Genomic DNA, 66,917 nt, shown 5'->3' with positions numbered 1-66,917 from the left:
TTAGAGCAGGTTTGAAGTGAATCCAGAGGTTGCACAATTACCTTACTATCTTTACAAAGCTATTAACTTCAGGGGGGATAGAGAGAGTGCAGGAATAAGGACAAGAATATATCCCCTTAACAATAACAGGCGCTTGCCTTCCCTTGAAGGTACAGAGCCATGAGTGAGGTAAAATGACTGGAGAAAAGAACATAAAGAGAAACCCCTCCTAAAAACAAAAAATAATAAAAGAAGAAGTCTGAGTTAGGGCAGGAGCTGGAATAAAAAGGGAGATGAGGGACAATATGGTGGAGCAAGAGACTGAGTTGGAGAGAGAGGACAGAAAAAAGAAAGAAATTTTAGGGTGGGATGAGGAAAAGAAAAAAGAGAGAGAGAGGAAAAAAAAAAGAATTTGAGGGGCCTTTTTCAGACTGTCTCTGTTCTCATATTATACCACATGCACAGCCATATGCAGAACTGAATCCCCTGGTCTCAGCTAGCCAATGGTAGTTCCCCACGACTGAGACTGAACACAGTCTACAAGGCCTAACTTGAGTTTCCCTACCCTCAGGGTTGAACTCCACTCAGTTCTATTACAGGTTTCCCCTGCCCTTTCTTTAAAGATGTTCAAAGTTGGGAGCTCAGAAAACTACCCTTCATGAGAACCTATGCCTCTGCAGAGTTGATGTAAGGACTGGCCCAATCAGGAGGTTTGAGAACGGGGGGGTCGTGGGGGTGTTTCAAGGGCGCCCGCACGGCTACCTTCCTTACTGGGTCTGTTGTTGCGCAGTCCAGGAGCTCGCGCACCCGCCGGGTGATCTCAGGCAGGCAGGCAGCTGAAGAGACCCCCTCCGGGGTCTTTGGGTCCTTGCTGGGTCTGTTGTCGCGCAGTCTGGGAGCTCGCACACCCGCCGGGTGATCTCAGGCAGGCAGGCAGGCAGCTGAAGAGACCTCCACTTCATTTCTTTATCAAGTTGCAAAAAAATGGGGGAAGCAAAGATACAGTTTTACTTTGGCATTTATCAAATAGTGTTTATGGAGTCAAAGAGACAAGAAAGCCCTGTGCAATTTCACTGTAAAAATCTTGGTTTTAATGGACCCCTGTGTGCCCCTGAAATTCACGATAGCCATCACCATCTGAGAAAGCTAGATCACTGCTGGAATCTGCTCTGAGGATTATCTGAGCAGTTGTGCAACTCACGACATAGTTATTATTTGCTGAGTTCTTACCAGTGACCAGAAACAAAGAGCTTTATTTATTTGTATAATAATTAAACTCTCGTGTGATGTTGCAGACATTTTACACTCATTAAACCCAACAGTCCTATTAGATGGGGTTGAGGAGAGTGAGAAGTGAGTGCCTTTCCAAAGTCACCCAGTTGGAAGTAAATTCTAAAGCTGAAATGGAGATCAGGCATCTTGGCTCCTGCATTCACACTTCGCCATCACACCTTATGGCCTCTGTTAAATGCACTGCACATCCTAATCATTGGATAATCAATGACTTCCCCAGCCCAAACTGATGCCCCTATCTCTGCCAAATTTTGATTCTGTGTTCTGAGAGGGATAACTCATGAACACTGATGATTGACACCGAGAATAATATGTCACCATCGCTTCATCAGCACAAAATCAAGAGAAACCTGACATTTGCATAAGAATTGATTTCCATACAAAAAGCTTATGGGAGGATGTTTACAAGAATTAATGTAACAGTTTGAGTTAACAGCATACAGCAAAAACTACAAATTTATTTTCAGCTACATAGGTATCTTTAATATCTCAAAGCTGTGTTCCTCTTGGCCATTTCCTAGTTTCTACCAATTAACATTGAATTTTTAAACATAGGCTCAAAAACATTTTAATGATTGAACTAACTTTTTCTTAAAGCACTCTTGAATTTATAAAATTATTTCACCCATGTGAAAGTGTACTTCTTTAAATAAATATAGAGCTTAGACAACCTTATTATCCTGTTGTGGGATCCATCAGTTACATATGCAGTAGGCAGATTTTGTATTCATACAGGAAGCTCTTTTCTCATTTGTTGGTTCTCTCTGTCACACTGTATCCCCAGAAGGGATCCACAAGTTTCATAGAATTTGTGAAAGGATCTAGGACACTATGAAAGTTAGGAATCTGCAGTAAATGACATTCAGCACTGACTTATTTGAACGGTAGAGGTCACTGCTGCTCTTCATAAGGGCTCAGAAGATTTCTCCCTAAAGTAAACGTGAGAAATTATTTATTATTGTAAATATTAATATATCTACTATGTAACACCAATAGTCCAGACTCCTAAGGAAAGCTTTCATTAATTAGCCAACTTGAGATTTAACTCAGCAATAAGGAAAATCTTTTTATTTTCTTTTAAAAATTGTACCCTTTTCTCTTGGAAAAAGTGGTAGGTTTGGGCCAGGGAATTAGCTCAGTAGCACCACACCTGTGTCTCACGTAAAAATTCCTTAGTTTGATCCCCAGTAGCAAATAATAATTTTTAAAAAAGCAAAATAAAAAAAAGTAAAGTGGCAGTTTATACAAGTGCAAATTTGAGTGTCATTTTCATTTCTTTATTGTATTTTTATAGGAAGTGTTTTCCACTTATTACCAAAAAGTGACAAATTTACTATTGTTCTTCCTGTTTATAATCTAAATAGTCTTGCTCATATTTTTAACCATTATACTTCTATATAGGTAACTTTAAAACAATAAGTGCACTTGGGAAGACCTTGTTAAAAGCAAGACCCAAATGTAAGGATACTAAAAGTATTTATAATTTGGACACAAAATTATTTTTAAATATATGGCAAATGTTTATATATATATGACATATCATAAAGTCAAAAGACAAATGAGTAAATATCTGCAATATGTATGTTAACCAAAAAGCCAATTTTCTTACTATAAATAGAACTGTGGTAAATCAAGACTAAAAAATTGAACAATTCAATAGTCAAGGCATATTGGCAAACAGTTCACTGAAAAAAATTATTGGAGTCAATAAAAATAAATAAGAAAGATTCTCTGTGTCTCATAACTAAAATTCACATATAATATATAATAAAATAAAAATAAAATTATAAAAATAACAACATAATACCTAACAGATTGGTGGAAAAAAAGTTTAAATTTGATGAGACCCACTGGTATAAAAAGTAAGGGAACAATTTAAATACTGATGAGAGTATTAATGGAGACAATCTTTTCACAGCTTAAGAGTATATAAATAAAAAGTCTTTACATGTTTTTTGTCATAATAGATTTACCTCTGAAAATATATTGGATATGTGTATGCACAGATATCTTCACAGACATTTGCAAAGATGTAATATGTAGGTGTTCACTTTGCTGGGGTGAGAACAGTGTAGCAAGAGAACAAAGAGGTTTGTGTTTAATAGGAAGAAACTGTCCATCAGAGTAGGTAGGGATATAAATACCAGAGCCAGAATGCTATGCTTCAGCTCCACTCTGCAACTTACCAGCAGCTACTATGGACAATTTCCTTCTTTTTGTGCCTCAGTTCTCCACCTGTAAAATGGAATAAAAACACTACTCTGCTTCATGATGTAAGAATTAAGTGTATTACAAGTTGGTAAGGTAGCCACTTAGGGAAGAGAAGGAGGGAGGTGGATACCTGGGATGCAGAAGGGATCTAAAGGGAAAATTGGAGCCTTCAGAGGCAGTCTGCACCTTCTCTCCAGCTCCTGACTCGTGGTGTGAGAGGAGAGGATCTAATCTACAGAGATAAAGTGAAAGCTGGTGACTCCAGAGGCCTCCAGTGAGAAACACACCAGTGGAATGCAGTAGTGAATGCTGTGCACTACAACAGCTGGTGAATGACTACAGTTTAAGTGAGACTCCGAACAGCTGTGAACTAGCTTCATTTCAGGGCCACCAGTTTAAAAAACCCACAGCAATAGAGAGGGACAACCACAGAGGACAGCCAGGGTCAAGAAGCCATGGTCAGGCTGGCAGGAGACACCCATAAGCTGACTCAGGCCCCAACTTCATGGTCAAATGACAGGGTAAACCTGAACTTCTGTGGAGTTGAAAGTACCAGAAACAACACCCCTCCCTAATCCCACTGCAGGATCATCCAGCACAGATCTGGGCTCTCACCGACTCCTTAGTCTAACAGCAAGAGCAGAGACATCCCCTGAGTTGGCCATTACCATACAACTATAGACCTCAGAAAATGACCACAGGCTTGAAATCACAGAGAAATTTCTTTCTTTTCTTTCTTTTTTGTTTTTCTTCATCATTTGTAAGCTTTCTTTTCTGTTAGAATAGTTCACTTGATTTTTTTATTGGTTTTTTTGTAGTGTGAATATTGTTTTCAGTTTTTGTTTTTGCTTTGTTCTTCTTTTTGTTTCTTCTTTCTTTCCCTCCTACCTTCTTCACCAGTTTCCTGAGGCTTTAATAATCTTCCCTTGTCCTTCAGCCTTGCTTCCAACATCTTTCTCTATTTTTATTTTTCTAAATTTTCCTCTTATCCCTTTTAGCCTTTCTCCCCTTAAGGTAAAATCATTCTATTGAGTAGATATTCACTGTATATAATTTTTCATTTGTGTTAGAGGCTTTGTTATATAATTATAAATCTTGTGTCTATGGTTAAAGGTGACAAATTAATACTTATGGCAAATGACAATTTGTAATTTTCCAGTCTGTGTTTGATGCCATTGTAATTACTGATTGTACTACTTTAGGAAAGTGATATAGTTGTGATCAATTGCTTTTTCTTTAATGCCAGTATTATCTTGGGATCATAAGAAATACTGCAGTCTACTACCAAAGAGTTGTGTGCTAGGCAAAACAGGCAGCAACTTTTCATCCATAATAAATAGAAGAGGCAGAATCCTGGAACAGACCCAAAAACCAAAACCAGCTATGTCTAGAAGTCATCACTGAAAAATAGTCATTTCCTAGAGGTCTTGATACTAGTAATACAGCTACTTACCATAACCAATTTTCAAGCCTCAGTGAAGAAAACAAACAAAAAATAGAAAATGAGAAAACAAGGAAGCAAGATGCAATCCACAGCCCCAAACTCAACCCAGGCAAATCAAGGGGACACTAAGGTAGAAGAAACGAAAAGCTGAATTTTCTGAAATAGTAGCAGTGAAATTAACAAAACAGATCAATAAATCTCCTGATGAAACATAATAGAGGTAATTAAGGAAAGGGTCATATTGAAGGAAATGATTAGTAAACACAGAATAGATACCAATTTTTAAAATAAAGGAGCTTAGGAAAGACAAGGAAACCATAAATGCCCACCATAGAAAATAACTGGATTTCATAAAAGACTCAAATAAAAACCTAGGAGATTAGGGCCAGGGATTTAGCTCAGTGATTCGGTGGCCTGCCTTGCAAGTGCAAGGACCTGAGTTCAATCCCCGGTACCAAAAAAAAAAAACCTAGGAGATTAAAACCTCTACTGAAAGTATTCACAGCAGAGTCTAAAAATGTGTAGATACAATATCAGATCTAGAAGACCTGTGGCAATTTAGAAGACCTTGTAGTTGGCAATCATCAAATGAAAGATCTCTTAAAATAGCAAGAGACTATGAAAAATCAATCCAACAGTTGCCCAATGATGCAAAGAAGACTAATATAAGATTACTTTAAATTGATGAAGAATCAGAAGCTATCACATAGGATATTTAAAAACCTGTTCACAGAAGAAATAGCAGAAAACTTTCCAAACATGGAAAAAGAATTTAAGGTACAGATAAGTGAGGCATATAGAATTCCAGACAGTTATAATCAGAAAAAGATTTCACAAATGCATATAATAGTCAAGATTTCAGAAATTCAACGCAAAAACAATACTAAAAGGTGTTGGGGAAAAAAAACAAATCATCTATAAAAGAAAATCCATCAAAATCCCAGCAAACTTCTCAACTCAAACCCTTAAGACAAGGAGAGCTTGGAGTGAAGTATTTCAAGCCATAAAAGAAAACAGCTTCCAACCTGGGTTGATATACCCATGTTTTTAGCAGCATAATTTGCAATAGCTAAACCTTGGAAACAACCCATATACCCATCAAAAGATGAATGACAAATAAAATGTGGTATTTACACACAATGCAATGCACTGTGCCATAAAGAAATCTGTTCACGAGAGACAGAGCAATCTCCATACTTCTTCCATGCCGTGTGCTGTCCCATTGAGGATGGCTAACCAGCTGCACGTGTCACTGTCACATTGGTCTTAGGCTTGTTCATAAAGCTTATATCCAACCTGGCCTCCAACTCTGCATTGTAATTTCCCTTTCCATAGTGATTCTCAGACTGTAGTTCAGTGATTCTCAAACACTATACTCATAATAACTTAGAATAGTGTTTGGTAACCTATAACTGTTTATCCTCTTTAGATCAGGATTCCATTTTATTCCTTTACTTGTTTATACATTGATAAATTTGCTCAACAGATGCATATGAAATATCTCCTACATACCAGGTGTATGACATAAAGAGTAGGTGTATGATCATCTGTGGTGGCCAGTTGTAGTATGGCCCATTCAGTCCACGAGTTTCCAATCTAAAAGACCCCTTTCTTTCAAGTCCCTTTTCTCCTTGACAGAGGTTGTGCCCCCACATCATTGCTCCAAAAACCTCACCACCTTTCCTATGCTGGGCTCAAGTTACTGCGATTAGTTTCTGATTTCTGTCTTTCCCTCCAGACATAAAGTCTCACACATACAGGGCCCTGTCTATCCTATGCACCAGTTTCCAGGTCTCCAGCACTTGACTTGCCAAAAAGTAGTTTCTCTATAAATAGTCACTAAATACAAATTGCATTGTTTCTGTAGACTAGGCCTGATGTGAATTGTAAAAGTAGCAACAACAACTACATAAGCATTCAACACCCACGTCTTTGCTTTTCATGCCAGAAAGGTGCTGGGCAGGACAGATTATCTCAGATTTCTCTGTCACTGATTTACTGCCCTTGACTTAGGTAACAGCATCAACTAATATGAAGAGCACTACACTATTGACCTCAAAACATAAGGGAACAAACAGTACTCCCTTTCCTCTCCACCAATGGCATCAAAATGCTGAAGAATGTGTTTTAGTAAGTGGAATCTGCAAATCCATTTCTTCTCTTTGAAATCATAATCATCTACTTTGTAATACTATGCAATTTAGAGAGCTAATATAGGTGAATGTAGTTTTATAGAGGAAATCAAACAGAAACTAGAATTAAACCCATTATTAATGTTTTGGATGCTTCTCACACAGATATAAAGAGCCACAAGCACCCCCATGAAAGTATGGTATAAAGGGCAGTGAATGCATAAGTGCACCAGCCTGACACTATAGTTTCAAGATGCTGGATTGACTCAAAGACAACAGCAACAATGAACCAAAAAAAGTGCAGGCAACATTTTTATAATGTGTGCATTCTGTTGAGCATTATGTTGGAATGGACACAGAACATGGACATAGGGTTAGACGGATCTGGTTCAGTCCTTGTGACAGCACTTGCTGCCTGTATGCACTCAGGTAGTTAATGTAACCTCTCTGATTCTCAGATTCATCTTCCGTGGTTTCAAGGATTGAATAAGATAAGTTATCACAGTTTGGCAACTGAGGCTGGTATCTATACAGCCAGTTCACTCCTTCATTCTACAGTTATTCATTGAACGCCTAATAATCTACCTCACCTACCAAAGTATTCCTGACCCTTACTAGGCTTCTGGGCACCAATTGGAGAATGAATATTAGGTACCAGCTGTGATGAAACATAAGTTTTAGTTTTCATCCACCTTCCTCCTGACAATGGTAAGAACTCCACTCAGAGCAGAAGAAAGTAAAATGTGAATGAACTTTCATTATGCTATTGAACAGTATGAGAGAAGAAACTAAAAACAATGTACAAAATGGTAGAAGTTAATAGTTAGCAGCTATTGCTAGTTGATAAAATGTCACTGATTGAAAATGTAATAATATTACCTCAAAAAGTGTTTTAGTGTTCTTAACAGAGTCCTTTTTTAAGTCAGCAAGAATCTGTACATCAGTAAAGTAAAATCCTCTCCAGATTACTAACTTTTTCTCATTTATATTTTGAAGGAAAATATTTTATGTTTCTTTAATTAATAATACATATTTGGTTTCTCTGTCACACTGTCTATTCCTGTAAGAAAAATTAAAACTTAAAAAATCTTGAAGTACACATTTACACAGTATTAACAGGGCACATTTAAACTCAATATTCTATTTCTATAAATCTGAAGTAAAAGTACTTGGGAATCCTATCTGTACTGCCAAAGAAGAAAGAAATTAAGTATCTAATACTATTGTCAAAATTCTGTTTCAAAGCAATATTTATAACACTTCTGATCCAACTCAGATAACTTTCTTTCTAATGAAGGTATTTTTAAATGTAATGAAAATGTTTCATTATCCATACCAAAACAAAATTTTTGAGCAACGTGTTTACTGGATTTAGTTATTGACTTTGGATTTCCTTTTGATTCACTAGGAGGTTTTAGTCCTACAAGACTGCAACAAACAAATGGATAAGAAATCATTGGTGCCTTAGAGTCAATGGCTAAATAAGACAATATGTTTAGTGTTTGAGCACACTAACTAAAATAGACATGTGGAAGCTTCACTGTTAAGGAGTTTTCACCATAGTTAAAATGACATTTTTTTAATAAACAATATAATATGATTTAGGGGTTTTTTGGTGGTGTTTTTTTTGTTTTTTTGGTTTTTTTTGGTACCAGTGATTGAACTCGTGTCCTTGTGCTTCTGAGGTAGGCAGCAGAACCACTAAGCCAAATCCCCGGCCCTTATAAACAATGTAATATAAAATAAAATGTACAGTATAGCAATAAAATGGAACATTAACTATGTGTCATAGCATTGTAATGGTAATTTTGATCAGGCATTCCACAATCTTAGTTATTTTAATAATGTTTAGAATTTTTAGAAATTTAATTTATATTAAAAAGGACAAACTATAAGAGCTGGGTAGGATAAAAGAAAGAGAAAGTGCAAGAGAACAGTTTAGATTTGTCCTGTGTTTAGCCCCCATAGCATAAGGCATGAATGTTTCTTTTGTTATTCTGATTAATGTCTAAAAAAGACCTATATGTGATGAAGTAGTATTCTTGGTGTTAATAACCTTTTACAAACCCGAATTCCAGGACTGCCTGAAGACATAACCATGTATGGTATATCTTGAGTGAGTTCATAATTTAATGAGTGCCTTCTGAGTAGATCAAATTTTTTGTTCTTGGATTAAAATTTATCTTTATTTTTCCTTCAAACATTCTTTGTGAACTCGTGTAACATCTACATTAATTTACAAGAAATGTGATACACATCTCCTGCAGGAATGCCCTAATTTCCCATCATTTTGTCTGAGTAAATGAATTCGAGAACTTTGGTGTTTCTAGATTAGTCCAATAGTGGAGAATATTTGTATGACAAGCAAATAAGTCCTGCTGGGAAGATGTTGCTTAAGTGATAAAATGGCTCAGCCAACAGCTGCACCAAAAAATTAAATATTAACTAAGGGAAGGTAACCATTTATGAAGTCATGCCTACCAGGGAACACAGGCATATATACAGAGGGCAAAATCTCTCAAGTCTAAGGCAAAGGGTGATTTCCTGAAACCCCCAGGAACTTAAAACCATGAAACATCTAATATTGCTACTATTGTGTGTTTTCGCAGTTAAGTTGCAAGCTGCTGATGACTACGATGATGAGGTGATTTGAAAAATATTTTATTATTAATATTGTTAATATTAAAAATAATGGAATCATAATCCTATGAGAATAGTTATTTAAAAGAATTTAGAATTGACTGCAATTATAAAATTGAATGATTAATCTCCAGAACCTGTTTTACTTTATAAAATACTTCATGATATTTCATATATGAAGGTAAAATAATTTCTTATTTTCTGGTTTATCACCTTTTTTTCCCAGGTTGAAGATGATTTAGCTGATGTAAAATTTTCAATTTTCATTAGTTGTTATCCCAGATACTATGATTTTTACTTAGGTATAGCAGTACATTATTGCAATTATAAGAGTAAAATTCAAAAATTAAAAGAGCTACACTATAGTGAACAGTATTTAAAAGAAAAAAGTTATAGTAGATAGCTTGCTCTTTGAGGAAAGAGGCTAATACATAGCTCTTGAGGTTATTTACTGTTTATGAATAAGAATTACAATCTAAGTTTAAAAGACTAGATCAAGTGTAATAATAGTGAAATACTGCTTTTTTCATATGGAAAAAAATTAGAGATAGTACTTGTTATTATTAATGATTATAAAATAACTCAGACTAATTATTTTCATCTGTAGAACTATTTTTTTCTCAAGTATTATCTTTACTAGCTTATTGTTATTGATTTGACCTTAACAAAATATATGAGTGCATTTAGGAAAATTTAAATTTAAATGCTTTCAATTTGATTATCAAATGTATCATGATCCAGTTTCTTGTGTATGGCATAGTATTATCACACTAGAGATAAGAATTCAGAGTAATCTTAAAGCAAATGATTCATTTGGGTAATTTTCTGAATTTGAAGAGGTAATCTACTTCTAATTATCAGATTGTACATATAAAAGATAATTATCTGATTGATTAATCACATTAGGTAAAAAAATATGTGATGAAATTTTTTTAAAGTGCTTTGCAAAGTAAGTTCACACTGATACTAACTAATCCTCTTAGTGTAATGGTCTAGGTTACAAAATGGATTTTCTAGTTTTAGTTTCGCAATAAATTGTCTTCATAGACCTAAGTAAATATTGTTCATATTCTTTTCTCTAGTAAACCTAGACCATCCATGCTATATCTCTAACATTATGCTATATCAGACTATCAATGCTATATCACTAATACTACTTCTAAAACAACAAAAAAAATTCTTCTTTATCTTTTTTTATTTTGTGTGTGTGCTACCAGGGCTCAAACTCAGGACCTTGTGCTTGCCAGGCAGGTGCAGTGCCTCTAAGTTACATCCCAGCCTTTTCTTTATAATTTTATTTGATATATACAAGAGAATCACATTTCATAAAATCTGAATATCTCTGGTTGAAACTATGCCTGAGGTTCAAAACATATGTATGTCCACCAAATCTTCGTGCATTATGGATGTGTGTGTGTGTGTGTGTGTGTGTGTGTGTGTAGTTCAGTGGTTAAGTGGGCATCTAGAGCCAATCTGCTCAGGTTTCGGTCCTAGCACAACCTCAATAAATTTTAAATGATATAATAATTTAATGAAAAAGAATATATACTAATATATTTAATCCAAATTAAACCTTTTATACCACACTGCATATTTTCCACTTTGTGACCTGTTAATGTAATATTTTAAAGATAGAAAATATTCTTAATTGCAACATAAAAACCTTGAGAATTATTTTCCATGCAATAAAATCATGCTATTTAACAAAGAAATCATGTAGGAAAAAAATTTCAAGAAAGCGACTTAAGTAATAGCTTCATTGATTGAAGGTAAGAATAAAAGTGGAATTAGTAGTGGAAAAGCCACTTAAACTATGCTGTTAGTTATGTATGGTTCCAATAAAAATATCAATGAGCCCTTACAGTGTGCCAGGTGCTGGTGTAAGGGTGTTGTGTGTAAATCATTTAGTCCTTACCATAGGCTTAGAAGGCAGACATGAGCTATAATCGTCCTTATTCTTAGAGGAAGCTAACATAGATCGAGTGACCTCCAAGATCTCATAGCTAGTAAACGTGGCGTCCAAGCAGTCTGATTGCAGGGCGGCCCATTCCTCTTGAACATGTTCTGTTCAAAGATTGTCTTGTTTTAAACAAGGTTTAAATACATTTCACTTTCCATAAATGTTGTCTCTTAAATATAACTGTATAGGAGTTAGTCTGATCATCTATTCATAAAAGTTGGAGGTAGGGAAATGGTTGGTAACAATTACAAGAATTTAGTAATCCAGAAGAGTTGCGAATATTCTTTCTCCTCCTCAGTATAGATTCCTGATGATTTTGTATGTCCCGTCTCTAACACTCTGGGCCTGCCTTCCGTCTGGTTCCCTGCAGGTGTTACCAGATGCCCGTGGTCATCGGCCCCTTGACAAGAGGAGGGAAGAACTCCCCAGCCTAAGACCCGCCCCACCTCCCATCAGTGGAGGTGGCTATCGGGCCCGTCCAGCCAAACCCACTGCAAGCCAGAAGAAAGTGGAGAGAAAAGCCCCTGATGCCGGAGGCTGTCTTCACGCCGACCCAGACCTGGTAGGTGTACTTGGTGTTTCTGTCCAGAGAAAGCCTAATGTTCCACCAACCTGCATTATCACTATTGTTTGCTTACTTTGGAAATAAAATTACAATAGTAACATTCACTGGTCTTTGATTTAAGCTTCCTCTATTGAGTTGTTTGATCTGGGCCCTAGAAAATAAATTAGGACATGTGGGTATCGCTTTTATTTTGTATATATTTCCTTTGTTCAGGTGGGTAAAAATTTTCTTAGTCCAATGACATCTCTTCATGATAAGGACCATTCTTAATTTTTATCAGATATGATGATAATTATGAAGTTTCTTGTCTTCCATAAGGAAAAACCAAGTAGCAAGTTTCCACATTGACTAAGGAAAGCATTGACTTGATTACGTACTATTTGAACAAATATCCAGACCCAAGACCCTCATCTAATACTCGCTGTTCCTTTGCTTGCAGGGGGTGCTGTGTCCTACAGGATGTCATTTGCAAGAGACATTGCTGAGTCAGGAAAGACCAACCAAAAACAGTGTTGCTGAGTTAAACAGCAATGTGGGCTCTGTTTCCCAGTCCTCCTCTTCCAACCACCAGTATGTGACTCTGCTGAAAGACATGTGGAAAAAGAGGCAGGAGCAAATGAAAAGTAAATGTCTTTGTGCTTTCCATTTGATTCTCAGGAATAGCGTCAGAAGTATTCACCATGAAAATGCACAGTTAGGAGACTTCCCTTTCTAAATTGGCCCTAGACCCATTTATACTACTTTCTGTAAGCACCCAGTTATCCTGAGGTTCTTCCCTTGGCACCCCAATCTGCAGCTGGCCAATTACACACCATTCAAGTATTATTTTCAGTGTGGCATCAGCAAGGATAATTTTCTATGAAAAATTTCACTGAGTGTCCTTAGTTTTAGCCTATTTGGCTTGTGACTCAGAAGATAATTTTCACAAAGGAAAAATTTAGCACTTACAGGTTTCCTGTATGAGAATAATCCATGACATATCGAACTGACTTGTGAATAGTGATTCCTGACCAGTGAATCTTGAGATCCAAATGCTGAGTGCCGCTGGCTTGGCAATTAGGAATCAGCTAGTGTGAGAGGCTTCCCAGTGAGTAGCTTCCCCAAGTTTGTATGTTTTCCAAAGAAATCATGGTATCTCACTTGTAAATGTCAAGGTTCTGCATAAAACAATGGTGGTGAACCTAAGGCACTCATGCTGTGGTGGGCTTTGTTGCCACTGAAAGCTCTAACAGGTTTGCCATGACTGGATAAATCAAGTGTACCCACTCCACATGATGTCAAGCATCTGAGATGGAAATCTCATATACTGTTTTCTCCTCTCTTCCTTGCCAAGGAAATAAGCAATCAATTGTATTCATTATTGGACATTGTCTTTAGAGTTATAGTAAATTACTGGCATGGTCACTGCACTTTTAATTTGTAGATGCTACGGATTAAATGATTTCTGAGTACTCTATATCATAGTTGCATGACATATACCTGTGCCAAGCTCGATCAGTGTCTATTCATATATTATTAGAAAATCAAAATCATTATTATGTAGTTGAACACGCTGTTTTTTATGAGGCCGAAAATGCTGACCATTCCTACATACTTTCATTTTTCCAGACAATGAAAATGTCATAAACGAATACTCCTCAGAACTAGAACACCACCGAATATATATAGATGAGACTGTGAATAGCAATATACCAACTAACCTCCGTGTGCTCCGCTCAATCCTGGAAAACCTGAGAAGCAAAATACAAAAATTAGAATCTGATGTTGCAGCTCAAATGGAATACTGCCGCATGCCATGCACTGTCAGCTGCAATATTCCTGTAGTGTCTGGCAAAGGTAACTAGCTAGTGGTCTATTTCTATAGGGTTCCAGAAGAAAGCACACCACTTAAAAAATAAGAAGCTGAAAAGTAAGTGCAGTGGGTGTTCACTCAAAGAGGATAGCATTACAGCACATCATGCAGATGTTTTTAGTGTGTGGTACTCTGCCTTGGCTTGAGGGCTTTGCCAGTTGGTGCTGAGCAGGATGGAGCATCATGCTGCTGGTCATTTCCTGGGAAGGGCTGGTGGGTGTGCATACGTACTAGTGTGAACAGGTGGCAGGGCCGCAAGAAGAGATAGAAATTTCTGCATCCTGTTGGTTCTGTCTGTTTATGGATGTGCCAGGGCATAAAAAATGGAAAGGGCTTTCTTTCTTTTTTTTTTTTTTTTTTGCTAGGCAAATAGAATCCCTCAAAACTAAGTTCAACTTTCAGAAAAAGGAAAATCCAATTTCTATATTATTCTGAAATGTCTCACGAAAACAGTCCACCATAGCTTATGTGAGCAGTTATAAGAAGTGGAAACCAAAGATCAAGTAACTATGTTGATAGCACTGAACATAACATGTTATCTTACGTTTGCAGAATGTGAGGAAATTATTAGGAAAGGAGGCGAGACATCTGAAATGTACCTCATCCAGCCAGATAGTTCCGTCAAACCGTACAGAGTGTACTGCGACATGACCACGGAAAACGGAGGTGAGTCGTGAGCAAGGTTCACGGCCACTAATTCGAATACTAGGAGAAAGGCCTCACTCTAACACTGCTGGCAATGAGCTATATGACTTGGGCTTTAATATTTTAAATTTTAAAATATCGATGATTCATGATTTACAATTAGATAAAGCATTTATCATTTTCAAAGATTTTAAGAGCATTACTCTCCATTTCTTTTTTATATCTATATTGGAGGAAAGCACGTGAGTAGGAATAAAAACTGAATGAACGAGGGATTCAGATTTTGACTTCAAAGGGACATTGGTCGCTATTGGTCAACTTTTGCCACTTTTGTTTCCATCAACCAAAGGGTGGACAGTAATTCAAAACCGTCAAGATGGTAGTGTTGACTTCGGCAGGAAATGGGACCCGTATAAACAAGGATTTGGAAATATTGCAACCAGTGCCGAAGGGAAAAAATACTGTGGCTTACCAGGTAAAAATTGAGAGGGCTAAATAAACACTCTATTTAAAATAAGATTTCTGAGCTGGGGATTTAGCTCAGTGGTTCTGGCACCTGCCTCTCAAATGCAAGGATGTGAGTTCGATCCCAGTACCTAAATAAATAAATAAAATAGGATTTCTTTCTGTTAAAGTGTCAGGAGTCTGTTTTTAGTTTTTCGGGGTTTTTTTTTTTCTTTTTTTCTTTTTTTTTCTTTTTTTTTTTTTTTGGTACCAGGGATTGAACTCACTCAGGTCCTTGCACTTGCAAGGCAGGCGGTAGAACCACTGAGCTAAATCCTCAGCCCTGTTTTTAGGTTTTAAGCAGTTCAGAGGAGCTTAAATATAAAAATGTAGAAGCAAAGCATAAGTTCAGAGGGCAGGTTTTGGTTTGTAAAGGCTTTCTTTTGATGAGATTTTATTTTATTTTTCCTTTAGGTGAGTATTGGCTCGGAAACGATAAGATCAGCCAGCTTACTAGGATGGGACCCACAGAACTCTTAATTGAGATGGAAGACTGGCAGGGAGATAAGGTAAAGGCGCAATACGGAGGATTCACGGTGCAGAACGAGGCTAGCAAGTACCAAGTCTCAGTGAGCAAATATCGAGGAACGGCCGGCAATGCTCTGATAGATGGCGCGTCCCAGCTGGTGGGAGAAAACAGAACCATGACCATCCACAATGGCATGTTCTTCAGCACCTACGACAGGGACAATGATGGCTGGTAGGTGTCGCATTCCTCTTGCTTCAAAACTCCCCACTAACAGTTTTACTCAGCATCACTCAGAACAACGAATGTTAGTAACAGATGTCATTACTTGGTCTCTGACTGTCGGCAACTGGACTGAGCTCTGTGTGTCTCACTCTAAAGCATTTCAACTATGTATAACGTAGACATTGTTCTCATTCAACGGGTGCAGTGTAGAGAGATGAATACATTATACACAGTGAACCCCTCACCTCAAAAACTGTGGAACTGGAGGGAGGGTAGAATGAGGGGTGAGGGGGGAATGATTAAAGTATGCTGTGTGGATTGCACATCTGCCAAAATGAAACTCATTAGCCCCTAGAGCCAATATGCACTAATACAAAATGTGGCAGAAAAAAGATTGTATAATTTATCCAAGTCACACAACTCCCACGAGGTAGAACTGGAATCACAGCACAGCCATTTTCTGTGCGTGTGTAACATATTGTCATGTGCATATGAAAACCTTTATTTTCTTTTCCAAGGTTCTGTAATGCTAAAGCAGCCCCCTCCTTTTTCATTTTTGTTTTCTGTTTTTGTTTTGCTATGGGGCTTTGCTGTAGTAGCAGAATTTCCCATACAGAACCCAAGGGAAAGAGAGCCGCACTCAGCTGAGTACGGCATTCTCCTGTGGGTACAGTACGAAGAACTAATGTGACGTATTAATGACGTACTAGTGTTTCTGATAACCCCAAACGTGTTTTCTTTCAGGATAAATGCGGATCCAAGGAAACAGTGCTCTAAAGAGGATGGTGGCGGATGGTGGTACAACAGATGTCACGCAGCCAATCCCAATGGCAGATACTACTGGGGTGGACAGTACAGCTGGGACATGGCCAAGCACGGCACGGATGATGGCGTTGTGTGGATGAACTGGAAGGGGTCCTGGTATTCAATGAAAAAGATGTCTATGAAGATCAGGCCCTTCTTCCCACAGCAGTAGTTTCCCGAATGTAGATTTTTATTCTCCTGTAAGTGGCAACATTTTTTTTTACATTATGCTAAGAAAACCCTTTCATATGTTATATCCCTTTAAAATTCTCAAACTGTTGTGTGACTTTTTGGAAAAGGAATAGGATAAATGACATTAAAAATGGCACACAATTTGCTTGTGTATTCTTCATTTATCTTGCTCACCAAGAAGTAACTGAAAGGATAATGGTGGACAGAGTCAGCTGATTCCAGTTGACTGTGAGAAATTTCACATTAGGAAGAGGGATCATCTGTCCTTGTAGAAAAATGAGGAGGCAGACTAAAATCTTATGTTTAAAGGTATACTTTCAACCTCTATTTATTTATGTAAGATCTGTCATAGAAAATTTCACACAGATGTATTAATTAAACTATTCTTGTTGCAATAAATTAATGTTTCCTTATTTTGTGATTCACTCAGCAGTGAGATAGGCTTTGCTCTTATAGAACAGGAAGCATTTGCAATCTTAATCATCTAGGAAACATTTAGAATTAAATCTTAGTGCCATGGGGGGAAAAAACACTACTATGCTCCACTACTGTGCAAAGAATTAATAGATCCTGTCCGCTGGAGGATCAGGATCAGAACTTCCAAGAGCGCAATGAGATTCAAGTTTTCATCACTACTTCTTAAGGGAAATAGTGGAATAGGAGGCAGAATTTGCATATTGTCCATGGAAACAAGCATTTTTCTTTTTTGCATAGTCAGACTAGAACTAAATAAAGTAGGAGTGATTTTCTGTTCTGCCTGTGCCCTCCCATGAACTGGGTGTATCACCCCAACATTCACTCAGTGCACCTCCAGCACAGGCAGCTGTCATACCCTCTGTCTTCGTGGAAATTAATGCCCTGAAGCCCATCCTTTTAATATCTGCAACTAAACAAAGGCAATTAGTTTCTTTCTTGAGATTGGTGCTACTCTCTTAATTCCTCATCAACTCTAACTTCAACTGTTACCTGGTTTCCTTGATACAGCTTCTGTCTCTCATGGCTGGGCTCCATCTGTCATTGAGTACATTGAAGAAATAGAAAACTCTGGACAAGTCACTTTCCTGCCTAATGTTAGTTCTTTGCTACCACATCCAAATTCTATAAATCAAAATTCCCTAGTGGAGAGTCAGATGGTTTACTCTTGGTCCCAGTACCATCTCCTGCCCTCTTCCCTATTCATCTGCGCTATCACAATGGGGTTTCTCCATTCCAGGACAGATCAAGTCCTTTTAAAATTTTCCAGTGGCTTTATGGAGGAATAGTTCATATAGAAAACAAAACAAAAATGTAATTTTCTGGCATAGCACTTCCAGAAAAACCTGCCAAACATATTTAACATTAATAATTTGACAAGTTTAAGTGTATGTATACACACGTTAAAACACCATGGTCAAGGTGTTGAACACATCCACTACCTCCAAAAGTTTTCTACTGTCCTCTTGCTTTGTTTTGTTTGGTTGGGTTGTGGTAAGAACATTTGACATGAGATCATCCCGCCTAACAAATTTTTAAGTGTGCAATATTATATTATCCATAGGCATTACATCATACAGTCTCTAGAACCTGTTCATAACTGGAAATTTGTAATGTTAAAGTCAAGAAAAAAATCTCCTTATCCCATAACCCTGTCTCTTGACAACCGCCATTCTGTTTTCTACTTCAAGTAGTTTGACTATTGAGAATCCATGTAGTACTCTTGCACATTGTTGGTGAGAATGTAAATAGTAAAGCCACATGGAAAACAATATAGATTCCTCCAAAAAAATTTTAAATAGAATTACCGCAAGACTCAATGGCCCCACGTCTGGGTCTATATCCCAAAGAACTGAAATTAGGATCTTGAAAAGACATCTACTCTCCTGTGTTCATTGCAACCCTCACAATGGTCAGGCCTCTTTATACAATGTTCTCATTGTCAACAGCATATCCTCCTGACACCAACAAGTAGCTATTCATTTCCAAACCCCACTTTAACCATCAGCACCCAGAGAATGCTTTCTGAAGCACTTAGGGAATTTATGTTACTCTTCAGCAAATAATAGCAGTCATTGACCTGTTAGTATGATGTACACATTTCTTCACTAAGGAATTATTCTGCTTTCCTGTCAGAATCACTAGCTTGTCAGAAAGGCTTTTTGTTTTTCACAATTTATAAACATTGAATAGCTAAACCCATTATCAAAAAGATTATCAAAATCTTGGGTGTTTATGTTTTTATATTAAACTCACTTCCCAAAGAAGGTTCACATGAAAACAAAACACTTAGAAGAACTTATGAAACAAGACTAAGAGTGGAAAATTTCCTCTGACTGCAAGGGAATAGGGAGAGGGCACTCATTAGACCTTTGCTCGGCCCTTTCTGCACACACAGAGGCCCTCATGAATCCCTAGAGCTTGAAATAAAACCACAGACGAAACCACCAAAGCCCCCAATCTTACAGTCAGTTGTTAGTTACCATACAAACAGCAGGAACAGACTCCCCCTGGGTAATATGGAATGTGTAAGCAAAGTTCCTTAAAGCACAGTTTGATAAGAAATACTACACATCTGATTTTTCCAATTCAGGCTCCACCATTTTGAATAGAAGAGTAAAATTGCTCTAGTTAGAATATAGAAAACGGTCTCTTAAAAGATTATTCTTTACTTTTTTTTTTTTTTTTTGTACAGGGGTTCAAACTCAGGCCCTTGCAAGTCAGGCACCGGAACCACTGAGCTAAATTCCAAGCCTTATCAATTCTTTATAAAGACTGTATTGAAAATTAGTTCAAAGCTAATTAATTGGCTAATCCCATCATATGGCATGAGAAGTGCAATATATTTTATTATACAATTGAGATGGAAAGGTGCAGCAAACTATAAAGATCATTGCACTTGGGACATAAACTTGTAGTTGTCTGCATTGAGGAAATGAGAAACAGTGAATCTGTGTAGCAAGGAATTGTCTTTTGGGGCTGATCATGTAGGTCCCACGAGGAACAAAACTATAGGTAGTATGACGCCTTCCAGCTTCAGCTGGTTAGGTGATCTTTCTGTTTAATTGTTAAACACTCTTAACATCTTCTACACTGATCATCTAAGCTTGCACACTTTCTTTTTCAAATATACATTTCCCGGTACTAATCTAGGTTTATTACATCAGAATCTCTTCCACATGGAAACAGCCAAACCATTTCTGTTTTTTCAATAAATATCCCAGGAATTTCTGGTCCCTGGATGGATTTTGGAATTGCTGACACAGGCTACATGTGTATTTCTCTGGAACTCCATTTATTTTCTTACATAACATCTTTCTCATTCAAACGACAACCCTGACATATTTTGAGCAGTCATTCTTGAAGTTGCCATGATGTGTTTGTTCACAGGTGACTGCTGCCTAGGTATGAAGCTGGACTGAGATTTAACATGTCTCTAAAGGTAAAACCCACTGTCTTGGCTCTGTTGCCTCACTGTCAGGTGGCTCTTTAGGGACAAACTGGAGTTCTTCTGAAGTGCATTCGTCATTTTTTACATACAGCTGAATCTGACGGTTGCATCAAACACTACCTTTTACCTACTTCTCTTAACCAAGATGTGATAAGAAGGTAGCATTTTTTATTGACTGCATTATATTTATTTCACTTCCTAATATTTTACTTTGAAAGTTTTCAGCCCTCAGAGACATTTCAAGAGTAGTTTAATGAATATCTCTCTGTCCTTCACCCAGAGTAGCTAATTGTTTGCTGTGTTTGCCTTATCTCTCAAAAGGAGACATTTCGGTGAAGTGTTGCAACAGTTTAGGTGGGCATACGACCTAGAGGTCATAGCCCTGCTGGGGACAGGACAGGCAAAGGTGAACTTAGTAAATATTTGCTCCGTGGCAATCGGTATCCAGTTTCAGCAATGAGCTGATGGCTAGGGAAACCACTGCTTAGGAACAGAATCTTTCCCAGCTCAAGCCTTGGAGATCTCATCGGTTTCCTAGGTTCTGCGTTTTCGAATTGATGCTTTAGCTACATGGAAATGGGAGACATAATGTCCCGCTGATGTTCAAGAATTAATTTGAATCTCTTCTCTTCGTGCTGCTACTCCCCTCCAGGATGTGTAAGGCCTTTTCTGCCTTCGTCCTCAATTAATTATCAATTTTTCTCCATGAAGAAGATTTATGAAATACTCAGAAGTCAATTACAAACAAGGAATGAGCAAAGTAATGAGCGCATAAGTAAATAAATTGGAAATAAGATAGCTCAGAACTAGTTCCTCTGTACAGCTTTTTAACCTACAAGAAACGTATTATTTTCATGGCTGTCAACGTCTACATGTTACTACTCTCAAATTGTTTCAGCAAATATGACACTATAACAAGGATTTAATTTATTATTTTGCATCCTGCATGTATTTATATTATGGGAATACTTCTTTTCAGGGTTCTGTAGACCTAATTTGAGATTAGTCAATTTGGCAATATTGGTCTTCTGTCCAGATCCTCTAGCCACACCCCTAGTATTATCTAACTTTGAAATATATTTTGTTTTCTTATAGAATCTTGGATATAATTAGATAAGTAACAACTTTGAAAAGATAATTAAAAGCAAATACTACATACAAAAGTCTCATGTTGATCCATTAATGTCACTATCATTATCCTAGAATGAATAAAAAATGGGATCTGAGGTGGTGAGAAACTATAAGAATATAAGAACAACACTGTGAGCTGCACTTTCAGGTATACCCTGTATCATCACATTATTTACCCTAAATTACTGTTTTTTCCCTAGAAAAAGCAACTCATAAAATGTTCTCAGCTTTACTAAAGAACTTTAGTAATCATTGGTTATTAACTACAAGTATCATTATAACATTTTGTGGAAATTTAGTTCCCCACATTCCTTATTCTAAAGGATTTACAGAAGCTAAAAGTATATATGTAAATAAAGTAGTGAACTAGAATATAAATAATCTCTTTTTAATATAAGTTGAACACGACATCTTCATTAACTGAGTTCTATCTCCAATTCTAGAGATGCTTTATGTATTGAGGAAAAGGTTGAAATAGAAGAGCTTAAAAGTTCTTTCTAAAAACTAGATTCTTTAATTCTTAAAAGTTAATTGGGTCATAATTTTGTGCCAAGCCTTATATTTACCACTAGATATAAAATACAATTCCTTCACCTAAGAAAAGAGTGACTAACTGAGAGATCTTCTTCTAGTGTTATGACTCTAAAGGAGAACAAGAAAGTCTTCAGGCTAAAAGAAGGAGGGTGTTCACTATATGTTAACTTGAAATATGGCTAAATACTTTTTATATTTTTAACTCAGGATCAAAATCCCTACATCAGTGTTTTCTTCCCTGACACACATATTTTAAATCATGTGCAGTCTTGGCAAAATTTTCAGGTTCGCATCTATTTTCTTTATTCATTCATTCATTCATTCATTCAACTGAGGGCTAGTTTGAAATGGATAACCTAAACAGAATTTGATCATTTATTATGGAGGAGAGGCCATTATGAATAAGTGAGTAAAAGTCTTAACTTTAAAGAAAAAACAATATTTAAAGATAAATGCAAAATACTTCTCTGTGATATGATTCTTTTAGTTCTCTTGGAAAGATACCCAGCAGAGGGATGGCTGGGTCAAATGGAACCTCCAGTCCAAGCTCTTTGAGGTATCTCCATATTGATTTCCATAGTGGTTGCACCAGTCTGCACTCCCACCAACAATGGAGAAGGGTTCCTTTCTCCCCACAACCCCGCCAACATTTGTTATTGTGTGATTTATTGATAGCAGCCATTCTTTGTGGGGTGAGGTGGAATCTCAGTGTTGTTTTCATCTGCATCTCTCAAATGATCAGTGATGTGGAACATTTTCTCATATATTTACTTGCTGCTTTTACTTCTTTGAGAAATGTCTGTTCATTTCGGGTGCCCATTTTTGAATCGGGTCTTTATATTTGGGGGGACTGATTGTTTTGAGTTCTTTATATATCCTTGATAATAGTCCTTTGTCTGAAAGAGAAGTATGAGCACCCATGTTTATTTCAGCACAGTTTGTAATAGCTAAATCTTGGAAACAGCCCATTTGCCCATCCGTTGGAAACTTGATAAATAAGACGTGGTTTTTCTATAAAATGGAATATTACTCAGCCATAAAGAATGAGAAAATAGATTCATTCATAGGAAAATGGATACATATTGAAGACTAAGTGAAAATACTAAGTGAAATAAATAAGTTACACATGTGTAAATACCGAATAGTTTCCCTGGTGTGAATAATCTGCAATAATACATAAGATTCTAATAAGATTACTGACATTTAGAAATGGGAAGAAAGGAGCTAAAGGTGTAGGGAAGGTGGGATGGGTAGGGGAAGGGTAATAAGGGAAAAGAAAAAAATGTGAGATAATGAAAAGATGAAAATAAAGTGTTTGTAGATGGGGAGGGGAGGAGGGGGTGAAGGGAGGGCAGAGGTAAGGGGAAAAAATGAGAATCAAGACGTCATGTAGAGGTACAAGATCCCAACAATGAATGTAACTGTACTGTATCCCTAAAATGTACCAATAAACTCAATTAAAGCTGAAAAAAATACAAAAAAATAAACTAAGGGAAAAAAATAAATAAATGCAAAATTGGGTTTTAAAATATCATCCATTATTCATAAGAAAGCTTTCTAAATAAATTGTAAAAGAGACTGAAATAAAGGGACACACAAGTAAGAAAAGGGGAAACAACAACAAAATTAAATGTAAAACAAAATTGTGTTTAAAAATTTACCTGTTATTTTAAGAACGTCTTCTAAACAACATGACAGCGATACGTTAAAAATTAAATGACTTGTATTTATGCAAATGGAAAGAGAAATGAAACTAGAAGTGATAATAATGTTAACATTTGTCAGCTGGAATTCAATTCCAAATGAGGAAGCAGAATAAAAAGGGAAGGACACTCATGAAAACTACCATCCACAGTGGACACACAACAAGCTTAAGCTTTCACTGGATAATGAAAGAGCCAAATTTACAAATCCAAATTCCTGGAGCTCAGAGATCACAAACATACACAAAACTAGAGCAAAAGTTTATTGTATATACACAAAAGCATGTATGCATTCATATATACAGGCACATATGTATAAATCTCTATTTCAGAGTATGATAGTTCAGGCACATAAAATAGAAAAAGAATATTCTTAATATAAAATGTTTAAGTACTACCATCAGCAAGCTTAGCAATAAAGCATTATAACCTTTAAATGTAGAACTATGCATTCTTTTCTTGCCTATGAAAGATCTACAAAAATTAATCTGTACATAAATTGACACATAAAGAAAACCTAAAAATTCTAAAATATTTAGAAGGAATATTTTAAAATATAATTTATAAAATTTTGGCAATATATCATTTGAGATAACTCACTCTAATTTCCTCAAAAGATATCTAATCATAAATTAAGAAAGCCTTGTCCAAGTAGTCCCTAGGAGAAAAAAAGGGAAAAAGAAAATTATAGCTTTTCTAGACTAAAAATGAAAAAGGGATGAAAGGGAAACTAGTTCATCTAAACATTATATTTAAAATGAATGAAGAGGTACAATCATAGGAGAAAATCTATATATAAATCTAGAGAAAAAAATTTTACAATAAAACTGGCATTTCAATTTGATAAGGCAAAGAATGCTTTATTTAACAAGTGATCCCGGCATAACTGGTGACAACAATAGCAACAAAATCCAAAGTAGACTTTCTTCATATTAAAATAAATTCCATATTAAATATATAAATACTATAGAAAAAATTTTTAAAACATTTAAAATTTATTTGTGTAATCCCAAAGCAAGTGAGCAAGCCTTATGTAGGACAGGCCATCTTATATAAATGAGCTCTGAGTTAAAGAAATTCATAATCTAGTACCACAAATAACACAAATATGTTAGTTGTGAGGTATGAGTGAAAATAATGAGGCCTCAGAGGACAATGCAGTTCTTTCAATGGCAGACATTAGGGAAAGGTTCACAGAAGCACCATTATCTGAGCTGTTTTTAAATGATGAAGGGGCACCTTCTGGTCAGTATATGCGAAGGTGTAGTTAATAGAGGACCTGCTGATCCAGTACCAGTGAAAATGGCAATGTCATTGAAGCAGAGAATGAATGATTGCAGAGGCTGAAAATGGACCAAACTGTGAAAGAGTTCATCTGCCAAGCTGAGAAATGTTAATTTAACTGTGTTACTTTTCAATTGCGTAGGCTATTGAAGATATGGGGATGGCCACATAAACCCAAGAGAATAGGAACTCACTGGCAGGGTGTGGAAACATGGTTCAGCCAAGAGTAGTTCAGTCTAGATCCTAATGTCTTTTCCTCCTCCTCCTCCTCCTCTTCTTCATCTTCTTTTTCTTCTTCTTCTTCCACCTCCCCTCTCTTTCCCCTTCCCCTTCTCCTTCTCCTCCTTCTCTTTCTTCTTCCTAACAGTTTTAATCATAGCCTTGCCCCCAAGCCAAAGTAGACTTATCCCAGCCTCTCTTGCAGCTATGTCTGCCCATGTGATCAAGGTGTGGCTCATAAGCCTTAGGCAGAAGTGCTGCATGAATAGCCCAGAATGTCCCATAAAAGAAAGACTCTTTTATTCTTTATCCAGGCTGTCAAAGGATGTGATGTTTGGACAATTATGGCAAGCTAGAATAGTGAAGCCATCACAAAGATGTTGGTGGCTTCTGGAAGACTGTGGAGATATATTCTGTGAGTAAGGCATCAGTCTCTGCCTTGTTGAAGCTACAAATGCCCACCCTCTATCCCAACTGCTAAAGATGAGTGCTAATGGTATTGTAATGAGAAAAGCTTGCACTTAAGGAGTTGTTTCAGGAAAAATCATGGCTGAGAAAGGTGAGGCAGGAATGTAGTCTAGCAGAAACCAAGAGAGCAAAACATATTTAGGAGGTAAAATGGAAACCAAATAGTATCACATGTTGAAAACAGCCATGTAGGAAAAGATTTGAATGCAGTTACAAAGTCATTGTTGACATAAGAAAAGCAATTTTCAAAACATGGTAAATTATGAAAGCCAAGTTATAGTGGGTTTCTCAGGGAATGAGAGGCAATGAAGCTGAATTAATGATTAATTTCAGGGAAAGGAAAATAAAACAATAGGTTAAAGACCAGGTAAGGAGGAAAAGAAATGTTTGACGCCTTTTCCCCCAGCCAAACTCTGTCTCCCACCATCATGATTCAGCTAAGATTAGCTAATGTTTATTAAAAATGAAAGTTTACTTAATCTTTTGATAATAAACTCAAAGTCTTCAAAATATTAGGAACAATCAGCCCTTCTCATTCATGACTGGGCTCTTCCCTGCCATTACATAGTATGTCATTCTCAAAAGCCAATATTTTCTGATCCCAACTCAAATTCAGTGGAGGCATATGTGTGAACATAAATGGGCAGGGACGGATGTGATACAAAACCCTGAGGTTGAAAGAAACAAGGCTTCTTTTAATTCTGTAGAGGTTCCTATCCAATTATTCAAAGATTTGGAGGTATCACTTGTTTCTATCATGGGCTTTCAAATCCACATAAGAAAATGCAAAAACACTTCGTATATGGGGCCTTACCCAACTCTTTTGCTCATACCCCCATTCCCCAGGCCCGGTCCCTAGCTCTAACCCCCTTTCCTTCCTCCACTCCTGTCTGCCTTCTTCCCTCTGCTCTTTCTATCCCTCTTTCTTCCATCCTATCTCTCTTTCCTCTTTTCCTTCCGGGGAGAAAATATAATTACCTTGAGATAGAAGCTACATGAGAAAGGGTGATATGCTAGATTGTGTGAGATATTTTCATACCTATAGAGTGCCAATGACAGATAACTCTTACTAAAAAAGAATACGAATTAAATATTAGGGGTAGGAGCAGAGGCCACCAAGATTAAAGATGTAACTTGATCAAATGAAATATGACCACTGTAAATGTGTTGAATTTATGAATATGGTCTAGATCACATTTAGTGAGATGCTTTCAAGCTATTATATATTTTTAATAATGATAAATGTGTCATAGAATATAGTTTATGGTTGTATGAAAGTGAGGTCAAATCAATACTGGGAGAATTTTCTAATCATGTGTAGACTCAATCTGTTTTGGAAACACTTGCAAGTCTTCTGAATATTTTAAATGCATTTTTCTATGTGCTAAAAAAAGAACAAGTTTGCATTATGTTCTCTAATAGAAAATATAAAAAATAGATCTCCATTCCTCTCAATCAGAATGTTTTTCCTGCCTTCCTGAACTTGCTTGCTAACAGAAGAGATGAAAATAATTTGAAAAATGTGAATTTCCTCTACCATAGGCCATTGTTCAACTCAGCAAGTTTCAACTTCAAATATCAGTTTAAGAATATTTAAAACAAACTTCTTTACTTTGCAATGGGCCTATGACTTTGGGTGCTGTGGGAAGAGAAGTTTAACACTGAGCCCCCACAGGGCCGCAGAGAGGGGCTCCTCTAATCTGACTCCCTCTCCGTGATGCAATGCATGTCTTTTGCCACATCTTTATAAAATGAAAACCCCACAGAGCTATTTGAAGATAAAAAAAATTTTTGTATACTTTATTTTTCAAAGCACTGATATGTCTCAGTTCCAGTTAGCTACAGTACAAAGGATAATAAAACAGCACCTGGAAATATTTTTAATGGGTTGTAAAGAATCTTGACTCTTGTATAGTCATTTTATTCTTATTTTGCTAAAGGATGGAAGCAGCTCCCCCTCCCCCATGCCTCAGCTGCTCAGGTTGTCATTGGCCTTATTTTCATTCTCACAACCCTAAGGGAGTAGTCTGCTCCTTTAAAGGGGACCCAGACCACTCCATTCTCTATCTCATAGGGGCTGTTATTCCTGGGGTCATAGGTGCCCCCGGGGTAGTAGATGCCATTGAGGTTGGCTGCCTGGCAGTTATTGTACCACCAGCCTCCTCCGTAGACCTCCGCACAGTTTTCTTCCCACCGGTCTGCGTCCCTGTCAAAGGTGCTGAACTGCATGCCGTCGTGAGAGGTGTACTCTGCCCCTTCCTCCACAGAACCTTCCATCAGGGCGTCGCCAGCGCTGCCCCGGTAGGAGGAGACCTGCAGGGCGTAGCCTTCGGCCTCGGAGCCCACCCGCACATGGTATTCTGCGAATGCCCCCTTCCCGGCCCAGTCCTCCAACTCAACTCTGAGGACCGCTCCCCTCTGCGTGAGCGAGTGGAGGTGCTCATTGCCTAGCCAGAATTCTCCTTCTCCCTTGTCATTCAGGCTGCCGAAACCTCTCTTGTAGTCTTGCCAGGTGCGGTTAAAATTCACTGAGCCATCCATTCTTTGCTGGATCAAAAGCCATCCTCCCAAACTGGTCTCTTGATTGCAATAAACAGAAAAAATCTTACTGGATCCTGGTGGCTTGATATTGAAAATGCCACTCTGGGCACCTGAAGGGTGTGTTTGGAGGACATCGCCACAGTCTAAAAAAAAAATTGAGCTGGTTGGAGGAGGTTACTCTCATTTAGCTTTACAAAGATAGGCACTGCCCAGATTAAACAGGGCAGATACTGCTTTTTTCCCTCCCTTCTTTCCTTCCTTCCTTCTTCCCATGAGAAGAGGAGGCACCCTCACTGGGATATGATTTTATGCAAATGAGGGAAAGTGAGATCTACAAAATGCAAATTTCCTCAAATGGATTTGGAATTTTGCTTGCACATACTAATAGCCAGTAACCATCAAGACTAGTTAAGCATCAATTAACATTAATACACCTTGGTTTCTAACCCGCTGTAAGTGTCAACTGAGACCCATACTAAACCGTGATTAGTTAATTGTGTGACAATCCCAATAGCACTCATTTCAAATGGTGGAAGAATTTGATCAAGCAAACTAAAGACCGGGTTCCAGAAGGATTCATTCATTCATTGAACATGTGTTTATTGACTGAGGACACTGCCCTGTTGGGGATACAGAGATGTCCAACAAAGTCCCTGCCCCAGTGGAACTTACAGTCTAGCGTGAAACACAGATCGAAAAAGTGTACTTTCAATGAAGTGTAATAGAGGGTTAGGAAAGAAGAGCAAGGTGCTTTGGAGGCACTTTTCAGAAGTAATTGGCTTAGTTTAGAGGGTGAGGGAAGGCTTCCCCAAAGGAGAAGTGTGGATACCTCTAGAAGGGCGGGCTTTAGCATAGCCTCTCTTGATGCTGTGTGCGTCTCTCAGGTCCTCTTGACCGGCTTCACTTCCAGCTTCGTCTGCCATTTTCATGTTCTTGGTTTCAAACGTGGAGCCTCCTTTATTGTAAGTTGTGATGCCACTTACTTGCTTTCTGTAACTTGTAGTACCACTGCTGGAATACTCAGGGGTTTCAAAGGTATGAGAGCCAGCGTCCTCCATACCTGTGAAGAAGGATGATTCTGTGCCTCTAGACTGGGTCTTACTGCCAAACTCTTTGAAGGTAGATGGGGGAAACAACGATGTTAATTTTCCAGTTGAAGATGTATCAAAGAAAGAAGCTTCATCAGGGTGCCTCTCGGCAAATTCATCCAGTCTGCCTTGGGTACTGAAACCACGCAGCACATCTAAGTCTGGGCCACCCCCACAGTCAGCAGGGTCTTCAGAGTTCACCACTTCTTTGGTCACCTTCTTGCTACCGTCAGAAGCAATAACAGTCTTGGTGACTGTTTTAGAGCATGAGTGGCGTGAAGTGGTTGTGCCAGTAGAGGTGACCTTCTCGTCCCCGATCACAAGCTCCTTTTCTCCTTTAGAAGTGACCAGTTTACCCGTGTAGTGTTCCTTCCTTGTTCCTGGACTTACACTTCCTGACACTTCTTCAAATCTACCCCAGTCTGGGTTTGCAGGCCTGTTGCTACCGTAGCCTGAGCTATCTGGTCTAAAACTTCCAGATGCAGGGTTTCCTGGGTTCCTAGTTCCACCGTAAGCAGGCCCGGAGATGCCCGGATTCCAGTCCGCAGTGCCACTAGAAGCAGCACCTCCTGGGTTCCGATTTCCATCACCTCCAGGTCCAGAGCTCTCAGGGTTCCAATGTCCGACACCACCGGTCCCAGGCTTCCTGGGACTTTCACTCTCTGATCCTGTGCCATGAGGTGCAGAGTCTCCTCGAGAACTGCCCTCTGACCCAGGCCTCACCAGCTCCATTCGCATCTGCTGCATCTCTGTCAATGCCCTCCACTCTGGAAGGGCCGTCTGCAGCTGGCTCTTGAACTGTGCAGGAACCAGATCTGGGACCGGTTTCATTTTTATCAGGGGTAAGAACTGCCTGTCTCTAGAGGGAAGCAAGTCCTTGGCAATGACCTGATCGAATTGCTTCTGCTGCTCTTCGTAGTCCCGCAGATTCACCTCACGGACCAAAGCCCTGCTGCAGGACCCCTTGCAAGACCGGATCTTAATATCAATGTCCACCTAAAGAGAGAAAAACAAAGGGGAGAAAGAAAGGAGCTGTGTGTTCTGAGTTCCTGGCCGTTAATTTATCTTTTGGAACTGATTTTATTTCTTTGGCTTCCAGCCCTACCAATTGATGCTCTGTTCTCCACTCAGGAATATCCTCAATGTGTTAAGGCCAGGATATGCACCAATTCCTCCTAGACTTAGAATGGGTCAAGAATAAGCTGCTATTTCTTCCAAAAGGAAGCACTAATTAAGGGATCTTTGATGAGACTGAGGCTGAGACCTCAGGCCTGTGATGTTGTAGGCTTTGGAATCCAGATAAGATCGAACTGTTGCTTTCCAAATTTACTATTTATGTGCCCTTGAAAATTTTTGTAATATCGCCCAAATTTTTTCTTCATTTGTAGAGTTCAGAAAGGCATATCCACTTTTCCATAGATAATGTATGTAGCAGTTTTCTCTGCTGAGACTTGATACATGATACTGCTGTCCTTTTCCCTACCATTTAAAAGCAAAGAAACTGGGGGGGGGTGAAGGGAGGGCAGGGACAAGGGGAAAAAACGAGAACCAAGACCTGTCATGTAAAGGCACAAGATCCCAGTAATGAATGTAACTATACTGTATACCTAAAATGTACCAATAAGCTCAATTAAAAAAATAAAAAGAAATGGGGTGTCCGAGCCTGTGCTTCCTTACCTCCAAGCGTTTCATGTCTATCAGCTGAGCCTTGACGTTGTTCTGCAGAAGCTGGATTTGCTGTGCTTTCTCAATGACTTTGCGCCTCAGAATCTCTATTCTGCTTCTCAGGTCTTCTGACACCTGGTTGTAAGTATTGTCATTGTCTGCAGGAGATGATACAGACAGTGAAGCAGGTGCTGCGTGCTTTGTAATATACAACCTCCCCACACACAAAGAAATGTCCTTCGAAATATCCCTCATTTTATTTGGGTTACAGTGCGTTCCCAGACATTTAATCTGTGAGTTTCAAGCGTATTAAGCATTTTGCATTTGGATGACGTTATGTCCTCTAATCCTTAGGTTCTCAGTTATGATCTCCTAATAGTGATTAATAATGCACATGAATATAAAGAAAATTTCCTCAGCAATTTAAAAGTATGGTAAGGAGATAAAATGAGCAGTTTGAGCACATTCTAATTATTTCATCCTATCTCAAGGGATTTGAATGTACTGTTGCATTTTCTGATTGAAGAGTTTCTCTTTCCACCAACAGATCTGAAGTTGTTCCCAGACTTTTGTGGGGTCACCAGAACTATTCATTGACCAGCTGATATTGTACCATTGGAATTATATTAATTGGGTAGATCCTTAAAATAGGATGAAGCAAAGCAAGGCTTCGGGACCAGGGACTTCCCTGGACTGGCTGTGTGAGTCCGGCATAAATGCAGCTTCCTGGCCCCAATAAGTGTCCTCTGAGAAAAATAGAGTATAGCTTTGCATTTAACACACACACACACACAGACACAAACTTCAAATCTACATATCAGCTCTGTGAAGTCATGGGTTGGGCTCCCGGATTTGTGGCCATTGAATAAATCACTTGACTGCTAAGTTACCTCGACAAAAACATCTACTCAAATGTCTGGACTCAAAACCTCATTTTCAATATTGATTTTGAGGGGAACATGCTTGAATTCTTGTCTTCAATCCAAAAATCTGAGTTATTTTGTAATCTTAAATAATCTAGGCTAACCTCTTCTGCTTTATAAAGATGATGACAAACCTTTTCCTAAAATTCAAGACTATCATGGAAATGTGTGTTTCTACACTAAGTATTTTTGAAATAAATTACAATAGCTATAAGTAGACATTATTATTCAGGATTTGTGCTGTTGTTTTTGCTATAAATCAAAACACCAATATTTAATGCTTACTATTGGCTTTGGCAAAGTCCCCTCTCAAAATCTCCATTATGTTCCTGTATGTACTGGAATCTTTATTGTTCTTTTGATAATCAAACAGTGCATTCTTCAGCTTATTTATTCTGTTTGTAAAATCTTGGTTGACTTCATCAATCAGCCCTTTCATCCTGCAGCCAGAAGGGCATTTGTATCCCTGAAAATAAAGAGGAAAAACCACTCTGAGAGTCTGTGTCTTAGATCCAAACCAATATTCCAGATTTCCAGGAAGCTCTCATTGCTTCTGATCATCTGCTGGCTTAAAAGTAGCTAAGAGGTCTACTTACAGGTCATAGAGAAATTTTGGAACTGTGATCCATCTAACCACAAGTTAGACCCCATGAAACCTGAGGTCCTAGTACTCAGGTCCTACCACTTGCATGCAGCTAAAACCCAATCTGTTGTTCATCCCATTAAATGGTGCAGAGGCAGGGAGTTACTTAGACTGTGCTCTGAGGTCTATGTTCCTGTTTACTTGCTGTCTTTATTTCAGAAAGCAAGGAGCTAGATCACTATGAGCTTTCTTCTCACTGGGAAAGCTTTCTGGAGTCACCCTGTGCACCTGCCCGAAGTCCTTAGGGAGGACTCCTGCACCCACATCCTCCACTTACCCAGTCCTCATCAGAACAGAACGGCCAGTCAGTTTCTTTGCAGGCAGACTGCTGTCTCTCCATGAGTCTTGGGCCACGCACAGCTGCTCCTTCTTCTATAAACTCTCCATGAGTGTCTGCGGTCTTTAAACACACACACACACACACACACACACACACACACACACACGCACACACACATGAGCAAAGTCAACAAGTTAGCCAAGAGGGGAGACACTGCCCTGCCTACAGGTCCCAAGAAAGAAATGGCTGTGCTGTGGAGATTACAAGGGACAGTGTCCCCCAGAAGCTTAGGTTTCCTACCTTCAGTGGAAACCCTAATACCATTGTATGAACTTCTGAGGACTAAAGGAGATGAACTGTATACATTTTTAAGTGTGCCTGATACTACTAAGCAACCAATCAATGTCAGTAGTTTCATAGGTTCATGATAAAAGGAATATTTGCCCATCAACTGGAGACTGGATAAAGAAGATGTGGTAGTACTCCAGCCATAAAGAACAAGAAACTAGAGACATTTATAGCTAAGTGGATGAACATTGAGGACATATGCTTAAATTCAATTAATAGGACACATGTGTGAATACCGTATAGTGATAAACTAAAAGTATAAATAAGGGGCAAAATGTATAATTGATATTTTGTAATAGGGAGAAAAGGTCTAAAGGTATTGGGCAAATGGGAGGGGTAGGAGAAAGGTAAAAAGGGAAAAGAAAAAAATGAAACAAAGTCTTTGTAAAAAGGTAAGGGTGGAGAGGGGAAGAGAGGCTAGGGGAATGGGGAAAAGAAAACACAGGTCTGTCCTGTAAAGGTACAAGATCCCAATGATGAATGGAACTGCATTGTATAGCTAAGCTGTACCAATAAAAATAGTTTTAACAAAAGGAATGATCACCCAAAAAAGGAGTATTATTTGAATCAACAAAAGTACTTAAATTTCACCTTTTCATTTTCACTAATGGCTGCAGACAGAAAGATAATTGAAAATTTGGAGGGGTTCTTTCTCCCCTAACTCCTGATTCATATGCAGAAGCCTATACTGTTTTAATTTGCTGTCCCTTTCTCCAGAAAACTTCTACTCTCCCCTCAGGATGGGTCCAAAGTTCAGGCAAGCATTTGTCAAAGACACAAAATACAGCCAATTAAGATTTTGAAATATTCTTTTAAGTTACTCATTGATGCAATAACTTCTTTTTATTTGAAATGCAAAATAATCAACTGAAATTAAAAATAATAGTGATTGGCAGTTCTTTTGAGCAACTTATCAGTAGAAATGTACAGAGTTAAAATGTTTTCTATTGTGAACCAGATGTAATAGCGTACAAAAAAAACTTCCAACAAGACCTTATATCCTAGGAAAGGAAGACAGCTTTTAAATTTTCACTACTTTTATTCTCTATCACCAACTTACAAGAATTTTGCTGTGACTACTTTTGTCTGAGATAGTTTATTCTTCAATTTAATCAACATTTGCAGTCTCACTAAAAAAAATTCAGACAATAATAAAGCTAATTCGAAGAACTAGCAACAGTTTATGTAAAGGAACAAATGCAATCATTCTGTCTAGGCAGTAAATAATAAACATTTCACAATAAAATGCTACAATGAAAAGAAGCAAAAATGAATATTTATACAGTAGGGGAGGTGGATAAATAATTGAAACACATGTGTTATCCAAAATACCCCTTTAACAAATGATTTTAGTTTCTCCTCACCAAAAAACATTACCTAGTATTCTACTACAGTGAGAGAATTCTTTACCACTTTGGTATTGGGATTTATTAGTGCTGACACAAGAAATAAACCGAAAGACTGTATATACATCTTGGAAAAGGACCTAGAGGGCAACTGAGTTTTGTGGACATATGTCTGATTTGTATAAGATTAGATTATTTCAGAAACCTTATTGAACCAAATTTCATTTTTATGTAAGTTTCTGGAGCTAAATTTTAGATACTGTTGCAATATTTAGAAGATAACTTAAAAGAACACACATTCTTCCAAAAAGTGTACTGCCCTATGAACTGATCTCTTCTGGATTTGCCGTATGTTTCCAAAAATGACTCATTTGTGTTTTTGGTTTTTGTTTACTTTTTTGTCTTGAAACAGACACCAAAACAACCTCTTAGAAAAGTTATACTAAAACTAAACATTTTGAACAAAGAGCAAGAAATTAAAAATCATGGTATCAAATGTTTTCCTCTGTTAACTAGCAGAATGCCTCAAAATTTAAGGGGGCAAAGATAGCAAAGTATGTTTTCCCTTTAAAAAAGTTAATAACAGGGTGGGGGTGTCACTCTGGTGAGTTTCATTCCCAGCACCACAAAAACAAACAAACAGACAAACAAATTCCATCGCTGTTGTAATAACAGAAGGCAGATGGTTCACGTTTCCCTCTAGAATTTGCCATCTTTGGTGCCTCACAGTTCTCCCGTGGGCTCATACTACCCTGTGCTCCTGCTTGGCCCCTCTGGGATGTTGCCTCCATGACTAGAGCCCCCAAAGCTGAGTGTCTCAAAGTGTAGAATTGGTGGATTCAGACCTGTAAGCTGTCATGGAGGAATTGCCCGAGAGAAAGTGAGAAGAGAGAACCAAAGGTACCATACCCATACTGTGCCGACCACACTCAGGACCAGGCAGAGGCTCCTCACAGAAAGCATCTTTTTTGAGATTGGGGCTGGCTCTTGAGCTCTCCAGCCGAAAGAAAAGTCCGCACCTACCCAGAGCTTCCACCCCATTTAAATATGTGGAAGACTGATTGTTAATCATTACTCTTGTCCTGTTTGCACACTCAAAGCTCACTGCAGTCCTTTGCTCCTGCCATCATGTTGGCATCCCAGAAATCCTTGCTCAATTCTCCTCAGCTTATTTACTTCCGAGAAACTGCCACAAGTGGTAGCATTGGCTTCTCCAGCCAGCAGTTAGAGGAAGGAGCCATGTCCTTCATAACACGATGACTGGAAATGTAAAGGGAAACGAGAACACATCGGTACTTCTGTACTCAAAGTACTGAGGGTGGCTGAAGCAGACCACCTGTAGCGCAGCGAAGTAGAGATTTTAGCAAGTGACATTTCATTTTAGGTAGGAAGCAAAATTGGGCAATCTGACTTGCAAAAGCAGTTTTGTTAACAAGCTGGTCCTGAAGGCCTGCTAGAAGCTTATGTTAAAAATCTTTTTCTACCACAAATGCTTAAGATGTTTGGTTCCTGGAACCCACTCCATTTTGAGCTTCCCAACTCCACTGTGAGGCCACTGTCTGTACTGCCTAACAGAATCCTAACTCCTGTCTCGCCAATTCCTGTCACAATTTCTCAAAGTATATTCATTTCAAAGCATAAGTTATACACCTTAAATATATACAGTTTTTGTGGTACTGAAGATTGAACACAGCAACTTCACAATAAGCTACATCTTTAGCCTTGAAAAAAATCTTTTGTTAAAAAAAGAATCTTTTCTTTTTGAGACAGGTCTCACTGTTGCCCAAGATGGGTTCACACTTGTAATCTTCCTGCCTCATCCTCCCAGAGTGCTAGGATAATAGATGTGCACCACCACACTCGGCAAATTTTTATTGTTGTTGCTTATTATACTTAAATGAACCCCCCCAAAAAAAAAACTAGCTTACATTTATCACCTTTACCAAATTAAAATACCAGATGCCCAGTTAAATTTGAATTTTGGATAAGCAGTGACTATGTTTTAATCTAAGTATATCTTATACAATATTTGAGATGTACTTACATAAAATTATATTTGTTGTATATCTGAAATTCAAACTTAATAGGGTTTCCTGTAATTTATCTGGCCTGTAGCTGTAATTTATCAATCCTAGCTTGGCTCCGATTTTACTTCCTACATTAAGCCAATCCTGATAGTTATAATAGCTACTATTTATAGGGTATTTAGGTGCTGAACACTTTGCCAGCCCTTTCTCTGGGTACCTGATTCAATCTCTCCAAGTACAAGCAATCTCTTATGCCTCGGGTACTTCCATGGACTATCTCCTAGATTCTGTCAGCGTGGGAATATTGTTCATTTCCTGTACTAGCTCATACTCTTGAAAATGGGACTATTTCATTCATGTTTATAGTCTCTCCAAAAGGATCCACAGTGATCATAAAAGCATTCCTTCGGGTGTTCCACTGTTGCAAAGCTGACCTGCTACGGGCACATGAAGCCTTATAAATGGATCCAGGAAGAGGGCAGGGCAGCGCCCTCCTAAACTAGGGGAGGTTCCTTGTCAGCCCTCTAGAATTTAGGAGGCAATTGCAGCTGATCTTTCTAGAGACAGCTATAGAGTTCAGAGGGGCCCTGGGGCCGTGTCCTGGTTCCATGGAAACCTAGATTATAGTCACACATGATTACTCCTCCAAAAAAACATAATGCAAAGACAGAACGGCCAGGCTGGACCTCTGGTGTTTTCCTGTATTCACAGGAAATGCCCCTTATGGGAAATGAACAGGATGTAGCAAAGAACTCAAGGATCTGAACTCTTTAATTCACCCAAGCCTCTGCTCAAGTGGCACCTCCTCAGAGGAACCGCCTCTCGCCTTGGGACAGCCACTCCCACTGATCCCAGCCCTGCTTTATTTTTCCCCCATGTCCTTTATCACTCCTAGACAACACAACAGTGCAGGGTGGTGTATGGACAGCTGGTTTCATGGGAATGAATGAGATTCCAGCTAAGTAATATGGGCAAGCTATTTAAATTCTCTGACATGGTTTACTTACCTGCAAAACAGAATGCCAATATTTATTTTGGAGGATAATTGGACTGTATAAAATAATGAGGATTATATAAATGATTTCTATCAAATGTTGGACATGCACAGTATAATAGAAATAAAAGCTTTTAGGGTTCTAAATGTCCCATGATACAAAGATGATTTGTCTTCTCTCATGCTCTGATTCCCTCACATAGCACTTTTGTGGATGCTTGATCTGGCTCCACTCAATGAGCACACTGTGTTGTAAGTTTTGGGGAGCAGGTTTTGTTTGTGAATGAATCCATGCAGGTTAATAGGCAGCAAATCATATAAGAGGTGTCATTTTAAAAACCATGGGACAATACAGATATCTTTTCAAGGGCAAAAAAAAAAAAGGAAAAAATTTAAGAAATTTTTAGTGACTTAAATTACAACTTGCTGTTGCCCTTTGTCTAGAAGTGATTGTGCTATTTTCCTGAGCTCTACTGAGGGAAATTTATTTATTTATCCTTTTGAAATTGATAAAATATTTCATCCATTGAAAATATATGAATACAGGAATTTGCCCATTTGTTATTTCATGGCACCTAGAAGAACTATAACAGTTTTTATTTGTATGATATAGAAAATATACAGAAATAATAAAAATTACATAGCTATAGTTATGCTTCAGTCTTAAATTATATCTATTCCTCACAGAAAATATATAACCAATCATTTAGATGTTTGTTGTTGTGTGCATACAACTTAAAAATACAAAGTGAAACAAAAAAACAGAACAATAGCTTTCTCTCAAATAAAATGTTTTTTCCCATGGTCTATTGCCTATGAAAGTAAGAAACATTCCATTTTTTACCAATTTATGTTAAGTGTAGCAAGTTCTGAGAGGAGGTCATTCATGTGTTGATTGGTTTAAATATAAGAAGCACCTATTATGAATATATTGTTTGTTCAGACTTCAGATAGACAAAAAATACAATCTTTTACGTTAAGTGGCTTCCAATTGGCGAACGAGTCAAATAGATACACACCTAGGAATTTGGTTAAAACAATATAAAATAGTCTTTTATTGGAATTCCAAACAATGAGTAGCTGCAATGCTATGTCATTTAACATAAAACATAGAAAAAGTTATGTTAGACACATTCTGAGTGCTGTCAGAGTGCAGAGCAGAGAGTGATGCATTATTTTTGCCTGCTTTGGGTTACATTTTGTATAAAACATCCCTGTAAATGTCAGATTTAATTCAGGTCTCAAAAATGTAAGATGCATCTAAAACATTACTCTTTGGGTTTTCTATCATAAAAATCTACATGAATCTTCACATTTACTGTTATCCTAATGATGAGAAGATAGTGCTACTTCAAGAGGAAACACTTATTTTAAAGGATCATCAAATCCATGTTTGGAAAGTCCAAAAAATATTTTCTAAATTTCAAAATGCCAAAATCTTAAAAACTATGGCGATTTTTTTCATTTGTAAATACCTTGCAGGCTTCTGCTGGTTGACAAGTGAGCGGTCTATATAAGGCCTCACAGGAAAACATCGACAAGGCCACTTAACTTTGTGCATGGTGTTTGCTCTGCCTGTCTCATGCGTTCCAAGGGTCTTGCAAAAGTGTATTATTGCCTAGCTACTTCCCATGAAAGGTCATCGAGGTGGCACAGTAATCTACGGAAGAGTGACTAAAGGGACGTTTCTACCCTAGCTCTCAGATAGTTTCCTTGGAAGGTATAGCTGAAGAAAGAACATGAGAACGTCCTTGAATACACATATGTGATTCTGAACTACACTTAAGTGGAAAAGAGATACTAAAGTGTTTTTATTTTAGTTTGGGGGGGCTCTTGCTAGATTCTTTTATACAGTATTTCCCTGTAATCTTGTTCAGGAAAGAAATCTACCAATTTCTTACTATAGAAACTGTCTTCAGATTACTAGCCATTAAAATGAATAATTTTCAAAACATTTTCAGAATTAAAATCTACCGTATTCCAAAAATATAATAATTCTTTTTTATAATTAGGTTAAATTTCATGGCCTTTTACTTGAGCACACACAGTCAAGCTCCCACTAAGCAGTTAGCAAGGGCAATTCAGCCATTTTTCAGACTTACATGTAATGTGCTTTCTCTAGATTTACTGATCCAGTAGGGAATTTATTGACCCAATAGCAAAACGAGTCATGTCGCAAGGGTACATGGAAAGAGCAGATATTTAGGAAACAGAGAGGGGGACAGGTCCAGTGTTCTGTCACCTACCTTTGTGTCTCACACTTTTCTGGGCCCACTGGATTGGGTGGGACTAATTGCAGCACAATCTTAAGGTGCTGTTCATCCCCAGGGAGACACACAGGTCGCGTTACTGCTTCCCCATTCTGAGGCCTAGCTTTCTTCAGATTGGCCTCCAGCCACAACTCTGATGTCTCTACTTATTGTGCTGAATTCCTTGAGGGCCCAGTCCCTCTCTGACCAATTCAGTTACCTATAATAATATTTTACAAAGTTCCCGACAAGCATGCCGGAATAGACTCCTCTACCTTGTTGTGGGCATAAAATACGAAGGACTAAAAACTACAGACCAAACATGGCTGAAGACGTGTGATGATGAGTGTAACATGGTATCCTGGATGGAATTCTGAACAAGAAAAGGACAGTAGTGTGAAAATGAGTGAAGTGGGAATAAAGAGAGCAGTTAGGCCAGGGTCATGCACCAGAATTTGTCCTTAGTGATGAAAGCTGCTCACACTAAAGGAAACTGGGTGCTCGTATAGGGAACACATATGTAGTATACTTTTCTCTAAATATAAAATTTAAATTTTATTAAAAATAAAAGCAAAACACATTAAGTTATAAACTGATATTAAAAAGTCTAACCAATATTTCAACTCAAAATGCCACACAGAAGTACAAATCCTAAGGACAAAAAATAACTATATTTTCTTTTTATTCTCTTGTATCTGGAGCATTTCATATCTTATCTCACTGAAGTCCTACCATAGCTTTGTGGTGTAAGGAAAGCAAATTATAAAAGAAAACATTTCCAGTCCAAGGTCCCTTCAATGTTAGCTCTTTATATTTTATTTTTTAGTCACATTTTAACTATTTGTCCCTGAGGATTTGTAAGAAGCCACTTTCAACAGAGTGGAATCTGCCCTGTTCTGTTTATTTAGGGAGAACCAACAGAAATTTTGGGCAAGTTCTCTCCAGCTCCCTGGGGTCACTGCCTGCTTCTCAAGTTGCTCGTGAAAGAAAATGTGGGTGAGGAACTGGGAAATGACAGCAAGGACTGAGAGGTCCAGAGTCTGGACTTGGGAAACACATTTTTGACCCAGTTGTAGAGCTGATAAAGTTTCACGGTCCTGAGTTTACCTCAGTTTTCTGCCTTCAGTTATTTCCCAATGACCCGGAAGTGAGCAACAGCTTGAACAAAGCTTTGCCAGCCCTCCTTACCAGAAACCTTCTGAACCGCTACCAAGCAGAGTTCTCCTGATTCTGACAGTCGGACCCAGGATCAGTGACGAGGACTGGCCAACAGCACCATCTGGGCCAAAGCTTAGGCTCAAAGGCCAATGACTATTTTTAATCCTTATCATCAGAGCTATGTGTTCTAACAGTAATGTCATAATTTAGATACTAACGTAAAACATTTTTAAAAATCACAAACTTTGAAAACAAGTAACATTCACTTTATAAACCTTAGCCTCAAAACAGAATGAGGGATGGGCCAAGGATTTAGCTCAGAGCTTCCACTGCCTGCCTTGTAAGTGCAAGGTCCTGAGTTAAATCCCTGGTCCAAAAAAAAAAAAAAGAGGGAACGTATAAAACACTCAAGTTGTACACAGACCTTAAAAATACAGCACTATTTCCTTCCCGTCTCCACAAAACCTCCCTATATATGATCATTTTTCTTTTACTTTTCTCTTTAAATTATTTATACTTTAGGTTTCTCATGTAAGAGAAACCAGGAGGGGTATCTGAGGATGGAAGAAAAGGCAGGGAGGGAGGGGAGGGGAAGTAAAAAGGCTCCTGATGTGATATGTAAATGTACCAACCCCCCATCATATATTACAAAAATATACTAATAAAAATTTTAGATAACGAGTGAAAATGTTAGGATCACTACTTTTCAGGTTCCAGAACCACTGGCTCACTGAGCAGCCTTTTGATTATTACACAAGTTAATTTTTGCTGGCAGAGAGATCAGCACCAGGAGCTTGGCTCCTGCCACCAAGAGAGGCTCTGTGAAGGACCAAACAGAAGGACAACCTCTGAAGAGTAACTGCTTCAGAAAACAGGAAACTACAAAGCCTAAGGTTTGAAGCCTAAATACATTGTATGGGTATAATAAATGTAAATAATAAATTGCCATTAAACCAAAAAATAAGTAACTGTGTTGCATAAGAAAAAAAAAGTGGGACTGGAGGGTGGCTCAGTTGTAGACAGAGAAGTTACCTAGTGTGCAGGAGAGCTGGGTTTCATCCCCAGCACCACACACACACACACACACACACACACAAGTAATAAGGACAAAGAAGACCTTGCCTGTTATCCTCAAAGTATTTATGGCAAAGGACAAGTTTTATTAAAAATTTGATTCACTCACAAATCTATCATTTTATAAAATACAGTAATTACTTGAGAAACGACAAAAATGAGAATATGCAAAATTTAGGCTCAATTTTTGTTACTACATTCAAAAGGCAAAAATTTTAATACATATATTCAGAAAAAGGGCAAAGCAAACAAAGTTTCTGCATGCTGATTCTTCCTTTTGTGCTGAATTCAGACCAATAACAATGAACTTCGGGTCTAATACTGACACAGTTCAATGCTACTTCTGCAATCTAAAAATGCACACACCAATGCATGATTAACAAAAATGCAAACAAATAAAGAAATACATCTTAAACTTATTAGAAAGGTTGTTTGCTAAAGAGGATAGGAAAGAAAGGAAATGTGAATAAATGAGAATCAGTCAATCAAGAGGCTAATCCAGGCTGGACACAATGGGGCATGCTTGTAATCTCAGTGCTCTGGAAAGCTGAGGCAGGAGGATCAAGAGGATCAAAAGTTCAAATATAGTCAGAGTAATTTATTGACTCAGCAAGAGTTGGTCTAAAAGTAAAAAATAAAAAAGGCTGATGATGTAGTCAGTGTGAAGGCCCTGGGTTTCACCCCTTGAGAGAGAGAGGAGAGAGAGAGAGCCCATCAAGCATAGAGCCATGAGAATGGTGTTTGAGGATGATTAGCTCAACTTTTGCGCATACACACACACACACACATGCACACACAAAGAGGCAAATGAAATTTAACAGTCTTTTCTCCACTCTGTGTCTCTTTCTCCCCCCCCTCCGCCTTTGGTATCAGGAATTGAACTCGGAACCTTGTGCTTGCAAGGCAGGTGGTGGCATCACTGAGCTAAATCCCCAGCCCTCTGCGTCACTTTCACCAATTTATTTTTCATGTACTTTGATTCCTGTTACTATTTTAAACAATTTTCCTCTCACTTTCTTTCTCAGCTTTATTAAACTGATAAGAAATCATCAGTAGATGTGTTTTCCCCAGGGTTAAGTGAGTGCTTTGGTTTTCACCTCTATTATACTAGGTGTCTAGTATAAAGCCCTTGGCTAGTTTATATCTGGTTAGAGTCAGAGTGAAAGAGCTCAAGATCCTGGAAAGATGTCAAACATGCAGTCTACACTTACATTTCTTCCTTTCCACTCACTTTCAACCTGACCACACACCTGAAACATAACCTTTAACCATAACTATTAAACTTAAGAAGAATTGAAAAAAGCTACATTTCAGAAGTCAATTTGTAAACATTTCACAAGTTGATATTTGGACATTGTTCCTGTCTACTGACTTAAGAGTGCTGCCCTGTAGCAATATGACTTGAAATCCTGGTACCAGAACTTTTTTGTGTGTGTGTGCTGGGGATTGGGCCTAGGGCCTTCACACTGAACTATACCCTATCCCCTTTTCTTTCTTTTGTGATTTATTTTGAGATAGATTCTTGCTAAGTCTCAACATCATCCAGGCTGGGCTTCAGTTTTGATCCTTCTGCTTCAGCTTCCAGAATGCTGGGATTACAGGTCTGCTTTTCTTGTTGTACTAGGGGTGGAACCCAGGGTCTTTGCAAGTGCAAGCGCTCTACCACTTAGCTACAACCCTAGTCCCGTTCTTCTTGCCAGTTTCTCTCTGCAGGTTTTTCAAAATGTGAGACCCTCCAAGTCAGCTTTTGTTCCGTCTGCCTAATTTGCAGTAAGTTGAGATTTTATACACTTGGAAAAGCAAAAGGAAGAGATGAGCAAGACTTAACTCCAATTGGAGTGCTGAAGAAAAATGGTCTGTCTCTCCGAGGACTCTTCATTTTAAAGTAGATATTTGATTGATTTTCAAGATAATCTTTTCAATTTCTACCTTGTGAAGACAAGATCCACTTCTGCCTGGAAGTATTTTTCATGCTTTATTTCTTAAACAGTAGCCCCCTGATGCTCACCTCTAGATATTTATTCCTAAGCAAGTGGGAATTTGAAGTTAGTCTCTTTCTGGTTTTTATAATGAACTACAGAATTAAAATGTGCTCATTGTAACAAGTCAAATTATACAAAGGTATTTAAAGAAAAAGTTAGGAGTCCTTTCCTTCCCATAGATGTTGGCTTGTACAACAGAGCAGTTATGTACACAGGACCCCCACACAGAGGTCTGGAATGCTCTGTGAAAAATGTTACTTCTGATATTTCACATAGAACACTGGATAAGTGCTCATGAGAAAGAAGCGAAATGTTTGGACTTGTTTACATTTATTTTGTTTTAGTATTTTTATTACATGTCATACTAGAGAACAAATACATATGCATATATGCTTCTTACATAATTATCACTCAACAATTACTTTTTCATGTTAAAGTTTATGTATTATCTTTAAATATTTCCTTGTTTATGAAGAAATATTATACAATCATTGTACTCTAACCGCCATGGTTATCCATTTTTCTACTGTTAAGTGTTTCACTATCATTAAATTTATAGCTGCACTTTTATATATATATATATTTATATATATACAATTGTTATTTTCATTTAAATTTAACTAGGTGATTTTTTTTGTGCTAGGATTGAACCTACAGCCTTATGCATGCTTAGCACATGCTCTGCTGAGCTACACCCTTGGCCCTTGTTTTGTAAGACATCGTGCTGTGATAGTACTACATCCAGGCACAAATATTTAGAATTCTTCCTATTTATCACCAGATTGCTCCCTCAACGGATGTTATGGATCCACAAAGGGTGCCCTGTTTAACTCTGATTTTAGAAGCACTATAGTTTTGAACCTGACAAGGTGGAAGCAGGCAAGGCTGGATCCAAGCAAAGGAAGGGAAGGAGGCTGTTGCCACTGACCTACCCGAGAGTGGTGGCAGTTGACTCGATGAAGGAAATGGCAGAACAAGTACATAAGAGGTAGACTTGACGGGCTTGGTCAATAACTCCATATGGGGAGGAAAGAACGGAGGAGACTGGAGGAGGAGTCACTCGGGAGCGTCAGAACTAAGGGGGAAAGCAGAGCTAAGGATGAGGAGGATGCTGAGGGCACGATGAGCTGGAGTCTCCATGCCCAGCACAGTGGCTGCTGCAAGGAAGGCACGCAACAAAGAGAGGGTCACTGCGTGAGTGAGCGCTCAGTGTGCCTGAGCAAATGAGCACAGCAAGCGATGAATCCGCGCTCCTTTTCCCAGCGGCTTACAAAAACTCAAATACGCCCCAGAGGTCATTTTCTGGAGTTGTTCGTTTATTTTTTTGTTTTTGTTTTACTTCCACTATCGGGCATTTAAAAATCAGGATTCCTGAGAACTAGGCAGTGAGAATTAGAAAAGAAATTGAAAAAGATGAGAATATATAGCCCAAGCTTAGGACTTTGGCATAACGAGAGCTTTCCTTCATATTAACTCGGCATTTTACATAGTCAATCTGATGCCGAGGTACACAGACTTGGCTGCTCCTTAGAAAGCTAGCAAGTTTTGGACTCAAACTGCCAAAAATCTGAATATCTCTGGTTCCAAATGAAAACAGTCCCGCACACTGCTCACCTTCCAGTTCACCAGTGAGACTGCAAAGACTGTCCCACCACTGTACCGGTCCTCGCAGTGTCCACACACGATGGCCAGTGTGTGGAGTGGCCTCAGCAGCTGTCTGCCTCCTGCTGCCCTTGTGTCTCATGTCTTGCAGTCATGCGACGGTGACTTGTGCTTCTGTGCCTGTGTGAGAATGTCTCTCCGGGTCCTTGCACTCTGGATGCCTCCTAACCCCCAGAGGGCAAGAGCCATGATTTTTTTTCTTTTCCTTTGTGTTTCCCTGAGGCACAAGCATCAAGTGCGATGTTTAGCAGGAAGTGAGAACTCAGACACAACTGATGACTGCCCCACTGTGATAGCCAAACTGATGACAAAGGATGGCCAATAAAAGATACCATATATCTATTCTTAGGAAACACAAGGTTTATTGAAATGCACATAGATAAATTATCACCAGCATAAAACTGTCAATGGAGTTTTCAACATGAGTTTAGTTTATTCTTAAAATGAAGTGAGGCTTTGAAAGTCCATTGTCCCATAGGAAAAATATTCTGTTTCTCTCTTCAGATAAAGTCCTTTAAAAAAGCAAATCACTTTTGAAAATGTCTTTTAAATGTCTCCAGCCTATGAATATATAACAAACAAAAATACATTAAAAAGATATACCTCTTTCTGTTCAGTAAGAATTAAATATGAATGCATATACGAAAATAGTTTAAACTCTAAAATTTCCCATTTTATCAGCATTTACTAAAATTTTAAAGAAATGATATCAAAAACATCAAGATAAAAATGACAAGGGACCATAACAATGTAAAAAAGCCAATAATTTTATTTTTACACATTTAAGAAATAACTTAAACTATTGTCTTCTCAAATAAACATAAAAACTGATTTGGGAACACAGTCCAAAGGTAGTTTTAATTTCCATTTAGGGCTAAATATCCATTAAGGAGAATTAAAATTAACAAATATAGCAAGAGAAGATAGGAAGGAATTTAGAAAATTTCTGACATTTTGTGTGGGTCAGTAGACATTAGGAGTTGATTCTCTGCAAGGCCACTGACTTAGCTGTACTCTACTTCAACAAGGTGGTCTGGGCTGACCTGTTTGGTTCCTCCCATTTGATGCTGCTGGCCTTCTCCAATGGAGAGTCTGTTGAATGGTATTATCTTCATAGTGGTTTCCTTCATGGAATACCAGCGGGATTTCCAGGTGGCCCAGATAATGCCATTATCATAACCATTAGGAGTAGACGCTTTTGAGTAAGTGCCACCTAAAACAAAGGGGAAGTGTTCATGACACTGCTCTTGCATTTCCATATCGCAGAAATCTGTGAAGACTACCTGTTACAAAGTGCACTGCCAGTCACATCAACTTTATAGCAGTACATACCAACCAAAATATCCCTAAAGATTCCTAGAATCTCAGTGTGTAATTAAAATGATCACTGTTAATCAACCCCTTACATCTGAGTTGTGTTTCATGGTTACACCACTACTAACATAGGGCTAGAACTCCAGAGTCCTCCACTTGGTCTCTCTCCCTGTGCTTAGCTTTCCTGAACTCAGCTATTGAGGACAATCTTTCCTCAGGCAAGTGAGAATAGCAGGAGCCACACCATTCCTGATCTGGCAGTCTGATTATCTCACAACATAATTTACTGGTTAATTGAAGAGACCATGAGGAACTTTCCAGATGGTTCTGGAATGCTATTTTACACCTCCATTATAAAGTGGAGGCTAAGTTGATTGGCTTTCTAGTCCCTGGGCAACAGAGTGCATGTAATTTTGGAAGTCTGATACTGAAGTGGACTATAGGTTATCAACAAGGTAACTCTGTGTCATATGGATCCAGCATCTTCCCTGAGTTTCTGCTAATTGTATGGATGGTGTATTTCTCCAATTAAGGAATGTTGTAGAAACCAGAAGTTTACTTGAAACAGGCTTTGAGAAGACTCCAAGTTGGTCATTCACTAGGACTGTGCCCTCAGGAGGTAAGGCTGCTCATAGGGAGACGAGAAGAGCGGGCATAGCTTGTGCTTCCCAATGAACCCTTTAGCAGTAACGGAAAGCAGTATTCCAAACCATGCCAGCCTTACAGAAACCAGAGCCTCCCCAAGCCTAAAAGTAGTCTGTGATCCCCACGTGTCAAGCTGCCATAGCCCCAGCCCTTAGCAGTACTTCTGTGCTCTTTAGTGCATCTCTCCTGGCACCTGCTTGCTGCTCACTGGTTGTGTCTGACACACAGCTCATGAGAAACGGAGCCAGGCTAATGTGCTAACAAACACAATCTCTGCCAGTCCATCTAGATCACATGCAAAGTATGGCTACAGTTAACCCAAAGTCCCAACTCTGACTGTGACAATTTCGGGCAAAATGACAAACCACTGGATATTTCACAGCAGGTAGAAGTCTTGGATAGGGGACCATTTTAAGCATAAGCTTGGTATTATGCAACTCTGGTTTCAAATAAAGAGCTTTGGAATTAAGTCTTGACTATTATTCATTCTGTACATGTATTCACTACCTTTTATTAACTATGTACTATAAATTAATTCAGAACCTGAGAAGAATGCCATACCTGGGTAATAAATTCCGTTGAGGTGGCCAGCATGACACTTGTTCATCCACCAACCAGATCCATCCTGTTCTGCACAGTTGCCATCAAATTTATCATTGTCGTTATCCCAAGTGCTGAACTGCATGCCATTGTGGGATGTGAAGAATTTGTCACTAGGATCATCGCCAAAATCGTAGCCATCAAAGGCATCACCAGCATCTCCCCCAATGAAGTAGGCATAGGTCAGACGGTATTTGTCAGCCTCCGGCCCCAGCTTGAACATGGCGTAGTCCGCAGTACTGTGAAGTAAGGAACAGCGGCATCTTGTAATGAGCCTTCCTCGGGAATCTCACAAGATCCCCCCGCAAGTTTCACACTCCACTCAGAAAAGCTTTTTGTAGATCTGGCATGAAGAATGGATATGCGAACTAGTCCAGGACTATGGGACCACCAAGGCTGGGGCTAGCAGCCTTCCAGGCATCCCCGTGAAAACTAAAAGCTTCACCTACTTGAGTTTTTTTTACTTATAGGGTCTTCATGTTAAATGAAAATGTACAGGTAAATCAGACTAATGTCTCACTTCCTATTTTCATTCCAATTTTTAGCATTGCACACACATTAGAGAATTATAGTAATTATCCAGTGGTGAGTCACCATTAATTAATGCACCAGGTCACAAGGAGATACAGCTCCATTAGCTGCTCATATCACTTGAAGCCTAAGGTCCTCACAGGGTTTATCCTTCCCAAGGCATGTGGTAGTGGCAAGAAGGAAGGTTTGCTAGGACATCATGGAAACAAAGGCCATCCCCCCATGGTCCACAAAACATGAGGAGTAGGAGAGACTCTCCTCTGGGAGCAATGGCAAAAGAAGCTATCATTCTGTGGAGTGGAGGGAATAGGGCCTTGCTGAATGAGCAGGGATGTTCAGAAAATCTTTACCCTCTTTCCTACTCTCTGAACTTGGGAAATGGGAGATATTTGCATAGAAGAAGGTCCACTGAGTATGACACTTTTTGGGTTAAAAAATATACTTCATTGTTTCAAAAGAATAACAAGAGGGTTAGCTGTTTTTCACAGTCTCCATATATCTCTGAGCCTGGAGGGAGCTCTAGACCACCACAGAAGCTGGCAGGTTTAAATTCAGGGCAACCTATGATTTGACAGAGTGAGTGACCAATGAACAGGAAATCTGTAGAGGCTGGACTCACTCTTTAAGGAAGATAGTTATGAAGAGGCCAGGATCCAAGGTCCAACTACCCAAATTCAAGTTCTAGCTCTATCATTTACCAGCAATGTAACCTTGGGCAAGTTCATCTGTAGATTGCATCTGAGATTAATAATAATTAATAAGTAATAATAATAATAATAATACCTTCCTTTTGAAACAGCTATTTGGATCAGATTAAATTTAATTTCATGCTCAGCCTCTGGTACCTATCAAAAGATCAGTAACTAGCTATGAGTCTGCATGTTTCCAGGGTGAATAGGTTATGCCACAATAATCAGATCCACCCTGATAATAATACAGCTCTTTGGATGGTCCGAGAACTAATCTCACTTCCGAGGAAGGTGACTACTGGATATGCTTTTTGCGCCTGTCAGGCTGTTTGCCATGGGCCTGATGACAGGTAGAACAGCCCATCCCAGATGTTAGAAGTCCTCTCTCTGCAGTACCTGGTTCTGCCATTCCAGTCTTTGAGTTGCACCCTTAACACATATGGAATAGCGGACTGTGTGCTTATCAAGTGAATCTTCTCATTTCCCAGCCAGAATTCTGTGGTGCCAGTAGGAGACAGATGTCCAAAACCTTCTTTATACTGAATCCAGTTTTTCTTGAAATTGACACTGCCATCGAGCCTCTAATTACACAAGGACACGAGCAAGAGGAGAGGACAGGTTATCATTTCATATACAGGAAATATCATCAATATTCTATCAAAAAAATGGAAGGTAGGATTCCATCAACTACCAATTAAGGGGCCAAATGCCTCTATTTCCTCAAGTAACTATGATAACTTCTTAGGGTTGCAGTGAAGATTACATGAAGAAAACATAAAGGAAATACTTAAAAGACTGCCTGGCACATGGTAAATTCTAAATTAATGGTAGGTTTTTAACAGGACCCTAGTGGACTTTGGAGCTCCAGCCTGGTAAGACCGATTCTTGGCTTTGAGGTGCATTGACGGCTCTTTCCCTTTGAGCGCTCCCTGCAGGAGGAGGAAGGGACTGTAGCAGTGCCGGATGGTAGAAGAAAAGGCCTTAGATCAGAGTTAGATCCGCAGGGGGTGCCAGACATGGGCAGGAGCCACAGCTACCTCTTTTAGGGAGGGGCCACATCTCTGTGTAATGGGCAGGCATAGATCTTGATCTACTATGTCTTTCTTTCTTTTTTCGATACCGGGGATCGAACTCGGGATCCTTGCACTTGAGAAGCAGGCGGCGGAACCACTGAGCTAAATCCCAGATCCGAGACCCCTTCTTATTCTTGGCCACTAAAGGACTTTATGGGTATGCACCATTGTGAATTGGCATCGGTCTTGGCAGCACCAAACTGAGTCAAAGCATGGACTCTGAAACCAGACTGATGGGATTCAAATCCTGACTCTGCTACTTATACCTGTGTGATCTGGGGCCAGTTACATAACCTCTCAGGCCTCAGTTTGCCCTTCTGCGAGTGGGGCAACAGCAACATCCGTACCGCATGGGGTCACGGTGAGGGTTAAGTGGGTTAAGGTTTGCAGGCAAAGCACCCGCGGGAGGCCTGGTGGGCATATATGCCGTCCACACGGGGAGGAGAACACTACCTTCTGCAGCACAGTCCATCCGTTGCCATTTCCCTCGATCTCACAGTAGACTAAGAACTGCTGCTTAGCCTTCAGAGGTTTGATGAAGTAAAGTCCGCTCTCCTTGGCTCCCTTGTTGGCAATGTCCTGACAATCTGAAGAAGGACAAGGGTTTGAGATCCGAGTAAGACTGCGCCAACCTCAGAATGAGCTCTGAACCTGTGGTAAATGACTCATTTCCCAAGAAATATTTTTTTGTCTCATATCATCATCATTTTCAAACTATTGCTTGCTACTCGAGAAAAGTCTGGACAATCGGAATCCTTAGGTTGAAGGTCTACATTCTTTCCCAGTGATTCCCGCCTGCCCACACCAGCACACAAACTCCCTGGTTTTGATGAATTTGACCCAAACACAGCGGCTCACCTTTCCCAGTGATGTCATGAATTTTCACCGTGTCCTTGCACGGCTCTTGGCACTGTGCTTCCAGCTGGGCCACCTTCTGCTTCAGGTTATTGATCTTTTGGTTATTGGAATTGTACACTTCCTGCAGAAATCTACACATGGGACAATAAGAGAACAGGAGATAAAGGTATTCCTTTCAGAAGATCAATTGTCTGTTTTTTGTTTGTTTGGTTTTTCTGGCAGACAAGAAAGTCTTTTGTTTTAAACCACAAATAATCAGCAGGTGGCCACAGCTATCCATGTTTCATTAAAATCACATAAAGCCTAGGTACAAAAGCACCACGGATTATTGTTCTTGAAAAACTGCATGAAAAAATTCAAATATGCAGAGTAAAAACACCACGGTATGCCTAGAACTAAATACTTAGGGCAGACACATGGACTGCTCAATCAGTTCTATACACAGCTTCCAATATTAAGATAGTATTTATTTTACTTGATAATGATGAAAATTTCCAAAAAGCATGACTATGAGAGGGTAAAATGTTCATCTTTATATATTTTGTTTGCCTACTAGTAGAGTCCTAAAAAAAAATCAGCATTTACAAAAGACTTGGTAAGAACAGCTTTTCAAAGGTGTCTCCGGAGGTACATAAAATCACTCCCAACTTTCTGTGAGGATTCATTCTCCCTCGTTATCCACAGGTTCCATTCTCCTGCCTCTTCAGCTTTGGGCTCACCGTTTTCAGGCGGTGTAGTGGCTTCCTTTTCCTGCTTTTTTTCCTTCTTCCCTTTAGCACCTCTGTTAACCTTTGTTCCAGGTTCTTCCTTAGTAGATGTTTTTCTTGGGTTCAGGTTTTGGTGGAGCAGGTTTCATGAACAATCTGGCAGGCGATCTTTCAGTCTCCTGTTTAGTTCCTTTGGATCTGTCTTTGCCTTCTGTATTCTCTGAAGACTTTCTCTTTGGCTAGAGACTGTCCGTTCAGTGGAAAGTATGCCACTGGCTCTTGGGTAATCCTGTATTTTCTCTTAGAAATGGTACCTTATTCTTTCAAAAACACTTTCCTAGTGAATTACTCCCTTCTTGGGAAAACTAAAATTATGTAACTAAATTGAAGTGAATTTAAATACTAAGGTTTTTAGAAACCCCTCCCCAAAGTCAATTAAAAGAGGAATATAATTTTTTCTGTGAAGTTTATTCCATTTTAGAATGGTCTTAGAATTGTCTTTCATTCTAGAATCGTCTTAATTCTGAATGCAAATAACAAAGTCATTGTCAACATACAAAGGTCACTGTAAGTGGTCATTGTACCTTTTACCTTACACATGGGGCAGCAGTTAAGAACCTACATGAAAGATATAGCTGGGTACGAGGAAAGCTGAGGATTCAGAAGCAGTAATTCTTGTGTGCTGAAGCCATATTCCTTTTCCCTTATGCATCTTCTTAGGGTCCTTTTGTGGGCTTCATGTAAGTCTATAACTATATGGGGCATTATCATATATAAAATAAAATAGACATTTTCTCATTCTTCTTAGTTTTTCTAGTTACATAACTGGGAAAGGCTGCAGGGATTTTGGTGAAAACCTGTGTTTGCAGTTTCCATGCTTGCAAATATTCAGAGATGATAGAGAACTATCTACAGTGCATAAACCTGTATGTTATTTCTTTGAAATACAGAAAGAGAAACAAACTATTGGACCACTTTCTTTACTTGGTTTTAGACAGTTTCTGCACAATAGTCTCCTTCAGTTTCAATGACGGACAATAATAATACTGATTATACTGATAATAATCACGACAATAATAACAATGGCTTTTTTATACCAAAAGAGAGCACAACCCTCCTGGGCCGCTTATCCCTAGCCACTACTGGTCACAGTTTCTCACTTTGCTGTGAGCTTTAGGAAAAAATGTGGGAGAGAGACTAAAACTGTGTCTGAGATTCTATGAGCAGAGTTCAAGTCCCCGGCAAGCTAGAAACAAGGACTTTTTGCTTACAAGTGAAGGATAATAGATAATCATGTGTACAGGTTATGTATGCATAAATTACACATAGCTTTGCTCACAAAAGGAGAAGAATACATAAGTGTAGTTTATGCACACATGATTTACACAGAGCTCTGCAGCAGTTTGTTAAACTTAACCTCTTTAGATGTTTTTCTGCTCCCCCTTCAATATAATTTAGTAGTCCATATCATTCTTCTATTCGTTTATTTCTTACCACCCATTTGTTGACATTTTTATAAAAAGAATTTTGTCTGCAGAAATTCCTAAGCACAATATCATTGGGATATTATAAAAAATGTTTAAACCCCTGAGATTACTTTCATTTGAACATGGAATAGTAAATATAAACTAAATCCACCTTGGAAAGCAAATGAAAACCAGAATGCCTACCGAATACTCGAGTCATGTGTTAAAATCAGTGCTTCGTATTTCATAATTTCCTCCAACATCTTTTTGGAATTCTGTGTAGCAGTCTCAATTGCATCTGCAATGTGAGATCAGAGAGAGAAAAACACTTTAGCAAACAGGGTGACCACAAACCCACAACAGAAGGATTTTGTGGGTGACTTCCTCCGTCCAACATGTGCAGGCCCTCACTTGGCTTTGCTGGCTTATCTGGGTCATAGCTGATTTGGATCGCCTTGATCAGTTCTTTGGTTTCTGTCGTTTTGTTTTCTGCATCGTGCAAGATGTCCTCCAAGGCCTGGAGGTCCTTGTCTACAGACGTTTGGTAAGTGGACAGGAAATCCGCAATACCACAGGTGGTAGGACAGAAGCTACCCTGAAGAAGAAGAATGTAGTGATTAAGCATCTTGACAAAATCGCCACTTAAAACCTGTTTAAGAAAAAAGTAAAATTGCGGCTATATTTCTACAAACTTTTAAAGTGTCAAATGCTTTTATAAAGTAATTGCTTCAATTCTGCAAATAACAAAAAAAGAAACTTACAAATCTTTCATCTAAGATGCAGCAGTTGTCTCTGGTAGCAACATACTAAAAAAAGAAAAACAGATATTTCACTACTTTATCAGACTTACTTATTTTTCAGCTTCCCACTTAAAATATACGTTTTATGAACAGCACACTTACTGCCAGGCATGTTGAAGAGAGCAGTAAGAGAGAGAAGACGCAGAGAATTAAACTCCGTGAGTGCAAGGACCAACTCATGGTGACTGGGTGCCCGGAGCTCCGAGCCCTGTCCTCTCAGCTCTGTGACCTCTTGGGCTCCACTTGTCCCTTTATGTAAGTGGCAGGGCTGGTGGAGACTGTGAGTGGCCAGCGCTGATCACGGGGCTTCTTACCAGAATGGTGGGGAATGTCCTTCCCGTGTCTTTTTCCTCATTCTGGCTCCAACTTATGCCTAGTCAGATTCCCAGATTTTGCACACAGCTTTAAACTCCTCCTTTTGGGCTCAGTCCAATCCTTTTTCCCTGATCCAGAATCATCTCCAAAGGCTAGTGAAGCATTAGCCACTGCTCTTAGGGAGGGGCCTGCCTGTGTGACACAACTTCTTCCCGGACCCCGGACGCGGCCTACACTGCAAACAGAGATCTGACCTCTACTAGAACAAACCCAGCCATCCGTACCCCCAAAATTTAAAAACCGTTCTTAGCCCAAGGGTGAGGTAACATTAATTAGTTTTAACCTGTGGCTGTAGGAGCAGGTGACTTTGCCTTCCTGCATACACCAATTCCATATTCCAAGGAGAAAATGAGACCAGATACATATTCCTGTCTGCCTCTGTTGCCATATTCTAGGCTTCCCCTTCATACTTAGCTTTCCAGCTCTATTGTCTCTCTGACAGGATACCCCACTGCCACAGAGTGAAATGGGCCAGGAGCCCCCTTGTTTTCTCAGAGAAAAACCTCTGAGAATGGAAAGCAGGGGCTAGGAAAATCTGCCTCCCAAATATCCGACCTTCAGCGGGAGGGAAAGAGGCTACCTAAGATGTCAAAGAAAGTCCACCATTTTCATCCTGACCTTAGAGCTTCTTTCTCAGGGAAAGACATTTGTCATCACCTGCTGATAATTTACAATTGTACATTACCACCATTATTAATGTCCTTAACTTTTATAATTGCTCATTTCCTCCTCTGCTGTCAATGAACTACCTTAGGAAAAATATATCTAGTCTGAAAAAGACTCTAATAGTTGAATGTTTGGTTCTGTCTTTTCATTTTGAATTGAAACGAAGATAAATGTTTGGGCTGGACTCGTAGCTCAGTGGTACAGCACTTGCCTAACATGCATAAGGACCAAGGTTTGATCCTTAGCATTGAAAACACAAAAGGTTCATGTTATGCAACTAACCAATAATTGCTATAATGATGTGAAACCTAAAGAACCAGATTCCTTGTCTTTTCTCTTCGGCTTTTTATTTATTACTAATCTTATCACTATACTACCAGCTTATTAAAAGTCTGGTAACATATACTTTTCTCCTTTCCTCCACTTTTGTCACTGTCTGCTCCAAACCACATGCGATCTTCCTATAATCTTCCTACAAATAAAGCTTCCTCTAATGTAGCTCTATTTATGGCGCGCACCCACTCAAAAACATTCAGTGTCTCCCCACATCCCTTCAAAGTGAATGTAAACATCATAAATAGGTTCTTCCTATCCTCGCTGCTTTTTCTCTTTTGGTGCCATTTCCTAAAGCCTCTGTCTAATCTAGTTAAATTGAATCACGTAACAACTTAACACTTCCTGCTGTGTACTATGTCGTCATAGCTCTGTTGTTTTGGAGGTTTTTTGTTTGTTTTTCTGTGTAACTTTTCCTCTGCCTAGTTTGCCTTCATTCACACTCCTGCATTTCTGACTCTTGAGATCCTATATCCCCTACCCTACCCCTAAAAAAACAAAAACCCTGGGAGTCAGTCCTACCCTTTTGGAAGCATTTATAGCAATTTTACATTATACCTATACATGTTGTATCAATCCCATTAGATGTAAACTCACTTTTATGACCATAGCATCTAGCATAACAATATCTAAGCATCCATAATTTATTTATTTATTTTTTTGGAACCAGGGATCAAACTTGGGCCCTTGCGCTTGCAAGGCAGGTGCTGGAACCACTGAGCTAAATCCCTGGCCCTAACCATCTATAACTATTTGATCACTTCAGCTGAATGGGGCTGAAAGTCATCCTTTAAAGTTTATACCTTTCAAAACTTTCAAGTTACAAAAATAAGTGACTTTGGCAAGGATAATGCTCAAATTAATGACTGAATGTCATATAAAAGAATACAAAACAATCTTTAAAAGATTAAAGCAGTTCACGCTTCATCCACTCACGGGGAAAAATTTCCAACACACATTGTTAAATGAATGACAAAAAGGATTCTACCAGACCAAAAAAAAAAAAAAAAGCACTCATTGTATAATTTGTGGAAATTCCTCCTAAATTAATTCTACAAATCAAAGGCCAAGTGATGTTAGAGCTAAATGGTATATCTTTGTGAAAAGTATGCTTTCCAACCAGTGCCTTGTGGTTAAGTAAAATGTATCACACAGCACAGTGACATCATGTATTTCTCTCAATGCGCATAACACACTGAATTGTTGAATTTAACATAATAATTCACACAGCCACAGGTTGGGCTTTGATCTTCTTCATAGAGTTTAGTGCTTATAATATGTACAAGATTGGTAAATTGAGTATATTAAAATTATATCTCATCCCATTTTAGAACGGGAGCACTTGTGTTCTTGGCTTTTACTCATGTGCACTGGAATCTGAGACGCATTCTCAGAATATTTTTTAAAAGAGATTTACTTCTTACCACAACCTCAAATTCTAAATCACAATCTTATTAGACAAGATAATCTCTGAGAAAAAAATGGTCAATAGTAATTTCGGGACTGACATTGGCTCTGTATTGTGTAGTACACTTTAGGTTTATTAAATTTTAACCAGTTGTTCTCCTCTATGTTTGGTCAACTTTTTTCTGATAAATGATAAATGATTAATGAGTTCCAGGAAAGAATAATATTTATTAAATCAGATTTCCTGCGCTTCTAGGGTTATTTTCTGAGAAAATGGCATATGCACTATGAAAGCCAAAATAATGTAATTTGAGTCAGAGGCCAGCAGGCTTGCTTGCTGGAGTAATAGTTTTCCAAACTCCCTATCATCTAATTGTGTCCTGATTTGAGAATCCATCTGTTACTAATGGTCTTCCTGTAAATTGGTAACTCCCTCTGTGGGCCTCCTGTTTTGTTCATCTTTGCTCCAAAATTATTTGCTGAACTTGAATTTGATTGGCTCATCAATGAAGACAGTTCTCTGACCTAGTGATAAATAATCTACTCCTGAAGTAGTGGCAGAAAGAGTTCAATTTTGAAAATTGTCTTTATTCTGGATGTTGTACTGCACTTTGTTTTTGATTTGGGTATCTCCTCATTTAATCCTGTAACAAACCTAGGAGGCAGATATGTCTTATAAATGAGGGAAGAGAGCCACAGAGAGATTTTGCGATATAAGCAAAGTTGCTGTGCCAAAACAGAGATTTAATCCCATCAGGCCCAAACCCACACCCACCAAGTATAAAGCAGTTCTTCATCTACATGATATACAGAGACAAGGTATTCTGAGAATCAAAGCTACTCACTAATTGAACAGGTTTTTAGCAAAATTTATTGATTTAAAATAATATGTGCATGTGTATAAATGTGTGTGTGATTGCATGAACATATATTTAAATCTATCCATCTATCTCCTTTTTTGGGTTAAAGTTGGCGGGATGATTTTTTAAAGTCTTTCTCAAATATATGTTTTAATTTTCTTATGATTACCTCGTTTTCAGTTCAGCTAAAATGGAAGCAGGTTTCTATGCTGGCCTTGTGGTTTGAATTCAATAACACCTGTTGAGTTGAATTCTCTCAGGAGGTTATAGCAAGAAGCCCATATGGGGGTAGGAAGCTCCGAGCAATTCTGGTAATGAAGCACCTTTATCTAAGTAAACCATTTATAGTTCTAAGCTAAATCAGCACTTTATTTCCTCTAATGAGGCAGAAAGCAAATGATTTTTTGGCAGACCAAAAACCAGTCCACTCTCATAGTGAAAATATCCCATGGGGCACCAATATTGTCAGATTATTTGCTTTGTGGATAAAAATAGCTGATGGAAAGTGAAAATGTTTTGTTGGTAATCTACAAACAATGTGCTTTTACTTTTACTGTGCAAATCAAAGACAGAAAACCCTGAGGCACAAGGAAGATGGAGTCCCTCACTATGGATAGGACAGCAGCCCTGGTTGGGTCAAAAGCAAATTTACAGAAGGGCCAAGTTAAAGGAGAAGTTCTAGAAAAGGAAGCTTCTAAACTTTGCAGGAGACATGGGCTTGTGGTGCCAAGGGACAGCTCTCTGAAGAAAGCTCTCATTGTTTTTCCTTGGAAACTGTCTTTGCAACAAAGTATGTATTCCCAAAGAGAGGGTAAGAACAATGAAAAAATGTTATTTCATCTACAAAATGATTCATCTTATCCTGTTTAATGTCCCACTTGCTTTAACCTACACTTTTGAATGAAGACAAACAAAATATTTATGAGATTTGGATCTTTATTTTATATTCTAACTGCTTGAGGCAATTTATTGCCCCAGATTTAAAATTAAATCTACATAGAATGGTTCTTGTAAAGGCTTTTTATTGACATCTTGAGGAACCTTGCGGTCTTCCAGGAAAGATTGTCACCTTCTTCAAAGGTGGAGTGCTGAGTACATTACCTTGAGTAGTAGAGCCCTGACCTCCACTTGGTAAGCAATGATAGGATTTGCAAAAGTAGATAGGTCTAAAGCCCAAATATTTACTGAATGTTTTGCAAGAAAGACTGGAGTGTCACCCACACCTGGATGGTAACCACCTGGGCTGTCCGCTGTTGTTTATGAAGGAATGGCTTACCTCCTGGGCTAACAGGAACAAACTCATCCCTAAAGAAACAAAGATAAGTCAACATTTAGAACACCCTGTTTCATCTTTTACAAACAGCAGAGGAAATTCTGTTTACCAAAATCCAGAAACCCCATTGCTTAATCGTATCCCCCAGGGTCAGAAAGCATATCCACATATCAATTTTATCCTGTAGCTCTCACCTACTTTGCTTTAATAAGTTAATTTCCCCACTAGTACAGCATTAATATTTAATTCCATATTATCTCATTATAGATACTGGAAGACATTTCATCACACTCCTCTTATCCTCTGACCAAAACTATTTACAAATATCTAAGGAAATACCTAAACATATGATCACATATGTATAGCCCCAAATTAGGTTGCCAGGCAACTGTATAACATCCCATGATGTTCATCTGCTGGATGTGCAAAGCAAAGTGGTCATTCATTCAAATGATAGATACTGAGCATTGACTATTCACCAGGCCCCATTCAACACAATGAACAAAGACCCTGCAATCAAGTTTTCATTTTAGTGGAAAGAAAGAGGCAATGAACCAAATATTATGTCATATCAATTGGTGATAGGGGCTGAGAACAAAAATAAGAAAGGTTAAAGGAACGAGAGGCATTTGCTGTTAGGTTGGGTAGTCAGGGATACACTCTGATGAGGTGACATTTGCTGGGTTTGTGCGGGGATGGGGACAAGTTCATGGCTGCTCACCAGTGCCACCTGCAGGCCCTAGCCTTCTCCAAGTGGAAGGCTTGAAGACTGGTACTTTTTTGTTTTTAAATTGGGGGCTATCAGAGATTTGGCAAGTCTAGGTAAGTGATGGAATCAGAAGGAAATAGTATACTAAAAGAGCGACCTTGTGATAATGAGCCAGGAAACACCATGAAGACCATCTACATGCTATTGTCTTGTGGCTTGAGGGGCACTACTGTCTTCATTGGGTCCTCCAGGGTCTGGGGGGAGGGTCACTGAAGAGACTGTGATTCACATACCCAAACCCCAGGTTCAGATCCCCTGCACCACAGTGTGAACAGAAGAAAACAAACAACCACAGACTCCCTATTTCCCTTCCAATTAAATATAACTTTATCAGCCTTGCATTTCAGTCTCTTCAAATAGAAAATACAGACCTATGCCCAATATAACTTGCTCACCATATTTCTAAATGGAACTTAGGGATCGTGATCTCATAAAAATTTCAAAATATTGTTATAATCACATGATATATTAAGTAAAATGAACTTTATGTAAACTCAAGATGAAGGGAAGGATTTATCTGCTGTTATCTGAAGCACTGAAAACAGTAATTCAATACTTATAAATTTATACATACATTTTATTATATGTAGATACAATATATTTTACTAAAATGTTACTAACTGTAAATATTGCTAAAACATTAAAATTAAATATTAAAATTAAATTTGATACATGAGCATGAAGCGATTTATAATGTCAGTCAAGAAAGGGAAGACAAATTAGACTCGCCTGGAAAACATTCCTCCCAGCAAAACTTGTTCACAGGGCAGCAAGGCAATCACATAGCACAATACATGAGGCAGTTACTGAACTGGTGCAAGGTGTCCCTCCATTAGCATCTGGAGGAACAGAGACAGGCATTGTGACTTTTTTTCTTTTGAGTACTGCGGATTGAACTCAGGGCCTTTGCAATGAGCTATGTCTCCAGCCCTTTTTAAATTTTAAGACAGGATCTTGCTAGGTCACTAAGCTTCCCAGGCTGGGCTTGAACTTGCTGTCCTCATGCCTGAGATTCCCAACATGCTGGGATCCTAGGAGTGCACCACCATGCCTGCTGTTACGTTCTTTGTCTATTTTCTTTTCGGCTGATGAAAAATATTAAGCCTTTTAAATTTAGCTTCAATCTCAACAATATCACACTCTGGTAAAATTATTCATTCTGTAAAACCAGCTAACGTGTTTGTGCTATTCTTCTCATCAAATGGGCTGAACCAGAAAATCTACAAATTCCCTCACTGCAAAGAACTAACTTCCAAAGACATTTGGGCTTTTCTATCTTGACAGCTGTTAATGATTTAGTAACTTCAAATTTCCAAATATAACAAATGTATCTTTTAAACAATCATATGGTAGTCTCAGTAATCGTGGCTTGATTGGAAGACAAGTACAATAAACTAAGTTCTAAAATTCTTTCTCAGCCTTTAATAGCATATATGACCAACTGGTGAGGCTTACGTGAAAACAAGCTTTATTTCTACTTTGAGACCCTTTTCTCAACTGGTCTGTGGCAAAGCAAATTATAAGGACTCAAAAGAGGAGTAAGTACTGATCTCAATCTGCCCTGACAGTTCAGATTCTAAGCTTAAGAATAGATTCCCACCCACTACCCCATTCTTCCAGCTCTCTAGAAACATCAACCTAACATTATCCAACAACATCTTCCACATGCTAATATTGGATCTTAAATTTCTAAAATTAATTTGGAATATTTATGAGGCTTACATTTTCCGATACCCAGTGACTGACACATAAAATTTAAGAAATCTGAAAAACTAAAAATGGAAATGATTTTCTCAAAGCTTCAACAGGAAATCTTAATTAGTAAAGAAGCTCAGAGAGCTTTTTCTCCAGAGATAGGTATTGAATTCAAAGTAAGGAGCATCTGGTCAAACTCTAGTACCACACTCTTATGATGTGAATTAGAGACCTAACATAAATTTCAAGAGGATTTTAACACTGGATCCATTCATAGCCACATCCCAGCACTCTCAATACCTTCCCTAAGCTCCTCATCTCAATATAAATTGACTTGTTTTAGGCTGAGATGAATCTAATTATTTTGTTTTAAATTTATTTCAATAAATCAACTGTTTGAGTCAGATCTTTCACAATTTTAATGGAGACATTATAAAATGCCAAGTATCATTATGATATTAAGATTGACCTTGTTTCATTCTCTGATTTCTAAAATTTTTCTAAAGTATTTTTGTCACTTCATTCATGTTAAAGATTCCTCCCTATGAATGTGTTATAGAGAGCAGGAGACACTGGCTCTTGAAAGCATGTTTCCATATGTTTTGGACTAAAAGGGTCTTGAAAGTGGAAATAAGAAACTTATTCGTATGTAAACCAAAACACTTGTTCTATAGTATATGCTATTAAAAGCTGGGAATGAATTTTAGAACTTAGTTCATTGTATTTATCTCTCAATCAACCAAAGTTACTGAGATTACCATATGGATTTAGAAGATATATTTTGCTGCCATTGAGGACTTGAAGTTACCCAATCACTCACAGCTGTCACAATGGACCCGACTGCATTCCCCTTGCTGGAACAGCCATTTTTAATGTTTTATTATCACACAGGGTTTCCAAGTTGCCCAGGCTGGGCCTGAACTTGTGATCCTCTTGCTTCAGTCTCCCAAAGTACTGGGATTATAGGTGTGCACCACTACATCTGGCTTCACTGTGATTTTTATCAAAGGGGCCTTTATATGCATTTAATTTTTGGAAAGAAAAGCAGAACTATGTGGTATTTTTATATAACCCTGTGTTTGAATGACATCCATAAGATAAGCCACAACGGTAAGAAAGCTTCTGGGAGCCACTGGTCCTTCCTTCTCTTGATTTCTCTGTGCAAGGCCAAGGAGAAAAGACCACATGTAGGCCTGTGAGCTGCTCCTGCTTACCTGGAATGGGTGGGCCATGAGAAAATCATTCACCTTAACAAAGGGAAAGGAAAATTCTAGATGGGGAAAGGAACGTGGTCAGGGAATTTTGCTTTAGAGCTCTGTCAAGCATTTGCACCAACGTGAGATGGCCTAGAACACAAGAGACTAGGGCTGGAGTGGATCAGAAGAAAGCCAGGTGGCCTTCACCTGCCCCTTTCCCCACTATGCCTGCCTTGTTCCTGTGTTTCTGATCAGCTCCCTTGCCTTGGCCCAAGTCAGCAAATGGGCATCAGTGGAACATGTAGGTTCTGGGACACCCAGCCCACTCTCTCCTACTGCTCGATGCAGTCCATACTGCATCTCAGGCTGCTCTAGTTTTATACTGAGGGAATGGACTTGCTACCCCTCTCTCCTAGGGTCAACTATGAGGCTTCCTTCTTCCATTCAAGGAATCTTTCCCTGTTTCCTGACCATTACTACCAAGACAGAATTTAAATGAGATAAAACTGGAAATCAAGGATAGCATCTAAGGACATAATTTTTAAAAACAGTTCTAGGGAGAGAATTATGAGATCAGATACAAATTGAGTGGCCAATTTAAGACTGATTAAATAAAGCATTGTAATAGAGTAAAAACAATATTTCAGTTTTTACACCAAAAACTTAAGAGTTTCTCAGGGGTTTGGGGTTAAGCTTAGTGGTTCTGCTGCCTGCCTCAGAAGGCACAAGGTCCCAAGTTCAATCCCCAGTTTAAAAAAAAAATTAACTTTCTTGAACATGACTATTTCTTAAAATATTTCTTAAAATGTTCCTTATTTATGTTGTTAAAACATACAGACATGCACAGCATCAGGGAATACTAGCACTTTGAGAGGTTGAGGCAGGTGGATCCCAAGCTCAAGGCCAGCTAGAGCAAGTTAGCAACTTAGCAAGACTGTTTTAAAATTTAAAATTTTTTAAAAGGGCCAAATATCTATTTGAGTGTGAAGTTCTTTGGTTCAATCCTCAGTACAATAAACAAAACAAAATAAAAAACAAAAACATCCACTGTCTTCAGCCCCTCTGCTGATCTACTGAATCAGAGGAACTGTGAGGGAACCCCTGGACCCCTATGGTTCTCCAAAACTTCCCCAGTTTATCACCATGTGTAGTGAGGTAGAACTGCCTGGTCACTCAGCACCTGGGAGGAGTCACACTTGCCAGTCAAAGAATAAAACCACTGACTGATACCAAACCACAATGCCTCCTACATCCTATAAGCCCATGCACATAGTAGGTGTCCACGAAATACTTTGAAGAGATTCAATCCCTTGGCAAAAATAACATAGGTTAGACTTAGGGAAAAAATGGATTATGAGGGAGTGGAGGGAGGAAGAGTCCAAGATAACTCTGAGAAACAGGAAAGACGGGAGACCACTAAGATTAATAGAGAAATGAGAGGATAAGTTGCTTTGGGTAGAGAAAATGATGAGTCCAGTTTCTGACAGCTTAAGTGTGGGAGACAGGAGACTTCTGAGGGGCTGTTGCATGAGAATGGTGGAGACAGAGCTTGGCATGGAGAGCTAATGGTGAATCAATGGCGATAAGGAGAGTTTCCAAGAGAAAACACTGTGTGAAAATAAAGAAGCCTGCAGATAAAGGTTAGATATGAATATGAACAATAGACAATAATAAACGATATTTCAGGTACAAAGTCCTCGCTATTGGGTCTTTCACCTGATTAATATAAAATGAGGGTAATAATTCCACTTATTTCATATTTCGTGGCACCAGATTGGAGGGTAGACTGTCCAGTAACTTTTGCCCATTAATACATTCTGTGAAATGCATCTCCCAGTGCTGCTGAACATCCTACGCTGCTTGGAGTAATCTGCGGGATTGCACTGTGAATAGATTTTATGTAGAGTGTCCTTACAGGGCTGATTAGAGCTAGAGGCCAGAATCCAAGAGCACAGAAATACAGTACTCCACAGCCCTAAATTGGAAACCTATCCTCTGTAATAGTTAATGGCATAGCACCACCTTCTGGGGAAATTATTTTCCCATTCCGCACATTACCTATTAATCCAATTATTCTTGCTCACCTATATGGCAACATTTCTCAAAATGAAATACTCAAGAAGTGTTTACAGGGCTGCATTGGGAGAGCCTTGGGCGCTGAAACTACAGCAGCCCTAAAGTGCTGCAGACCCAGCGTCGGAACGAGGCGACAAGAGGCCGAGACCGCGTCCTTCAGGGACCGCGCTCCGCACCCGCCTCAGGACTGACTGAGCTCTACGCATCCGGGAAACACAGCACAAACTACCAAGACCCCAGACCAAGAAAGGAAAGGCTGGGACTCAAGAAGAAAGCGCTGCTGACCCCTCAGAACAGACTGCTGAGGCGGGGCCTTACTCACACTCCGCCTCTGAGGCGGCCGCAGGAAGTAGGCCGGCCCACAACCCCAGAAGGCCCAGGTGGCCAGTGCGCTTGCGCGGAGGCGTCACTTCCGGCGGTCGGGTTCCGATTCCGGAAGGGGCTGCATAGTGGCGGTGGTGGCGGCGCCAGGTTCTCCGCGGTGACTAGTGTTGCTCTGCTGCCAGAGGGGTGGGCTACACGGCAGAGTCATGGTCGAGGTACAGTGACATTGAGTGCCCAGGGGTCATTTGTCTGTGTACTGTTTTGCCTTGCAGCGGCCGTGGGAGATGGGGAGTGCTGGAAATCTGGGGGAGCGGAGAGGCTGCGAGGGAACTGCTTGGCCCTGCCCGGTGGTCGCTTCGTGAGGCTTTCGGGGAGGAAACGAGGTCCGATGAGAACCCGCTTCGGAGGATAGTCCAGGCGGGAAGCCCGAGGGGATGCCTGCAGGTCTTTGGCCCCAGGGAGCCGGGGCTTCTGCTGCTGTTGGAGCCCTGGCCCTCGCAGCGGCTGAGGTCGTGCCACGGCGGTGTCCCAGAAGGGCAGCGCTTTCGGCTGCGGCCCAGGAAAACCTCCGTGTCGAATTTTTACTTCGTTCCCTAACCTGAACAACCACTCTGTTAGCGGGCCCACTTCGACTCATCCCAAACATTCCCTGGTTCCACCCCACTCCTCCACACGCAACACAGCCGCCTACTATCAGTCCCTCAGCATCTCTTCCTTGAACAGATGCTGCATTAGCTTCTAATGCTGGTCTCTTTGTTTCCTTTTTGTTTTCCTATAACTTGTACTATTCAAAACGTAAATTGGCTTTTCTTGCTTAAAACCCTTTACTGGCCCTGTTACTAGAATAAAAATATAGGTTGTTGTAATGGCTTGAAAGACCATGGCATGTCTGAACCCCTTGTGGTCTCATAAACTACAGCCCATCTCTCCCAGCCCGCACAGCTGTACTGCATTTCTGGAGTTCTTTCAGTTACTCATCGCCTTCTCACAAGGCCTCTGGATTCTTCTTATCTCTATTCTGTGTCAGGTTTTCTTCTTTCCTGTGTAAATACAACTTCAGACTGATCTTTCATAATCCTAGTCCTTTCTTCACTTTTCTGTTTAAACCCTTGCTTGTTTTCATAGCAAAATGTAGTGTTACTTTGCTTTTTTGTCTGTTGTCCCTGGAGCATGAGGACCATGGTTGCCTTTTCATCATCTTTTGTTAGCATCTAGCACAATACCTGCCACTCGCATAGTACAAGCTCAGTATTTGCTGAATAAAACATTATTTACTTGCTATACCCAGGGCTCTGAGGAAAGAGAAGTTTTCTCCTCTCCTCTTAGTTTGCTACAAGTAACTGTAGTGGATGGTATGAAACTTTTTACATACTTAAATATGGAAATTATATAATTTGACTCATTCAGGTTATAATATGAGTAATTTGCAGCTAAATGTGTGATTGCCCTCTTTCTTTTTAGGAGGTACAGAAACATTCTGTACACACACTTGTGTTCAGGTCATTGAAAAGGACCCATGACATGTTTGTAGCTGATAATGGAAAACCTGTGCCTTTGGATGAAGAGAGGTAGGTATAGTTCTTTTTAGTTGCTAAATTTTAAAAA

General features: G+C 39.0%; 4 protein-coding genes and 1 pseudogene across 7 annotated transcripts in view; 2 read left to right on the top strand and 3 right to left on the bottom strand.

Moving 5' to 3' along the window:
* Window positions 1-9,564: 9,564 nt before the first annotated feature.
* Fgb (fibrinogen beta chain) lies at window positions 9,565-17,108 on the top strand. The gene is made up of 8 exons (XM_010627942.2): window positions 9,565-9,703; window positions 12,030-12,221; window positions 12,664-12,847; window positions 13,833-14,060; window positions 14,629-14,742; window positions 15,071-15,196; window positions 15,640-15,925; window positions 16,661-17,108. The coding sequence occupies exons 1-8, from the start codon at window positions 9,629-9,631 to the stop codon at window positions 16,890-16,892; spliced, it is 1,437 nt and encodes a 478-aa protein (XP_010626244.1). The 5' UTR covers window positions 9,565-9,628; the 3' UTR covers window positions 16,893-17,108.
* Window positions 17,109-27,604: 10,496 nt separating this feature from the next.
* On the bottom strand, window positions 27,605-35,546 carry Fga (fibrinogen alpha chain). Its single transcript, XM_010627941.2, has 6 exons — window positions 35,419-35,546; window positions 32,813-32,935; window positions 32,178-32,358; window positions 30,982-31,127; window positions 29,046-30,300; window positions 27,605-28,359 (listed from the first exon to the last, which is right to left on the bottom strand). Exons 1-6 carry the CDS (start codon window positions 35,470-35,472, stop codon window positions 27,653-27,655), a joined length of 2,466 nt encoding a protein of 821 aa, XP_010626243.2. The 5' UTR covers window positions 35,473-35,546; the 3' UTR covers window positions 27,605-27,652.
* Window positions 35,547-45,993: 10,447 nt separating this feature from the next.
* Window positions 45,994-54,688, bottom strand: Fgg (fibrinogen gamma chain). 3 transcript variants are annotated; one of them, XM_019207994.1, is made up of 10 exons: window positions 54,441-54,688; window positions 54,300-54,344; window positions 53,950-54,133; window positions 53,743-53,836; window positions 51,366-51,496; window positions 50,961-51,094; window positions 49,831-50,015; window positions 48,176-48,453; window positions 46,699-46,868; window positions 45,994-46,167 (listed from the first exon to the last, which is right to left on the bottom strand). In XM_019207994.1, exons 1-10 carry the CDS (start codon window positions 54,516-54,518, stop codon window positions 46,156-46,158), a joined length of 1,311 nt encoding a protein of 436 aa, XP_019063539.1. In that variant the 5' UTR covers window positions 54,519-54,688; the 3' UTR covers window positions 45,994-46,155. The 3 variants fall into 3 exon arrangements, with proteins under 3 accessions (XP_019063539.1, XP_010626242.1, XP_010626241.1); XM_010627940.2 differs by lacking the exon at window positions 45,994-46,167 and adding an exon at window positions 46,176-46,216; XM_010627939.2 differs by lacking the exon at window positions 45,994-46,167 and having other exon boundaries at window positions 46,608-46,868.
* Window positions 51,503-52,784, bottom strand: LOC109118171 (annotated as a pseudogene).
* A 10,726-nt stretch (window positions 54,689-65,414) lies between the features above and the next one.
* Plrg1 (pleiotropic regulator 1) overlaps window positions 65,415-66,917 on the top strand; it is a 14,963-nt gene continuing 13,460 nt past the window's right edge. For both annotated transcript variants that reach the window (XM_010627937.3, XM_010627936.3), the window contains exons 1-2: window positions 65,415-65,527; window positions 66,774-66,880. In XM_010627937.3, the coding sequence (XP_010626239.1) occupies window positions 65,519-65,527; window positions 66,774-66,880 (116 nt within the window). In that variant the 5' untranslated portion in view covers window positions 65,415-65,518. The remainder of the gene's footprint in view (window positions 65,528-66,773; window positions 66,881-66,917) is intronic.

Source organism: Fukomys damarensis, unplaced genomic scaffold (assembly GCF_012274545.1).
Source record: "Fukomys damarensis isolate Sample0158 unplaced genomic scaffold, DMR_v1.0_HiC HiC_scaffold_38, whole genome shotgun sequence".
NCBI lineage: Eukaryota > Metazoa > Chordata > Mammalia > Rodentia > Bathyergidae > Fukomys > Fukomys damarensis.
Note: the sequence above shows the minus strand (reverse complement) of the source record. Positions and strands in the feature narration are given on the sequence as shown.

Excerpts from the sequence above, each read along its gene's own strand:
- Fgb (XM_010627942.2), top strand. The coding sequence starts at position 9,629 with ATGAAACATCTAATATTGCTACTATTGTGTGTTTTCGCAGTTAAGTTG. Across the intron at positions 14,061-14,628 it reads TCCTGTAGTGTCTGGCAAAG|AATGTGAGGAAATTATTAGG; the intron begins GTAACTAGCTAG and ends TTACGTTTGCAG. Across the intron at positions 14,743-15,070 it reads CATGACCACGGAAAACGGAG|GGTGGACAGTAATTCAAAAC; the intron begins GTGAGTCGTGAG and ends CATCAACCAAAG.
- Fga (XM_010627941.2), bottom strand. The coding sequence starts at position 35,472 with ATGCTTTCTGTGAGGAGCCTCTGCCTGGTCCTGAGTGTGGTCGGCACA. Across the intron at positions 32,936-35,418 it reads GTGTGGTCGGCACAGTATGG|ACCGCAGACACTCATGGAGA; the intron begins GTATGGTACCTT and ends GTGTGTTTAAAG. Across the intron at positions 28,360-29,045 it reads TAAAGCCCGCCCTTCTAGAG|ACTGTGGCGATGTCCTCCAA; the intron begins GTATCCACACTT and ends TTTTTTTTTTAG.
- Fgg (XM_010627939.2), bottom strand. The coding sequence starts at position 54,518 with ATGAGTTGGTCCTTGCACTCACGGAGTTTAATTCTCTGCGTCTTCTCT. Across the intron at positions 53,837-53,949 it reads AGATAAGCCAGCAAAGCCAA|ATGCAATTGAGACTGCTACA; the intron begins GTGAGGGCCTGC and ends CTCACATTGCAG. Across the intron at positions 46,869-48,175 it reads CAACGGAATTTATTACCCAG|GTGGCACTTACTCAAAAGCG; the intron begins GTATGGCATTCT and ends CCTTTGTTTTAG.